The sequence below is a fragment of the Xiphophorus maculatus genome, chromosome 14 (assembly GCF_002775205.1).
Source record: "Xiphophorus maculatus strain JP 163 A chromosome 14, X_maculatus-5.0-male, whole genome shotgun sequence".
NCBI lineage: Eukaryota > Metazoa > Chordata > Actinopteri > Cyprinodontiformes > Poeciliidae > Xiphophorus > Xiphophorus maculatus.
In genome coordinates, this window is record NC_036456.1 from 24,680,867 (window position 1) to 24,751,663 (window position 70,797).

A 70,797-nucleotide genomic window follows, 5' to 3' on the forward strand; every position below is an offset into this window, starting at 1 on the left:
AACAGTTTTCAGAAGAGTTAAATTTGAAGTCCAGTCCAGAACCGTTGCTTCAGCTCTGCGAGGATCAAGCAGATGTAGAAAATAATTCATCCCATGCAGTGCGCCATTTTATTATGTCTTTAATAACTACTTGTCCTTCATTGCTGTCATCAAATGCGATGTTACAGATTGACCAGCAGATGTCGCCCTATTCAAATTTACCAAATGCATAGAAACGCTGGAATCAATTCAACATAAGTGATACATAGAGAACCAGAAACAGCGATGCAAACAAAGATTTTCAGTAAGCAAATCTGCTAAAAACATTTTGTTAGTAAGAATCCTGAACCCTGAATGAGAATGATAACTAGGATATTTTAATAAGCTATGAAACTGTGTTGCCTTTTGCATGTTTTCACATCCAACTGTGGACTTTAAAGTTTCTTTTAAACGGAATAATTTCTGAAAAACATCTGAGGTGAAACAAAATTTGGTTTTGCTGTTGAATGTGTTAGTATCACCTAAATAATTACTCAGTACAGGTGGCTCAGTGTGTACATAACAAACATTAGAAATTATAACACAGGATCCACGGAGTTGATTTTTTTTTTTGACATTATAGATGATGAATAATCGCAAAAAGGCGCTCAGATAAATTACAAACACACATAATAAAATCCTAAAACAAGTAAATGCAACGCGGGTGAAGCAGCAGCGGTTTAGTGCCTTATCTATCCGGAAGCAAAGGATCCACATCCGGAATCAGTCACGTGGTACGGCCCTCTCGCCCGGCTTCAAACGTCACATCCTGCTCCATGAACACAAGATTCATGGAAATCCTCCTGGTTTAGTCGACACGTGTCCCGAAGCCTCGGCACAAAAAGCAGGTCGCTAGTTTTAGGTAAATATCTGAGTATTTGAGTGTTTTCAGTGAAAATATCTTCAGTTCCGCCTCAGAGAGAGTTTATCAACGAGCAGGTAACTCCTGCTGGAGAAACATTCACAGAGTTTAAAGAAATCAACGTCAAGATGGAGGAAGAGATGGAGGATCAGCGCAGACTGATGGATTTTACCCGGATACCGAGGATCATCTTACACCGGATAGGTACGAAACACCTTCATGTTTTACTGATGACATGAGGCGCGAAACGGACAAAAGCTGGAGGAAATACAGGAGACAGATTAAAGGAAACAGTGTTTGAAACTGAATTAGGATGAATGTTTTACTAAATTAACTGATAAGTCAGAAACAGAGCGCTGGTTGGACTTATTCCATAAAGTGCATCAGCGTTTGCTATGGCAGGCCGTTCTGTCATTAAATGGCTTTACCAAACTTTCATTCTGTATATCTGACATTAGTTTCCGACTAGATATGTTTAAACAATATAATTATAATATAATAATAATAACAATATAATTATGGCTTTGATCAGACAAAATATGTCTTTGAGGTATATTTAATTACATCCTGACTAGAATAAATGACATCAGATTTACCATTAATATATATGGTGGTTTCAATTCAAGATATCTATAGTATATTACTATCTGAAGCACATACTTCATATAATCAAATTATGACTAGTCAAAGTAAAGTTGAGTTATCCCACGTTTTGTTCCAAATACATGTTTTGTGTAATTGTGGAATAAAATAATTATTCAGTGTGTTTACTTTTATCAAACAATTTATTAATCCTTTTCAACATTAATGCATTTCTATATTTTTTACTTATACAAGTTGAAGTGTTTTTCTGTAGAGGCTGCAACTCTCAGCAGGGAGCAGGAATCGGTTGAACAGGATGTGGTTAATAACCGCACTCTGCTGCAGAGACAGCCTGCGGTGTTTGTTCCACTTTGACAGTTCAGCAGCTCACTTCTTCATATCAGGCTCCTGGCAACTGACAAGGACAGATAGTTTTCACACCCTGCGGTTTAAACTATTGAACCCAGGGCGCAAGGAAATAAGAATATGATCAAAGCAGGTATTGGAAACTAAACCTTGTCCTTCATTACTGAGTTGTGGTTACTGAGTATGTAAAGATGTTCCGTCTGATCACCTTTGTGACAGAAACTAAGTGTTTTTCTTTTCTTTGAATATGTATATCTCTTAAGTTTCTTAGTATTGTTGACACCTCCCAGGTTGTGCATGAAGAGGTTATAAAGTTAGAGTGTGCCTCTGTTAGAGTTTAGAACTCTGCCAACAGCATTACTGTTGTTTGTTCTCCATCTATAGATCCAAATAAATCTGTTTTTGTTCTCTAATTTTGATGTTGGTCTCAGAGTTTTTTCAAACTCCACATAATCATAGCGTTTTTATAGATATCTTAAAATATATCTAATCATAAACTAATTTCAGATTTTGGGCCACAGGTAGACAAGGATAAAGGAGGCAGAGAAACTGTTCAATAAACAGGAGAAGGATTGATTCTGGGTTTTATATCTTTATTGAAAGACCAGCAGCGTTCGAAGACTCTGCAACTGAAACTAGTCAGAGGCAGAGAACAGAAATGAGATGCACACAATTATCTCTACACGTCACACTTAACTGCACATAAGTGTGAGAAAGATAAGCGAAGGAAAACGACTTTAGTCGAATGCAGAACTGATGGACCGGTTTGGAGTTGAGGTTGCAGTGCACAGCGGTCTCAACGTACAGCAGAGCGATGCTGAGGTGTGAAGGCCGATTGAGGTTCCAGTAACAAAAAACTGCTGCTAATGCAAAGGAGGATTGATATGGACTGAGTCGAGCTGCTGTGTGAATATTTGTCAGGGAGCCACTCAGTTAACATATTGGCATTTTGTTTGCTCACCTGGATGTCCAGGACATGTTTTGACTGACATCTAGTTCATTAGAAGAATCACTTTTGTTAAGTTATTTTTCCAAATTTAGAGTTAAAGTGAGATATCTACGGAGGGGACATGGGGATTTTTTTTTCTTTTGCGTTACCTCGCAATACTTTTGCGTTACCTCGCAAAACTTTTGCGTTACCTCGCAATACTTTTGCGTTACCTCGCAATACTTTTGCGTTACCTCGCAAAACTTTTGCGTTCCCTCGCAAAACTTTTGCGTTCCCTCGCAAATGTTTTGCGTTACCTCGCAAAGCCTTTTGCGTTCCCTCGCAAAGGTTTTGCGTTACCTCGCAATACTGTACTGGTCAGTTATGCAGCATGATTCAATACTGCAAGCCTTTCTTACGGTGGGCGCCGTACTTTCTGCTTTAATATAAGGTTATATGAGGTATTTCCATGAATTTTAATATCTTTTTGTGAAATATCTGAAGTTTTATATCTTTCTTTAGGATAGAAAGGCGCCACAAACCTACGATATAAACAGAAACCTTCCGTAAGTAAGAAAGAAATAAAAATACATCCTAATTTGGACTATTTCTGAGTTATTATCGCGGGTAATAAATCATCTGACAGTTTTGATTGTGTCTCTGTTGTGTTCGTAGTCTGAATGGTTTAAAGAGCTGCTTTCAGTGCCGCTCCATCTTAGCCTTAACAGACATAAACATGCAGGAAATCAATTGATTTTCAATCAGTGTTTTGCACCAAACGGTTAATAATAATAAACAAGTTTTCACTGAGGCTCTGTAAGAGCCATATCAATGAAATAAGTAATTATTGATATGACAGGAGCAGCGGCTTTGACACTTAGGTGTGTCGACGTGGGAGTGACGTCACCAGGTATGAATGGGAAGGATACTGGCTTTGTGTGTATGAGGAAGCGGTGAGCGGGGCGGTCAGTCCTTGCAAAGTTTGGAACCTGATCATCAAAATGGAATAAATCGATAATTGTGACAGAACAAAGAAGAGGTTTGGAGTTGATTGATAAACGGACAGATGAGATTCCCTGAGTTAACCCAGTGCGGCCCTTTAACATCATTAGTTTGTCGTGTTTTTAATAATAAAAACTTGTTAACAGTAAAAACTGTTTGGTGCAAAACACTGATTGAACATCGATTTATTTTTTACTGCATGTTTATGTCTGTTAAGGTTAAGATGGAGCGGCACTGAAAGCAGCTCTTTAAACCATTCAGACTACAAACACAACAGAGACACAATCAAAACTGTCAGATGATTTATTAACCGCGATAATAACTCAGAAATAGTCCAAATTATAATGTATTTTTATTTCTTTCCTACTTACGGAAGGTTTCTGTTTATATCGTAGGTTTGTGGTGCCTTTCTATCCTAAAGAAAGATATAAAACTTCAGATATTTCACAAAAAGATACCAGTATTCATGGAAATACCTCACATAACCTTATATTAAAGCATAAAGTACGGCGCCCACCGTAGGAAAGGCTTGCAGTATTCAATTATGCTGCATAACTGACCAGTACAGTATTGCGAGGTAACGCAAAACCTTTTGCGAGGGAACGCAAAAGGTTTTGCGAGGGAACGCAAAAGTTGAAATAGGACGTTTATCTAACAACCAAAACTTTCACTTTATTCTGTCAGTTTCATCTTTTCATTTAAAATGGTTTTTATCTTGAAGTAACAATGGATGTGAATGTTTTCAGATTTAGACTTGTAAAGCTGTTATTGTATGGCTATTCCTTATGCTTTGTTTTATTTCATTAATTTTGGTCAGAGGATGCATATTAGCTGTAACTATATGAACTGTTGGCGTAGGTATATTTTTGGGCCTAAACAATTCCTCGAGTGATTTGAGTACCTCGATTATTAAAGTCCCTCGAGAAAAATGTATCTGCCTCTAAGGTTCATTAAATTGTATTTTATTATGTAATGCACGGTTTTGCGGCTGGGTCGTTATTTGCATTGCGCAGCACTCTCACTTCCGCCTGAGTTGTGGACGAACGCGAACCATAGCAGCAAAAAGTCCAGTTTTCAAGTTCAACCTGGGAGGATTTTACTGATTCATGATAATGTCTGCGATTTTGTGCATCGGGGGACCAATGAGCATCCTTAAAATGTCGGGAGCGTTCCCTGGAGAACGGCAGCTGTTCTCCGGGAGCTGCTTGTTCAGAGCGACCAGCACGGCGGGATTATTTATACATGTGAGCAGATAGACTGAACACTGCGGGCGGCTGTGCTTTACACGAGTAGCTTTACGGACGAGCCAGAAAATAAATTTCCTATCATCCCAGTCGCCACTAACGGGTGGCGTTGCATACCTTTGTGGTGCCTTTCTATCCTAAAGAAAGATATAAAACTTCAGATATTTCACAAAAAGATACCAGTATTCATGGAAATACCTCATATAACCTTATATTAAAGCATAAAGTACGACGCCCACCGTAGGAAAGGCTTGCAGTATTCAATTATGCTGCATAACTGACCAGTACAGTATTGCGAGGGAACGCAAAAGGTTTTGCGAGGGAACGCAAAAGTTGAAATAGGACGTTTATCTAACAACCAAAACTTTCACTTTATTCTGTCAGTTTCATCTTTTCATTTAAAATGGTTTTTATCTTGAAGTAACAATGGATGTGAATGTTTTCAGATTTAGACTTGTAAAGCTGTTATTGTATGGCTATTCCTTATGCTTTGTTTTATTTCATTAATTTTGGTCAGAGGATGCATGTTAGCTGTAACTATATGAACTGTTGGCGTAGGTATATTTTTGGGCCTAAACAATTCCTCGAGTGATTTGAGTACCTCGATTATTAAAGTCCCTCGAGAAAAATGTATCTGCCTCTAAGGTTCATTAAATTGTATTTTATTATGTAATGCACCGTTTTCCGGCTGGGTCGTTATTTGCATTGCGCAGCGCTCTCACTTCCGCCTGAGTTGTGGACGAACGCGAACCTTAGCAGCAAAAAGTCCAGTTTTCAAGTTCAACCTGGGAGGATTTTACTGATTCATGATAATGTCTGCGATTTTGTGCATCGGGGGACCAATGAGCATCCTTAAAATGTCGGGAGCGTTCCCTGGAGAACGGCAGCTGTTCTCCGGGAGCTGCTTGTTCAGAGCGACCAGCACGGCGGGATTATTTATACATGTGAGCAGATAGACTGAACACTGCGGGCGGCTGTGCTTTACACGAGTAGCTTTACGGACGAGCCAGAAAATAAATTTCCTATCATCCCAGTCGCCACTAACGGGTGGCGTTGCATACCTTTGTGGTGCCTTTCTATCCTAAAGAAAGATATAAAACTTCAGATATTTCACAAAAAGATACCAGTATTCATGGAAATACCTCACATAACCTTATATTAAAGCATAAAGTACGGCGCCCACCGTAGGAAAGGCTTGCAGTATTCAATTATGCTGCATAACTGACCAGTACAGTATTGCGAGGTAACGCAAAACCTTTTGCGAGGGAACGCAAAAGGTTTTGCGAGGTAACGCAAAAGAAAAAAAAATCCCCATGTCCCCTAGAGGGCTCCGTAGATATCTACATATGCAGGTTTTTAAAAAAAACACACGCACATTTTTCCTCATGGTCAGAAGATAAATTGGACCTGCACTTAGAATTACCAAAATCTCTGATTTGTTACATGCCAGAAAACATAGAAAGAATGTCAATAATTTGTTTTGACCGATTTTCATACATAAAACTTTCTAATTTTAGAATAATCCAAGAAAAGGCTGCATAGATGCATAAAGGTATTAACGTGAAAGGTTCACTATTTGACTCAAAATTAAAAGGTTTTTTGTGTGTTTTGGTCCAGATCTCCGTCAGTGCTGGGCGTGTAAAGACGACGGGGTTCTCAATGAGCTCAGCAACCTGGAGGGCAACTCCACTTTAGAAGAGCAACCAGAACATCAAGAGTTCAAAGAGGAAGAGAAGCAACTCTGCGTCAGTCAGGATGAAGAGCAGCTTGTACTGAGACAGGAGACTGATGACAATTTGGTGATTCCTTCTACTGCGCAAAGAATCTGCAATGAAACAGAACCACAGAGGAACCAACTCATCTCTCATGGCTCTTCTGAAGATGAGAACCAGGATCAGGAAAAAAGCAATTGTGAAGACTCAGGAAAAAAGAGAGATAAAAAACAGAAACGTCAGAGATATCAGAAAACCAAACAGCAAAAAGGTAAAACTGAGAGTTCAAAACAGAAAACACAGAATAAAGCTCATCCAGACCAAAAACAATATTCTTGTAAAATCTGTGATGAAGCCTTTTCTCAAAGCAGTTCCTTGACAACACACATGAGAACTCACATGGACAAGAAGCCTTTCACATGTTCAACCTGTGGAAAAAGCTTCCAAAAGAAATATCATTTGCTTCGTCACATGATGATTCACACAGGAGAGAAGCCTTTTTCATGTGTGACTTGTGGAAAAAGTTTCATAACCAAACCTGAGGTAGTTAGTCACATGAGGATTCACACAGGTGAGAGGCCTTTTTCATGTGTGATCTGTGGAAAAAGCTTCCAAAACAAATCTAATTTGCTTCGTCACATGAAGATTCACACAGGAGAGAGGCCTTTCTCATGCGAGACCTGTGGAAAAGGATTCCGGTCCAAGCCTCAGTTACTTCATCACAGGAGGATTCACACAGATGAGAGGCCTTTCTCATGCGAGACCTGTGGAAAAGGATTCCGGTCCAAGCCTCAGTTACTTCGTCACAGGAGGATTCACACAGATGAGAGGCCTTTCTCATGCGAGACCTGTGGAAAAGGATTCCGGTCCAAGCCTCAGTTACTTCGTCACAGGAGGATTCACACAGATGAGAGGCCTTTCTCATGCGAGAACTGTGGAAAAGCATTCCGGTCCAAGCCTCAGTTACTTTTTCACATGAAGATTCATACAGGTGAGAGACCTTTCTCATGTGGGACTTGTGGAAAACGTTTCTATCGACAATGCAGTCTAACTTGTCACATGAGAATTCATACAGGTGAGAAGCCTTTCAAATGTACAAGCTGTGGAAAAAGTTTCAGAAACAGAAGTGGTTTATATCCTCACATGACAACGCATACTAATGAGAAGCCTTACTCTTGTGGGACTTGTGGAAAAAGGTTTCGTCACAAAGACACTTTAACTAGTCACATGAGGACTCATACAGGTGAAAGGCCTTTTTCATGTGGGACCTGTGGAAAAAGTTACAAAATCAGAAACAGTTTAATTGGACACATACAGACACATACTAGCGAGAGGCTTTTCTCTTGTGGGACCTGTGGAAAAAGGTTCAGTCAAAAAAAGCATTTAACTTCTCACATGTGGACTCATACAAGTGAGAAGCCATTCTCTTGTGGGACCTGTGGAAAAGGTTTCCATAAAAAAGGTTATTTAAATTATCATATGAGGACTCATACAGGTGAAAAGCCTTTCTCATGTGGGACTTGTGGAAAACGTTTCTATCGACAATGCAGTCTAACTTGTCACATGAGAATTCATACAGGTGAGAAGCCTTTCAAATGTACAAGCTGTGGAAAAAGTTTCAGAAACAGAAGTGGTTTATATCCTCACATGACAACGCATACTAATGAGAAGCCTTACTCTTGTGGGACTTGTGGAAAAAGGTTTCGTCACAAAGACACTTTAACTAGTCACATGAGGACTCATACAGGTGAAAGGCCTTTTTCATGTGGGACCTGTGGAAAAAGTTACAAAATCAGAAACAGTTTAATTGGACACATACAGACACATACTAGCGAGAGGCTTTTCTCTTGTGGGACCTGTGGAAAAAGGTTCAGTCAAAAAAAGCATTTAACTTCTCACATGTGGACTCATACAAGTGAGAAGCCATTCTCTTGTGGGACCTGTGGAAAAGGTTTCCATAAAAAAGGTTATTTAAATTATCATATGAGGACTCATACAGGTGAAAAGCCTTTCTCTTGTGGGACTTGTGGAAAATGTTTCCAACTAAAAAACATTTTAACTTCTCACATGAGGATTCATACAGATGAGAAGGCATTTTTTTGTGGGTTTTGTGGAAAAAGTTTCCGTTGGCAAAGCAGTTTAACTGTTCACATGAAGACTCACACAGATCAGAAGCCTTTTGTATGTGGGACTTGTGGAAAAAGTTTCCGTTGGCAAAGCAGTTTAACTGTTCACATGAAGACTCACACAGATCAGAAGCCTTTCTTATGTGAGACTTGTGGAAAAAGTTTTTGTTGCCAAAGCAGTTTAACTCGTCACATCATGCTTCACACAGGTCAGAAGCCTTTTGTATGTGGGACTTGTGGAAAAAGTTTCCGTTGGCAAAGCAGTTTAACTGGTCACATGAAGACTCATACAGGAGGATCAGAATAATCTGACCCTCGAGTACCAAAACACACTAACTCACAGCTTGGAAGCAGAGTAATTACAGCTGGGTAACATTTCTATAATGTAGCAGCTTGGAGAAGAAAACCAGTTGAAATAGGACGTTTAACAAACAAAACTTTCACTCTATTCTGTCGGTTTTGTTTTTTTTATTTAAAATTGTTTTTAAGTAAGATATTTAGAGCTTACAAAGTTATGCATGAATTTTTAATGGCTTTTTTTTTTGTCCAGTGAGATATTAGTAGTCTGTTTATCTCTTGAAGTAACAATGGATTTGAATGTTTTCAGATTTAGACTTGTAAAGCTGTTGTGTACATTGTACTTTGTTTTATTTCATTCATTTTGGTCAGAGGATGCATGTTAGCTGTTACTATATGAACTGTTGGTGTAGGTATATTTAGATTAAAATGTATTCTAAATTTGAATCTAAATATATATTAGTTTTTCCATTACTTTCTCTTAAGGTTTTTGATTCAGGGAGAAAATACTGTTGATCATATGATGGCAACAATGCAGACATTTCTACGTTTTGCTAACATAGTTAGCGTAACATAGGTTTCATCATAATAGAGTTATGGTGAAACCTGAGATGTTTTCCCTTTTTTGTTAAAACATCTACATTGACTTTATTCTTGCTAAGTTTACTGCAAACTGAAGTATTTTTTTCATTCATTTGACTTTTATTTTATCTGTAACACACTATTTGTTTGAGAAGGTTTTTATTATTTAGGATGTTAGAAAATGTATTGTTGATATAGATTCATTTTCAGATAGAAATGTGACTATCAAAAACTGTTTCTATATCATTCTTGTATAATAAATTTTTTTGGATTGGGACTGATGTAAAAGTTCCTGCTTCTTGAGTCTTTTCTCTCATAATTTCTCCCAAGTATCTCTTTTTTTAAACATTCTTTATTTAAGAACATCCATTATTATGAACCCATCATATATGCATCTATGTACATGTATGTACACAAATGATACAACAGCAAAGAAAAAAGTATTAGTGTCTCGACAAACATTTAATTTCAGTTGGCTCAGTGTGTACGTAAGTTCATTTCTTAACTTTTTGAAACATTAAAAATTACAACACAGGATCCACTGTGTTGGTTTTTTGACATTATAGATAATCGCAATAATCGCAAAAAGGCGCTCAAATAAATTACAAACACACGTAAAAAAAAAAAAGAGAAGTAAATGTAACGCGGGTGAAACAGCAGCGGTTTAGTGCCTCATCTATCTGAAAGCAGAGAAACCACATCCGGAATTAGTCACGTGGTACGGCCCGCTCGTGCAGTTTCAGACGTCATATTCTGTTTCAGGAACAAAAGCTTCATAAAAATCCTCCTGATTTACTCGACACGTGTCCGGAAGCCACTGCACAGAAAGCACGTCGCTAGTTTTAGGTAAATATCTGAGTATTTGAGTGTTTAAAGTAAAAATGTCTTCAGTTCCGCCTCAGAGAGAGTTTATCAACGAGCAGGTAACTCCTGCTGGAGAAACATTCACAGAGTGGAAAGAAATCAACGTTAAGATGGAGGAAGAGATGGAGGATCAGCGCAGACTGATGGATTTTACCCGGATACCGAGGATCATCTTACACCGGATAGGTACGAAACACCTTCATGTTTTACTGATGACATGAGGCGCGAAACGGACAAAAGCTGGAGGAAATACAGGAGACAAATTAAAGGAAACAATGTTTGAAACCGAATTAGTATGAATGTTTTACAGAAATAAATTAACTGATAAGACAGAAACAGAGCGCTGGTTGGACTTATTCCATAAAGTGCATCAGCGTTTTCTATGGCAGGCCGTTCTATCATTAAATGGGCTTTACCAAACTTTCATTCTGTGTATCTGAAATTAGTTTCCGACTAGAAATGTTTTATCTATAGTGTATGTGAAGCACATATTTTATATAAGTAAATTATGGCTAGTCAAAGTAAATTTGAGTTATCCCACTTTTTGTTCCGACTACTCACAATTCAAACCCAAACGATAAGCAACACCTTTGTTCTGTCTATGGGGTTTGCAGAGCTGAGAAACCAGCAGATAAACATTTTACAAGTAAATGAGACGAGTTCTTGTCTTGGTCAGAGTGTTTTGAGCTGCAGGCTGTGTAACTCACTGCATTCACTCCTGACTGGTAAGCAAGTAAAATATGTAAAGAGACAAATTTTGGGGATTTTTGTCTTTGTGATTCTTTTTGACTGAGTTCTTCTAACATATATTTTAATTGATTTTATGTATTTTAGCATGGTGTCCTTAAGCTTTAAGACATGTGCCTATAAATAAAATGTTTGATTATTAATTATCTGAAATATTTTTCAGGCAATAATTCACTTTAGATATCTTGAATTGAAACCTCCATGCAACATAATTGTAAATCTGACTACATTTATACTTTTCAGAATTCCACTGAAGATGTTTCAAATACATGTTTTGTCTAATTGTGGAATAAAATAGTTACTCCCAGTGTATTTACTTTTATCAAATAATTTATTAATCCATTTAAGCATTAATGCATTTATATTTTTTACTTATACAAGTTGAAGTGTTTTTCTGTAGAGGCTGCAACTCTCAGCAGGGAGCGGAAACCAAATAAAGGGGATAAAGGAGGCAGAGAAACTGTTCAATAAACAGGAGAAGGTTTGATTCTTGTTTTTATATCTTTAGCAGCAGCGTTCGAAGACTCTGCAACTGAAACTAGTCAGAGGCAGAGAACGGAAATGAGATGCACACAATTATCTCTACACGTCACACTTAACTGCACATAAGTGTGAGAAAGATAAGCGAAGGAAAACCGACTTTAGTCGAATGCAGAACTGATGGACCGGTTTGGAGTTGGAGTTGAGGTTGCAGTGCACAGCGGTCTCAACGTACAGCAGAGCGATGCTGAGGTGTGAAGGCCGATTGAGGTTCCAGTAACAAAGAACTGCTGCTAATGCAAAGGAGGATTGATATGGACTGAGTCGAGCTGCTGTGTGAATATTTGTCAGGGAGCCACTCAGTTAACATATTGGCATTTTGTTTGCTCACCTGGATGTCCATGACATGTTTTGACTGATATCTAGTTCATTAGAAGAATCACTTTTGTTAAGTTATTTTTCCAAACTTACAGCTAAAGTGAGATATCTACATATGCGGGCTGTAAAAAAAAAACACAAGCACATTGTTAACCCCGAAAAAGTGATTTAGGACCAGGATTCCAAAGGCAGAACAAAAACACAGCTTTATTAAAGAAAAAAGCCTGAGCAGGGGAGAGGATGTGTGTATCCAGACGCTATCAGACAGACTCTCTCATACATCACACATAATGTCAGTTTTTATACACATCTTTAGACGCCGAGGTGGCGCAAAACAATTCCTGGAAGTCGAACAAAACAAAACACCTCTTAGAAGAAACAAACTCATTAAAATCTCTCAGAATCAGTTGCTGGGCAGAAATATATTCAAAATGGAGCAAGCTTTGACATCTCAAGCTGATTTAGAAAAACTTGCAGGCTTTGTGGTTGGCGTTTCCTGTCAGCAAGTTCCTGTGACCGGAACATGCGGCTTTGAGCAGAAAGACACTTTAACTTGTATACGTAAAACACACATGATAAATGAATAAACTGGTTAATAAAAAGAAATAACAGTGTGAATAATTATTTCATTCCACAACATTTTTTCCTCATGATCAGAAGATAAATTGGACCTGAACTCGGAATTACCAAAATCATTTATTTGCTAAATGCCAGAAAACATTGGAAAAATGTCCATAATACGTTTTGACTGATTTTCACACATAAACATGTAATTTAAGAATAATCTAAAAAAAGCTGATTAGATGCATCAAGGGATTTAAGTGAAGGGTTCATTGTTTGACTCGAAATTAGAAGTTTTTGTTTTGTGTTTTGGTCCAGATCTCCGACATTGTTCTGTGTGTGAAGATGACGGGATTTTCAATGACCTCAGCAACCAGGAGGGGAACTTCACTTTAAAACAAGAGGAACCAGAACCTCTGCAGATAAAACAGGAGCAAGAAGAACCAGAACATCAACAGCTCAAAGAGGAAGAGAAGCAACTCTGCATCAATCAGGATGAAGAGCAGCTTGTGCTGAAACAGGAGACTGATGACATTTTGGTGATTCCTCTTAATGTGCAAAGAATCCACAATGAAACAGAACCACAGAGGAACCAACTCATCTCTCATGACTCTGCTGAGGATGAGAACCAGGATCAGGAAGGAAGCAATTCTGAGGACTCAGGGGAAAAGAGAAATGAAAAACAGAAACGTCAGAGATATCAGAAAATCAAACGGCAGAAAGGTAAAACTGAGTGTTCAAAACAGAAAACACACAAGAAGGCTCAGCGAGACCAAAAACAATATTCTTGTGAAATCTGTGATGAAGCCTTTTCTCAAAGCAGTTCCTTGATGACACACATGAGAACTCACATGGACAAGAAGCCTGTCACATGTTCAACCTGTGGAAAAAGCTTCCAAAACAAATCTCATTTGCTTCGTCACATGATAATTCACAGAGGAGAGAAGCCCTTTTCATGTGTGACTTGTGGAAAAAGTTTCATAAAGAAAGCTTATTTAGTTACTCATATGAGAAGTCACACAGGTGAGAGGCCTTTCTCATGTGAGATATGTGGAAAAGGTTTCTTAAGTAAACCTAATTTAGTTAGTCACATGAGAAGTCACACAGGGGAGAAACCTTTTTCATGTGTGACCTGTGGAAAATGCTTCCAAGTCAAATCAAGCTTACTTCGTCACATGATGATTCACACAGATAAGAACCCTTTCTCATGTGTGGCTTGTGGAAAAAACTACCGAAACAAATTTACTTTTCTTCGCCACATGAAGATTCACACAGGAGAGAAGCCTTTTTCATGTGTGACTTGTGGAAAAAGTTTCATAACCAAAGCTGAGTTAGTTAGTCACATGAGAAGTCACACAGGTGAGAAGCCTTTCTCGTGTGTGACCTGTAGAAAAAGCTTCATAAGTAAATCTAATTTAGTTAGTCACATGATGATTCACACAGGTGAGAAGCCTTTTTCATGTGTGACTTGTGGAAAAAGTTTCGTAACCAAAGCTCAGGTAGTTACTCACATGATGATTCACACAGGTGAGAAGCCTTTCTCATGTGTGACGTGTTTTAAAAGCTTTCCATTGAAATCTCATTTACTTCGTCACATGATGATTCACACAGGTGAGAAGCCTTTCTCATGTGTGACCTGTGGAAAAAGTTTCATAAGTAAATCTAATTTAGTTAGTCACATGAAGATTCACACGGGTGAGAAGCCTTTTTCATGTGTGACTTGTGGAAAAAGTTTTGTAACCAAAGCTCAGGTAGTTACTCACATGAGAAGTCACACAGGTGAGAAGCCTTTCTCATGTGTGACATGTTTTAAAAGCTTCCCATTGAAATCTCATTTACTTCGTCACATGATGGTTCACACAGGTGAGAAGCCTTTCTCATGTGTGACCTGTGGAAAAAGTTTCATAAGTAAATCTAATTTAGCTAGTCACATGATGATTCACACAGGTGAGAAGCCTTTTTCATGTGTGACTTGTGGAAAAAGTTTCATAACCAAAGCTCATGTAGTTACTCACATGAGAAGTCATACAGGTGAGAGGCCTTTCTCGTGTGTGACTTGTGGAAAAGGCTTCCCATGCAAATCCGAGTTACTTCGTCACATGATGATTCACACAGGTGAGAAGCCTTTCTCATGTGTGACCTGTGGAAAAAGTTTCATAAGTAAATCTAATTTAGTTAGTCACATGAAGATTCACACAGGTGAGAAGCCTTTTTCATGTGTGACTTGTGGAAAAAGTTTCATAACCAAAGCTCAGGTAGTTACTCACATGAGAAGTCATACAGGTGAGAGGCCTTTCTCGTGTGTGACTTGTGGAAAAGGCTTCCCATGCAAATCCGAGTTACTTCGTCACATGATGATTCACACAGGTGAGAAGCCTTTCTCATGTGTGACCTGTGGAAAAAGTTTCATAAGTAAATCTAATTTAGTTAGTCACATGATGATTCACACAGGTGAGAAACCTTTTTCATGTGTGACTTGTGGAAAAAGTTTCATAACCAAAGCTCAGGTAGTTACTCACATGAGAAGTCACACAGGTGAGAAGCCTTTCTCATGTCTGACCTGTGGAAAAAGTTTCATAAATAACAGTAATTTAGTTAGACACATGAGAAGTCACACAGGGGAGAAACCTTTCTCATGTGTTACCTGTGGAAAAAGCTTCCAAGACAAATCTAGTTTACTTCACCACATGAAGATTCACACTGGAGAGAACTAGGCCTGTCGCGATAAACAATAAATCAATTTATCGCACAATAAATTAAAACTACTGACCTAATTTTAATTATCGGCTTTATCATTTCTTCCGGCCTTTTTCTTTCTGTTGATGACACTGAATAAAAAAAGGCTGAACTTTGGTGCTCTCCACTGACTCCTCCCTTCCTCATTTCCTTAGTGTAAAGCCCAGTGCACACTACATGATCTTAGAGCTGTCGGCCCATTTTCAAAACCTGAGAGACCACACATTAGCCGACAGAAATCCTAGGTATAACGGTTCGATCGGGTTCGTTCCTGCCGTGTGGTGTCCAACAATGGGCACAAAATAATGGCTACAAGTCCAGTTGACAAATTTTAAAACCAGGCATTAATCAATGCTTTACTACAATCTACCTGCAATGCATGTGGCTAGTGTCAGCGTAAAGTCCTGACTGAATGATAATCATTATAACCTATTTATGTCACCTTAACGAAGAACAGCTGAAAAGTTACTGGTTTATCAACTGCGGTAGCAATTTCGCTCCAACTCCTCCTCTTGTCATTTCTATATTCTTTGCATGTTGAATAAACATTAATGTTGTTTCCACGTATCATCTCCAATGTCCGCTGGACTTCGGGTTGCACTGTGTCAGCTGTTTGGGATTCCCCTCCGTAATTTCCCCTCAGAAAGCGCGGAAGAGAATCCTCGCTTTCTGATTGGATACCTGTCACATTCAACAGGCTGCATTAACGCTCCCAGTCGGGGGAAACCCCTGATTTAGATCGAATCGGCCACAACGATCTACCGTAACACACCACACACTATGATCGGCTACGAAATCGCAAGCGACAATCTTAGAGAATGGCCAACGTTCTAAGATTGTAAGGGCAAAAAATCATGTAGTGTGAACTATTGCGTCGGATGTGCCCATCTTCTCTATTTAAATCTAATTATTACTGAAGGGCAATATAGTATATAGACTTCATAAATAAAAACTTCTTGAATTAAAACTAAACAACATGGGGCGTGCTGTGGTGGCGCAGGGGGTTAGCACGCCCCATGTTGTTTAGTTTTTATTCAAGTACATTTTTGTTAATGGAGACTGAGAATCCATTTTATTTTTATTTTTGGTTGTTTTGTTTATTTTGTTTATCAGTTCCAGTGTTAAATATTCTTTTGAAAATAAAGTGTATCTATCTTTGGCAGGAAATCGCATGCATTATTACGTCATTTCCATTAAATCAGTGTAAAAAGGTCTTCAAACAATATTATCGTTTATCACAATAATTTTTGAGACAATTAATCCATCCATTCATTTTCTTTACACCCTTGTCCCTAGTGGGGTCGGGAGGTGCTGGTGCCTATCTCCAGCTACTGTTCCGGGTGAGAGGCGGGGTCACCCTGGACAGGTTGCCACTCTGTCGCAGGGCAACACAGAGACAGACAGGACAAACAACCACAATTTAGAAAGACCAATTAACCTGACAGTAATGTTTTTGGACTGTGGGAGGAAGCCTGAGTACCCAGAGAGAACCCACGCATGCACAGGGAGAACATGCAAACTCTGTGCAGAAAGACCCTGGGCCGATAATCGAACCCAGGACCTTCTTGCTGCAAGGCAACAGTGCTACCAACTGCGCCACTGTGCAGCCCTGTAGAGACAATTAATCGCTCAGCAAAATGTGTTATCGTGACAGGCCTAGATAGAAGCCCTTTTCATGTATGACTTGTGGAAAAAGTTTCATAACCAAAGCTTAGGTAGTTGTCACATGAAGAATCACACAGGTGAGAAGCCTTTCTCATGTATGCGCTTGAGTAGTACAAAAGGTAAAAAAGGTTTACTAGTAAAGCAAATTTAAATAGTCACACGGCGATTGGGACCATTTTGATCTTGCACTAGAAAATAAGGCATTGGTTATCACTTCGTTGTTGTTTCATCTGGTTCTTCTCAGTTTCTACTTGATCTATCTGAATCCAAATTCAGCTGAAATTGACTCTTAGTTTACTTTCATATTATGTTCTGCAGGTTAAGTGTTGCATATGCTTGACAGAACTGTCTTACATAAATGATCATATGAGGACTCATACAAAAAGCTTCCACCAAAAAAACATTTTAACTTCTCACTTGAGGATTCATACAGATGAGAAGGCATTTTCTTGTGAGACTTGTGGAGAAAGTTTCCATTGGCAAAACAATGTAACTGTTCACATGAAGACTCATACAGGAGGATCAGCATAATCTGACCCTGAAGTACCAAAACACAATAACTCACAGTTTGGAAGCAGAGAAATTACAGCTGGGAAACATTTCTATAATGTAGCAGCTTGGAGAAGAAAAGCATTTAGCTAAAACACAAGACTTTCACTTTATTCTGTCAGTTTTATCTTTTCATTTAAAATGTTTTTTAATGAGATATTAAGAGCTTATGAATTTGTGTTTTTATGTTTTTTTGTCTAGTGAGATATTAATAATCTGTTTATATCTTGAAGTAACAATGGGTTTGAATGTTTTCAGGTTTAGTCTTTTAAAGCTGTTATTGTATGTCTTTCCTTGTACTTATACTTTGTTTTATTTCATTAATTTTGGTCAGAGGATGCATGTTAGCTGTTACTATATGAATTGTTGGTGTAGGTATATTTAGATAAAATGTTTTATTCTAAATTTGAATCTAAATATATTTTTTTTCCATTACTTTCTCTTGAGTTTTTGATTCAGGGAGAAAATACTGTTGATCATATGATGGCAACAATGCAGACGTTTCTACGTTTTGCTAAGTTATGATGAAACCTGAGATGTTTTCCTTTTTTGTTAAAACATTTGCATCGACTTTATTCTTGCTAAGTTCACTGTAAATTGAAGTTATATTTTATTCATGTGACTTTCTTAAAATCTATAAAACAGTATTTGTTTGAGAAATGTTTTATTGTTTAGGATGTCAGAAAATGTATTGGTGATATAGATTCAATTTCAAATAGAAATGTGACCAGCAAAAACTGTTTCCAAACCATTCTTGTATAATAAAGTTTTTTTTTAACCAAGTTTGTCTTTTTTCAGTTCAGTAGTGGATTGAGACTGATGTAAAAGTTCCTGCTTTTTGAGTATTTTCTCTCATAATTTCTCCCAAGTATCTCTTTTTTTTAACATACTTTATTTAAGAACATGCATTATTATGAACCCAGCATATATGCATCTATGTACATGTATGTATAGCACTTTTTTTTCTTTTTCTGTTCAAATTGTCAACCCGCCACAGTGCTAGAATTTACACGCCACTTCATACTTTTACCCACATTTGGCCAGTGGCGGTGCTAATTTCCACCCCTGTGTGAAACTAAATTTGGTTTTGCTGTTGAATGTGTTAGTATCACCTAGTCTGTAGAACTAAATAATTACTCACTACAGGTGGCTCAGTGTGTATATAAGTTAATTTGGACACAACACTTAACTTTTTGAAACATTAAAAATTACAACACAGGATCCACTGAGTTGATTTTTTTTTTTTTTTTACATTATAGATGATGAATAATCGCAAAAAGGCGCTCAGATAAATTACAAACACACGTAATAAAATCCTAAAACAAGTAAATGCAACGCGGGCGGAACAGCAGCGTTTTAGTGCCTTATCTATCCGGAAGCAAACAGAGGAACCACATCCGGAATCAGTCACGTGGTATGGCCCGCTCGCGCGGCTTCAAACGTCACATCCGGCTAAATTAACACAAGCTTCATAAGAATCCTGGTTTAGTCGACACGTGTCCCGAAGCCCAGAAATCACGTCGCTAGTTTTAGGTAAATATCTGAGTATTTGCTGTGAAAATGTCTTCAGTTCCGCTTCAGAGAGATTTTATTAACCAGCTGTTAACTCCTGCTGGAGAAACATTCACAGAGTTGAAAGAAATCAACGTCAAGATGGAGGAAGAGATGGAGGATCAGCGCAGACTGATGGATTTTACCCGGATACCGAGGATCATCTTACACCGGATAGGTACGAAACACCTTCATGTTTTACTGACGACATGAAGGTGGACAAAATACTCGAGACAGATTTAAAGTATGATCCCAGACACAATGTCTGGGATCATAAAACCGTTGAAGTACAACTCAAAACCACGTCTTTCTCGCTCTGCATTGCCCCACCACACACACACACACACACACACACACACACACACACACACACACACACACACACACATAGATTCATTGCCATAGCAACCGACAATAACGCCCCTAAAAAAACCATAAAAATATTGAGTACATTCAGTCTGTTGCAGTGGTATGGTTTTAGGCTTAATGTTTATTTTGCTATTATTAATAAGTGATTGCTTTGGTAAGAGGAGAAAACTCTAAATATATGCATTTTCTTATTTTGCAATATAATTTGTATATATATATTTGAAGAATGTAATTACAAATAAGTGTCACATTGACAGAATTTTTGAGTAACTGGCTTTCAAAAACCCCATCTTTTTCTACTCAAAGGTGGATTTGTTGCAAGGTACCTAGCCCCAAAATCTCAAAAACCGTTAGACATAATGAGCTGAAATTTTCTCTGCTCTTTTCTGGTAACACACATTTAGAGTATTAAAAAACAGAAGAAAAAACTTGACTGCCGGTACGTACCATTACAGCTGGAAATCAGAGATGAGGCCTGGAATCTGGGCGTAGTGATGGACTCTGACCTGAACCTTCAGAGCCACATAAAGACAGTTACAAAGTTGGCCTTCTACCACCTGGAGAACATTTCCAGGATTAAAGGACTAATGTCTGTCTCAAAAAGATCTAGAAAAACTCATCCATGCGTTTCTCTTTAGTCGCATTAATTACTGCGACAGTTATTTTCACAGCTCTGCCTAAAAAAACCTGTGCTTTCAAATCTAGACTGAAAACCCAGCTGTGTGGAGTTGCTCTCGAAACATAATCAATGAAAAATGTAACGATGGAACTTGACTAAATGTAATATTCCAATTGGTGATTCTGTGTTACCTGATTTTGTGTTTTTGTGTTTTTACAATGTAAAACACTTTGAAATGTCTGTCGCTGAAATGTACTATACAAATAAAATTTGACTAAATAAAATTTCTAATTTTAGAACAATCCAAGAAAAGGCTACTTAGATGCATCAAGGGATTAAAGTTAAAGGTTGATTATTTGACTCAAAATTAAAAGTTTTTTTTGTGTGTTTTGGTCCAGATCTCCGTCAGTGCTGGGCGTGTAAAGAGGACGGGGTTCTCAATGAGCTCAGCAACCTGGAGGGCAACTCCGCTTTAGAAGAGCAACCAGCACATCAACAGTTCAAAGAGAAGCAACTCTGCATCAGTCAGGATGAAGAGCAGCTTGTGCTGAAACAGGAGACTGATGACATTTTGTTGATTCCTTCTAAAATGCACAGAATCCGCAATGAAACAGAACCACAGAGGAACCAACTCATCTCTCATGGCTCTTCTGAAGATGAGAACCAGGATGAGGAAGGAAGCGATTCTGAGGACTCAGGAGAAAAGAGAAATGAAAAACAGAAACGTCAGAGATATCAGAAAACGAAACAGCAGAAAGGTAAAACTGAGAGTTCAAAACAAAAAACACACAAGGAAGGTCGTCCAGACCAAAAACAATATTCTTGTGAAATCTGTGATGAAGCCTTTTCTCAAAGCAGTTCCTTGATTATACACATGAGAACTCACATGGACAAGAAGCCTTTCACATGTTCAGCTTGTGAAAAAAGTTTCAGATACAAGTCTGAGTTACTTCGTCACATGAGAATTCACACAGGTGAGAAGCCTTTCTCATGTGAGACCTGTGGAAAAAGCTTCCAAAGCAAATCTAATTTGCACAGTCACATGATAGTTCACACAGGTGAGAAACCTTTCTCGTGTGAGACCTGTGGAAAAAGTTTCCAAAGAAAATCTTATTTGCTCCATCACATGAGAATTCACACAGGTGAGAAGCCTTTCTCATGTGTGAACTGTGGAAAAAGCTTCAAATTCAAATCAAATTTGCTTCATCACATGAGAAGTTACACAGGTGAGAAGCCTTTCTCATGTGTGAACTGTGGAACATGCTTCAAATTCAAATCAAATTTGCTTAGTCACATGAGAATTCACACAGGAGAGAAGCCTTTCTCATGTGAGACATGTGGAAAAAGCTTCCAAAGAAAATCTTCTTTGCACAGTCACATGATGGTTCACACAGGTGAGAAACCTTTCTCGTGTGAGACCTGTGGAACAAGCTTCCAAAGAAAATCTTCTTTGCACAGTCACATGATGGTTCACACAAGTGAGAAACCTTTCTCGTGTGAGACCTGTGGAACAAGCTTCCAAAGAAAATCTTATTTGCTCCATCACATGAGAATTCACACAGGTGAGAAGCCTTTCTCATGTGTGAACTGTGGAAAAAGCTTCAAATTCAAATCAAATTTGCTTCGTCACATGAGAAGTCACACAGGTGAGAAGCCTTTCTCATGTGTGAACTGTGGAACATGCTTCAAATTCAAATCAGTTTTGCGTAGTCACATGAGAATTCACACAGGAGAGAAGCCTTTCTCATGTGTGACATGTGGAAAATGTTTCATAGCCAAAGCTCAGTTAGTTTGTCACATGAGAATTCACACCGGTGAGAGGCCTTTCTCATGTCGGGATTGTGAAAAAAGGTTTAGCATTAAATCATGTTTAACTTCTCACATGAGGACTCATACAGATGTGAGGCCTTTATTATGTGGGACTTGTGGAAAAAGTTTCCGTTGGCAAACCAATTTAACTGATCACATGAGGACTCATACAGGAGGAATGGCATAATCTGACCCTCAAATATCAAGACACTGAATAGCTCCGTCCGTCCGTCCGTCCGTCCGTCCGTCCGTCCGTCCATCCATCCATCCATCCATCCATCCATCGTCTGTTCAATCACAGCTGGGTAAAATTTCTATAATATAGCAGCTTGGAGAAGAAAAGCATGTATCTAATGTTTATCTAAAACACAAGACTTTCACTTTATTCTGTCAGTTTTATCTTTTCATTTAAAATGGTTTTTAAGTGAAATATTAAGTCTTACGACGTTATGCATGCATTTTTAATGTTTTTATTTTTGGTTTGTCTAGTGAGATATTAAGTCTGTCTCTTGAAGTAATGGATTTGAATTCTTTCAGATTTAGATTTGTAAATCTGTTGGAGTCATTGTACGTCTATTCTTTGTACTTTGTTTTTGCAAGAGCTTGGTCTCTTTATGAAGAAGACAAGCTAAATGTTCTATTTTTGCTGTCAGAATTACTTGAACTGTAAGTAGTTTGTAGCTATTACGTTTGTAACAAAAAAATTTTGAAAAATTTTGCTTCACTCAGGTTTTTAATTTTTATTTCTTGTAAATGCAAATTGAGTGTTGAATGTGTGGACTGGGAAATACAATAAATCTGTAGAATACAGTATTCTGTTTGCGGATTTCAATAAGAAATGTCATTTTCTACATGTTTATTTTTGAGGATGTACAGGTGTTTTCCAGGTGTGCCATTCGGCGTCTCCAAATGGCACACCTGGACAACACCTGATGTACAAACTTCAAATGACTGTAACTCCTCAGAGCTTCAACATGCAGCCATCAATGAGGCTCTAATGAAAGATAATGACCAGAGGAATCCTCTGATAAGATAGGCACATTATTACTGATAGTGGAAATTACTTATTATATAAATAAAAGCATATCTGGGAGGGTAGAGGGGGTTAGCGTACAGTCAGCCCTAATCCCCTTTCTTGCAATACGCTGTTCGTCTGTCTGCCCCCATCCGTCCACCACCCCGCCGCCCCCCACCATCTCCGAGTTGACCAGTCAGAAATATTGCAGAAAGAATACAGGCATGTCAAAACGAGCTCAAGTCGCTCTCTGGATGTTATTCGCTCGGAAAAAGCCATTTTATGACATTATTTGTCCATTGCGGCGTCAATCAGAACGGGGACTCTAGGCCCGATGAAAGCGTCATAATGGAGTTTAAACCCGTAAATCTCACCTCCGAAAAGAAAAAAGGAAATCCGGTGTGGGTTAAGCGCTTTTAAAAAAAGCTTTAAGTCCCTCTGTCATTTTGACAGGTTATAACTCACACTGACTGACATTGACTGGTGCACATGGGTAGACATTATAGACTTTACGCACAGAATACATCGCAGAGGTAACTAACAATGCGGCTGCATAGCCTTTGTCAATATGATTTACTGTTTTACCTGATTTACTTTAAAAAAAAGGTATTTTAAGTTGAATTTAAATATACTTTACTTTTTCATTACTTTCCTTTGAGTTTCTGACTCAGAGAGAAAATATTGTTCACTGATGGCAACAATTCAGATGTTGCTGAATTTTTCCAAGTCATGAGGAAACGTGAGATGTTTTCCCTTTTTTGTTAAAACATCTGCATCGACTTTATTGTTGTTAATTTTACTCTAAACCGAAGTTATTTTTAACTGTGTGATTTTAAAAAAAAAATCTAACAATATTTGTTTGAGAAGGTTTTTATTTTTTAGGATATTAGAAAATGTATTGGTAATATTGATTCAATTTCAGATAGAAATGTGACTAGCAAAAACTGTTTCTATATAATTCTTAGATAAAGTTTGTTTTTTCTATACTAATGATGGTTTTTGTCTTTTTTCTGTTTAGTAGTGGATTGGGACCCATGTAAAAGTTTAAGTTTATTTCTCATCATTTCTCCCAAGCATCTGTATTTTTTAAGTCAGTATTTAGGCCCAAGCAGCAAAGCGCTGCGAAGGCCTATTGTATCTGTACTGTTTCTTATTATTATTAGGCCCGAGCAGCAAAGCGCTGCGAAGGCCTATTGTTTCTGTACTGTTTCTTATTAGGCCCGAGCAGCAAAGCGCTGCGAAGGCCTATTGTATCTGTGCTGTTTATTATTATTAGGCCCGAGCAGCAAAGCGCTGCGAAGGCCTATTGTTTCTGTACTGTTTCTTATTATTATTATTACGATTCTGCCCCCCCAAAGAGGCGCCTTTTTGGGGGCTTTATCATATTCAAAAACTCACCAAACTTGGCGGTGGCGACTAGAAAATTTAAAAATTTTGAATTTTAAGGTTGTCGCAAAAATCGCAAAAAAAATTGCTGAACGGCGGCAACTAGCAATTTTCTGTTGACACAATGGTATGAACGTACTTCATCGTAGAGACATGAAATTTGGTACACTTGTAGAGCTCACCAAAAGACTCAGAACTTACATTTAATGTTATAAGCCAACTATCACAGAAAGTCGGCCATTTTGTATTGAACGTCCATTTTTTACCTCGATTTTGACGTTTACAGCCTTCGTATTTGATCGAACTCCTCCTAGGGATTTCGATTGATCGACTTCAAACTCGGTCAGTCTGATCATAAGGCATGTTTGATTTAAAGTTATCAAATTGGTGAGTTTTGGAGCATGTTGAAGGGGGGTTAGCAGGGGTCAAAGTTCACCTACTCGCCATGAAACACGAAACTCTTATATTTCCTATATAAAAACACATAGAGGGACCAAACTTTCAGTGATTGATCGGCATCAGGTGCCCTACAATACCCTATGGTGAAATGATGACATCACTTAGGCCACGCCCCCTGAGAACAGGAAGTGTCATGTTTTACTGTGAACGGTCGCTATCTTAGCCCTTTGACCTAATCAACATGAAACTGTGTCCAGAGACAGAAGACATGTTGGTGTGTTGTGGATTCCAACCCCGACCGGCTTTGACATAGCAGGTGGGCGTGGCGGTGTGGCGAAGTGACCTGTAACGCCGTTGCCATACGTTTGGCTCTGAATTCCACAATTTCGGGCCCAGCTGCTCCAAACTCACTAGGATGGATCATTATCCACCCACCGACAGGAATTCATAACAAAATGTGGTGGGCGTGGCCTAATTTCTCTATAGCGACCCCTAGAGTATTTTAAATGAACAGCCCTAAGCCATGCTTTAACCTAGAATTACGAAACTTGGTACACATGTGTATCTTGTCAGGACGTACAAAAAAGTCTATTACAGCCATGGTCGAAACCCAACAGGAAGTCGGCCATTTTAGATTGAAGTTCATTTGACCTCGATTTTGACGTTTACAGCCTTTGCATTTGATCGAACTCCTCCTAGGGATTTCGATTGATCGGCTTCAAACTCGGTCAGTCTGATCATAAGGCGTGTCTGATTTAAAGTTATCAAATTGGTGACTGTCTGAGATTGCTGAAGGGGGGTTACCAGGGGTCAAAGTTCACCTACTCGCCATGAAACACGAAACTCTTATATTTCCTATATAAAAACACATAGAGGGACCAAACTTTCAGTGATTGATCATCATCAGGTGGCCTACAATACCATATGGTCAAATGATGACATCACTTAGGCCACGCCCCCTGAGAACAGGAAGTGTCATGTTTTACTGTGAACGGTCGCTCTCTTAGCCCTTTGACCTAATCAACATGAAACTGTGTCCAGACACAGAAGACATGTTGGTGTGTTGAGGATTCCAACCCCGACCGGCTTTGAGATAGCAGCTGGGCGTGGCGGCGTGGCGAAGTGACCTGTAACGCCGATGCCATACGTTTGCTTCTAGATTCCACATGTTTCGACCGAGCTGCACCAAACTTGGCTTGAGTGATCCTGGAGGCTTGCCCGTCAATCCTACGTCATCACATTATGACGTCATCTAAGCCCCGCCCCCTCGGAACCGGAAGTGCCGTTTTTTTCCTTGGAAAGCTCTGTTTATGGCTCTCTTGACCTAATCAAGTTGATTCTGTGTTGGATGACAGATAGGAAGTTGATCTCGCTTGCTTTAAAGTGCCAAGAGTTTTCAATGGCGGCAACGCCGTTCGTATACGTTTGCCTCTACATTCCACATATTTTGACCGAGCTGCATCAAACTTGGCCTGAGTGATCCTGGAGGCTTGCCCATCAATCCTACGTCATCACATTATGACGTCATCTAAGCCCCGCCCCCTCGGAACCGGAAGTGCCGTTTTTTTCCTTGGAAAGCTCTGTTTATGGCTCTCTTGACCTAATCAAGTTGATTCTGTGTTGGATGACAGATAGGAAGTTGATCTCGCTTGCTTTAAAGTGCCAAGAGTTTTCAATGGCGGCAACGCCGTTCGTATACGTTTGCCTCTACATTCCACATATTTTGACCGAGCTGCATCAAACTTGGCCTGAGTGATCCTGGAGGCTTGCCCATCAATCCTACGTCATCACATTATGACGTCATCTAAGCCCCGCCCCCTCGGAACCGGAAGTGCCGTTTTTTTCCTTGGAAAGCTCTGTTTATGGCTCTCTTGACCTAATCAAGTTGATTCTGTGTTGGATGACAGATAGGAAGTTGATCTCGCTTGCTTTAAAGTGCCAAGAGTTTTCAATGGCGGCAACGCCGTTCGTATACGTTTGCCTCTACATTCCACATATTTTGACCGAGCCGCATCAAACTTGACCTGAGTGATTCTGGTGGGATGCCCGTCGATCCTACGTCATCATATTATGACGTCATCTAAGCCCCGCCCCCTCGGAACCGGAAGTGCCGTTTTTTTCCTTGGAAAGCTCCGTTTATGGCTCTCTTGACCTAATCAAGATGATTCGGATGATAAGCTCTGTCAATGCTCGCTGCTGGCTGAACCGTGTGGGCGTGGCCACATGGCCAATATCAGTCCCTCGCCATATGCATACGTTTGGCTCTTACTCACGCATAGATCATCCGATTGACGCCAAACTGGATATGTATGACCTTTGTTCACCTCTAAAGAGCCCAACGAGGTTGAGATGTAATTTGGCTCCACTGCGCCCCCTAAGTTAATACATCGGCCGTATGTCCTCGACGCATCGACCGATCTGCACCAGATTTTTCGACAGTCGTCGGGGTGCGCCGCCGAACGCATTCACGCGTGTCGACCGGTGGACGGGCGGGGAAAATGCACGACAGCTCCTGCGGCGGCTAGCGGGCGGCGGTGCTGGAAACTGCGGCGGAGCTTCCGCGGTGGGGAGCGGGCTGCGGCTCTGGAAACCGCGCGAGAGCTTCTGCGGTGGCCGGAACCCCCGCGGTGGCCAATAGGCCGGAGCGGCGCTTGCTGCGAGGGCCGCCCGAGGCTGCTTGCAGCTTTAATTATTCTTATTATTCTTCCACCCAAATGAATTGCCTTTTTGGGGGCTTTATCATATTCAAAAACTCACCAAACTTGGCGGTCGCATAAAACGAGTTTTAAATTTAAGTACTGTAAGGTCGTCGCAAAAATCGCAAAAAAAATTGCTCAACGGCAGCAACTAGCAATTTTCAAAAGACCCATTGCTATTCACTTACTTCATCGTAGAGACTTGAAATTCGGTACAGTTGTAGAGCTCACTAAGACGCTCAGAATTTACAAGTAATGTCATAGTGCAACTATCACAGGAAGTCGGCCATGTTGGATTGAAGGTCCATTTCGGACCCTGATTTGGCCGTTTACAGCCTTCGTATTTGATCGAACTCCTCCTAGGGATTTCGATTGATCGGCTTCAAACTCGGTCAGTCTGATCATAAGGCATGTCTGATTTAAAGTTATCAAATTGGTGAGTTTTGGAGCATGTTGAAGGGGGGTTACCAGGGGTCAAAGTTCACCTACACGCCATGAAACAAAAACCTCTTATATTTCCTATACAAAAACACATAGAGGGACCAAACTTTCAGTGATTGATCGGCATCGGGTGTCCTATAATACCCTGCAGTGAAATTTTTTTTTTACGTAGGCCACGCCCCCTGAGAGCAGGAAGTGTAATGTTTTACTGTGAACGGTCGCTATCTTAGCCCTTTGACCTAATCAACATGAAACTGTGTCCAGAGACAGAAGACATGTTGGTGTGTTGTGGATTCCAACCCCGACCGGCTGCGATGAAGCAGGTGGGCGTGGCGGCGTTGCGAACGCCATCGAATTTCGTTTGGCTCTGAATTCCACAGTTTCGGGGTGAGCTGCTCCAAACTCACTAGGATGGATCCTTATCCATCCCCGAACAGGAATCCATAGCGATATTTGGTGGGCGTGGCCTAATTTTTCTATAGCGACCCCTAGAGTATTTTAAATGAACAGCCCCAAGCCATGCTTAAACCTAGAATTACGAAACTTGGTACACATGTGTATCTTGTCGGGACGTACAAAAAAGTCTCTTAGAGCCATGCTCTAAACCCAACAGGAAGTCGGCCATTTTAGATTGAAGTTCATTTGACCTCCATTTTGACGTTTACAGCCTTTGCATTTGATCGAACTCCTCCTAGGGTTTTCGATTGATCGGCTTCAAACTCGGTCAGTCTGATCATAAGGCATGTCTGATTTAAAGTTATCAAATTGGTGACTGTATGAGCTTGCTGAAGGGGGGTTACCAGGGGTCAAAGTTCAGCTACTCGCCATGAAACACGAAACTCTTATATTTCCTATAAAAAAACACATAGAGGGACCAAACTTTCAGTGATTGATCGGCATCGGATGTCCTAAAATACCCTGTGGTGAAATGATGAGATCACTTAAGCCACGCCCCCTGAGAACAGGAAGTGTCATGTTTTACTGTGAACGGTCGCTATCTTAGCCCTTTGACCTAATCAACATGAAACTGTGTCCAGAGACAGAAGACATGTTGGTGTGTTGTGGATCCAAGCCCTGACCGGCTGCGATGAAGCAGCTGGGTGTGGCGGCGTGGCGAAGTGACCTGTAACGCCGATGCCATACGTTTGCTTCTAGATTCCACATGTTTCGACCGAGCTGCACCAAACTTGGCCTGACACATCCTGGTCTGATGCCTGACAATGCTATGTCATCATATTATGACGTCATCTAAGCCCCGCCCCCTCAGAATGAATTAGAGAGATCTTCTGTGTAATTACATAATAAACAGTCCATGTTCGTTGTTTGTAGGGCAATGCTGCCCTCTGCTGCCCACTGAAATAGTTTCATTATTTCAGTAATTCGACACCAGAGGGCAGCATTGCCCTACGGAATGACAGTTCAATGTTGTAATGGAGGAAAAAATTAAATAATTAGTAATTCTAACACAAAAACTCACAGAGGCACCAAACGTTCAGTGATTGATCATAATCGAGTGTCCAATAATATCCAATGGTCAAATGATGACATCACTTAGGCCCCGCCCCCTCGGAACAGGAAGTGCTATTTTTTTACTTGGAAAGCTCTGTTTATGGCTCTCTTGACCTAATCAAGATGATTCGGATGATAAACTCTGTCAATGCTCGCTGCTGGCTGAACCGTGTGGGCGTGGCCAAATGGCGAATATCAGTCCCTCGCCATATACATACGTTTGGCTCTTATTCAGGCATAGATCATCCGATTGGCGCCAAACTGGATATGTATGACCTTTGTTCACCTCTAAAGAGCCCGACGGGTTTGAAATGTAATTTGGCTCCACTGCGCCCCCTAAGTTAATACATGGGCTGTATCTCCTCGACGCATCGACCGATCTGCACCAGATTTTTTGACAGTCGTCGGGGAGCGCTGCCGAACGCATTCACGCGTGTCGCCTGGTGGATGGGTGTGGAAAATGCGCGACAGCTTCTGCGGTGGCTAGCGGGCGGCGGTGCTGGAAACTGCGGCGGAGCTTCTGCGGTGGGGAGTTGGCTGCGGCTCTGGAAATCGTGCGAGAGCTTCTGCGGTGGCTGGAACCCCCGCGGTGGCCAATAGGCCGGAGCGGCGCTTGCTGCGAGGGCCGCCCGAGGCTGCTTGCAGCTTTAATTATTATTACGATTCTGCCCCCCTAAAGAGGAGCCTTTTTGGGGGCTTTATCATATTCAAAAACTCACCAAACTTGGCGGTGGCGACTAGAAAATTTAAAAATTTTGAATTTTAAGGTTGTCGCAAAAATCGCAAAAAAAATTGCTGAACGGCAGCAACTAGCAATTTTCTGTTGACACAATGGTATGAACGTACTTCATCGTAGAGACATGAAATTTGGTACACATGTAGAGCTCACCAAAAGACTCAGAACTTACATTTAATGTTATAAGCCAACTATCACAGGAAGTCGGCCATTTTGTATTGAACGTCCATTTTTTACCTCGATTTTGACGTTTACAGCCTTCGTATTTGATCGAACTCCTCCTAGGGATTTCGATTGATCGACTTCAAACTTGGTCAGTCTGATCATAAGGCATGTTTGATTTAAAGTTATCAAATTGGTGAGTTTTGGAGCATGTTGAAGGGGGGTTAGCAGGGGTCAAAGTTCACCTACTCGCCATGAAACACGAAACTCTTATATTTCCTATATAAAAACACATAGAGGGACCAAACTTTCAGTGATTGATCGGCATCGGGTGCCCTACAATACCCTATGGTGAAATGATGACATCACTTAGGCCACGCCCCCTGAGAACAGGAAGTGTCATGTTTTACTGTGAACGGTCGCTATCTTAGCCCTTTGACCTAATCAACATGAAACTGTGTCCAGAGACAGAAGACATGTTGGTGTGTTGTGGATTCCAACCCCGACCGGCTTTGACATAGGAGGTGGGCGTGGCGGCGTGGCGAAGTGACCTGTAACGCCGTTGCCATACGTTTGGCTCTGAATTCCACAATTTCGGGCCCAGCTGCTCCAAACTCACTAGGATGGATCCTTATCCACCCACCGACAGGAATTCATAACAAAATTTGGTGGGCGTGGCCTAATTTCTCTATAGCGACCCCTAGAGTATTTTAAATGAACAGCCCCAAGCCATACTTAAAGCTAGAATTACGAAACTTGGTACACATGTGTATCTTGTCGGGACGTACAAAAAAGTCTCTTAGAGCCATGCTCTAAACCCAACAGGAAGTCGGCCATTTTAGATTGAATTTCATTTGACCTCGATTTTGACGTTTACAGCATTCGTATTTGATCGAACTCCTCCTAGGGATTTCGATTGATCGGCTTCAAACTCGGTCAGTCTGATCATAAGGCATGTCTGATTTAAAGTTATCAAATTGGTGACTGTCTGAGCTTGCTGAAGGGGGGTTACCAGGGGTCAAAGTTCACCTACTCGCCATGAAACACGAAACTCTTATATATCCTGCACAGAAACTCACAGAGACACCAAATTTTCAGTTATTGATCAACAATAGGTGTCCTAAAATACCCTATGGTCAAATGATGACATCACTTAGGCCACGCCCCCTGAGAACAGGAAGTGTCATGTTTTACTGTGAACGGTCGCTATCTTAGCCCTTTGACCTAATCAACATGAAACTGTGTCCAGAGACAGAAGACATGTTGGTGTGTTGAGGTTTCCAACCCTGACCGGCTTTGAGATAGCAGGTGGGCGTGGCGGCGTGGCGAAGTGACCTGTAACGCCGATGCCATACTTTTGCTTCTAGATTCCACATGTTTCGACCGAGCTGCACCAAACTTGGCTTGAGTGATGCTGGTGTGATGTCTGAAAATTCTATGTCATCAGATTATGACGTCATCTAAGCCCCGCCCCCTCAGAACAGGAAGTGCTATTTTTTTCCTTGGAAACTTTCATCTATGGCTCTCTTGACCTAATCAAGGTGATTCTGTGTTGGATGACAGACAGGAAGTTGGTCTCGCTTGCTTTAAAGTGCCAATAGTTTTCAATGGCGGCAACGCCGTTCGTATACGATTGCCTCTACATTCCACATATTTTGACCGAGCTGCACCAAAATTTGCCTGAGTGTTCCTGGTGGGATGCCGGACGATCCTACGTCATCATATTATCACGTCATCTAAGCCCCGCCCCCTCGGAACCGGAAGTGCCGTTTTTTTCCTCTGAAAGCTCTGTTTATGGCTCTCTTGACATAATCAAGATGATTCGGATGATAAACTCTGTCAATGCTCGCTGCTGGCTGAACCGTGCGGGCGTGGCCAAACGGCGAATATCAGTCCCTCGCCATATGCATACGTTTGGCTCTAAATCACACATGGATCATCCGATTGGCGACAAACTGGATATGTATGACCTTTGTTCACCTCTAAAGAGCCCAACGGGTTTGAAATGTAATTTGGCTCCACTGCGCCCCCTAAGTTAATACATCGGCTGTGTCTCCTCGATGCATCGACCGATCTGCACCAGATTTTTTGACAGTCGTCAGGGAGCGCCGCCGAACGCATTCCCGTGTGTTGCCTGGTGGACGGGCGTGGAAAATGCGCGACAGCTTCTGCGGTGGCTAGCGGGCGGCGGTGCTGGAAACTGCGGCGGAGCTTCTGCGGTGGGGAGCTGGCTGCGGCTCTGGAAATCGTGCGAGAGCTTCTGCGGTGGCCGGAACCCCCGCGGTGGCCAATAGGCCGGAGCGGCGCTTGCTGCGAGGGCCGCCCGAGGCTGCTTGCAGCTTTAATTCTTCTTACGATTCTGCCCCCCTCTTCGTGCGCCTTTTTGGAGGCTTTATCATATTCAAAAACTCACCAAACTTGGCGGAAGCGACTAGGCGGTTTAAAAATTTTGAATTTTAAGGTTGCCGCAAAAATCGCAAAAAAAATTGCTCAACGGCGGCAACTAGCAATTTTCAACAGACCCATTGCTATTCACTTACTTCATCGTAGAGACTTGAAATTCGGTACAGTTGTAGAGCGCACTAAGACGCTCAGAATTTACAAGTAATGTCATAGTGCAAGTATCACAGGAAGTCGGCCATTTTGTATTGAAGGTCCATTTTTTACCTCGAGTTTGACGTTTACAGCCTTCGCATTTGATCGAACTCCTCCTAGGGATTTCGATTGATCGGCTTCAAACTCGGTCAGTCTGATCATAAGGCATGTCTGATTTAAAGTTATCAAATTGGTGAGTTTTGGAGCATGCTGAAGGGGGGTTAGCAGGGGTCAAAGTTCACCTACACGCCATGAAACAAAAACCTCTTATATTTCCTATACAAAAACACATAGAGGGACCAAACTTTCAGTGATTGGTCGTCATCGGGTGTCCTAAAATACCCTGTGGTGAAATTATTTTTTTACGTAGGCCACGCCCCCTGAGAACAGGAAGTGTAATGTTTTACTGTGAACGGTCGCTATCTTAGCCCTTTGACCTAATCAACATGAAACTGTGTCCAGAGACAGAAGACATGTTGGTGTGTTGTGGATTCCAACCCCGACCGGCTGCGATGAAGCAGGTGGGCGTGGCGGCGTTGCAAACGCCATCGAATTTCGTTTGGCTCTGAATTCCACAGTTTCGGGGTGAGCTGCTCCAAACTCACTAGGATGGATCCTTATCCATCCCCGAACAGGAATCCATAGCGATATTTGGTGGGCGTGGCCTAATTTCTCTACATCTCCCCCTAGAATATTTTAAAAAATCAGCCCCAAGCCATGCTTTATCCTAGAATTACGAAACTTGGTACACATGTGTATCTTGTCAGGACGTAAAAAAAAGTCTCTTGGAGCCATGCTCTAAACCCAACAGGAAGTCGGCCATTTTGGATTGAAGGTCCATTTTGGACCTCGAGTTTGACGTTTACAGCCTTTGCATTTGATCGAACTCCTCCTAGGGATTTCGATTGATCGGCTTCAAACTCGGTCAGTCTGATCATAAGGCATGTCTGATTTAAAGTTATCAAATTGGTGACATTTGAACAGGTGGAAGGGGGGTTAGCAAGGCTCAAAGTTCCCCTGTGATCGACTGTGTAATACAAAGGGCTTTGTCATGTGTAGGGCAATGCTGCCCTCTGGTGTCGAATTACTGAAATAATGAAACTATTTCAGTAATTTCAGTAATTCGACACCAGAGGGCAGCATTGCCCTACGGAATGACAGTTCAATGTTGAATTAAATAGGAAAAAATTAAATAATTTCTAATTCTATAACAAAAACTCACAGAGACACCAAAGTTTGAGATATTGATCATCCTGGGGTGTAGAATAATATCCAATGGTCAAATGATGACATCACGTAGGCCACGCCCTCTGACAACAGGAAGTCTTGTATTTTACTGTGAACGGTCGATAGCTTCTGCACCAAACTTTGCACGAGTGACCCTGGGATCCTTGACGACCCTATGTCATCATATTATGACGTCATCTAAGCCCCGCCCCCTCAGAACAGGAAGTGCCGTTTTATTACTTGGAAAGCTCCGTTTATGGCTCTCTTGACCTAATCAAGATGATTCGGATGATAAACTCTGTCAATGCTCGCTGCTGGCTGAACCGTGTGGGCGTGGCCAAACGGCGAATATCAGTCCCTCGCCATATGCATACGTTTGGCTCTTATTTAGGCATAGATCATCCGATTGGCGCCAAACTGGATATGTATGACCTTTGTTCACCTCTAAAGAGCCCAACGGGTTTGAAATGTAATTTGGCTCCACTGCGCCCCCTAAGTTAATACATGGGTTGTATCTCCTCGACGCATCGACCGATCTGCGCCAGATTTTTCGACAGTCGTCGGGCAGCGCCGCCGAACGCATTCACGCGTGGCGCCCGGTGGACGGGCGGGGAAAATGCGCGACAGCTTCTGCGGCGGCTGGCGGGCGGCGGTGCTGGAAACTGCGGCGGAGCTTCCGCGGTGGGGAGCGGGCTGCGGCTCTGGAAATCACGCGAGAGCTTCTGCGGTGGCCGGAACCCCCGCGGTGGCCAATAGGCCGGAGCGGCGCTTGCTGCGAGGGCCGCCCGAGGCTGCTTGCAGCTTTAATTTCCTTTACTTTTCACTCACAGTTGCTCATTTCAAGAGAATCAAACCCCAATGAAGGTCTAATCTCTTTTTTTTTTTTTAGTTTTGGTAAAGAAACATATTTATTTTAAGGAGTAAATGGAAAATAATCTAAAAGTGTTAGAAAAATTATGCTTTGTTATCATTCTTACATAAGTAGTTACCAGTTTGCTCTTCATTTATAGGTTAATTATATGTGTGAGACAGAGCTAACTTTACTTTAACCCTTAAAACATGTTCTTTGAAGATGGTCCTCTGAGTTTCCTTAGTCGTAAAACTGTGTTTGTTTATACTGAGTCCCCCTACATAGAGATTCCTCAGTCGTAAATCTACCTTTTGTTTGTTTTAGTTCCTTTGGACTCCTAATCTTATCAGCATCAGCCTCCTTTCTCTTGTTTTGTGTTAATAAAAGGCAGAGTGTCAGGACACATGGTGAGCTGTTCAGAGGAGCAGTTCGCTGTGTTTTCTCCTTTTGCAAAAGCTTAGTTGAAAACTCAAACGTTGTCTGTGGTTCTTTCTTTGTATTTTAGGTATACAAAAAATACCTATCAAAAAGCATCAACCAAAATGCATTATGAGGAAAAGCAACTTTTCTCTTAACAGAGATGATTTTAAGAGTCTGGGCCAATAACATGCGATCATGAGCGAATTTATGCCGATAATTACAGACCGTCTCGTTACGCTCCTCCAAAATCTAAAAGAAAATTCTTAAGATCTTGTTCAAGGTCCCTGAAAGGCCATCATATAAAGGTCTTAGTGGTGTTTTGTGTGGATCTTGTCTGACAAAAACCAACGTAGAGGCCTCTAAGCTCTTTGGGACAAATGAGCGGGGAAACGACGCTGTGCAGAGCCAGGAATGTGAAGAGACCCGGTCGGGTTAAAAATGTTACACAGGTGGAGTAAACTTTAGCCATGGAACGTAACCGAAGACCAATAGGAAATGTTCCACTCAGTTTCCACTGGTCAAAGCAGAATGGAGCACAACTTTCAATGACCAGTGAAACACAACCTATTAGCCTGTGGATTGTACGCAGAAGTGCAGTAGATCTTCGGCCATGTTTGACCAGAGCTCTTAAATTATTAGGGACAGAGACCTGCAACGTCTGAAAGGGTTCCAAACGCACAACCCAAGGTGACAAAATCACCTGGGCTACTTCTGCAGACGACGTTGATGCCCAGGGAATCACTTTGGCCAACCAGGAGGCCCGATTGATCATGGATCATTAGATGTGTGGACCTTTGTGATGGAGGCAGAGGACCCACCAGACCTACATGATCAAACTGACAAGAACATTTACAGAGTAAAACATTCTTTCCTCGTGATCTGCATAGTTCAACCGTTCCTGTTCTTGTGGAGCGCACCAGTTTAACCAGTTTAACCAGTTGATCTGAAATGTTGCCACAGATTCCTAACATTTCAACTGATCTGATTTTCTTCAATGATCTTAGAGCGCCACCATCTGGTGAAAAGTGAAAATGAATAGATTTTTTTTTTTTATCAGCTTTGAGTCCAGTTGCATCATTTTCAGCATAACTTTTAAACTCCTTTGTGTTTGGTGATGATGTCTTTCAAGCTCAATTAAATGCAATAAAAGTATTTTTATAATCTGCATCAATGGGTAACCAGTAGCAACCACCAATCAGCATTTATAAATATGGGAACTGTGATTTGAACAAAACTTTAAATGAACATTGTCACAACAGCCAGGGGAGAGTTTTGGTACCTTTGGTGGTGCAAATATTTGATTTTAGGATACAGTCCAATATAAATCCTGTCAGACATAAAGGATCTGCTGTCTGAAACCTTCATCAGTGGCTGCCATAGAAATATGCATGAAAGATTATGTGAGTGGTTAGAGGAAGGAGTTTATAAAACCTGACTGTCCTCATTTTCAGTCACAGAAGCTCTGCACCTGGAGGAGCTGTGAGTTCATCTGGACTCCAGGAGACAGAAACACACCTGAGCAGGTCTGCTTTCTTTTATTTCATGCAACTGAAATTCTGCTTTTAGATTTCTATGTTAAATTGTTGACTTTTGGCAATTTTTACTTCATTTTGGAATGCTGATTTTATGAAGAATGTTTGCTTTCATAATCATTTTGACCAACATTATAGCTGGTTTTACACGGTGTGACTAGGTGTTTTTTGTAAAAGATGCAAAGGTAGTTACATTTAATCAGTTTAATGAAAATTAAATCCAAATAAATGTTCCTGTAATCAAATCAGTAAAACATTTGCATAAATAAACTTCTCAAATGACCTTTATTTGATATTTTTAATTTACTTTTATCAGTAAAAACACACTCTTTCATGTATTTATTAACAAAGTAATGTAAAAGTTGATGCACAACACAGAGACTTTCATGCAAAGTTGATGTTGTGATTGAAGTTCTGGTTCAGACATCTTCAGGAATGCAGACGGATTGGTCTTTCAGGAAGAGAACAAAAAAAAAACAACAACCTGATATGTTTTAGTTTGCTTCTTCTTCAAGGTTAAATGTCTTGCAGCGTTTGAATACTTTCTTTCTCCAACCCAAATAAATCAGAAAAACCTGACAAGACTAAATGCTGGTGAGGGAATTAATTCATTTGATTCAGCTGTTTAATGGAGCATTAAAACTTGGGTTCCTTTTGATTATTGTTTCTTTATGTTCATGTTAGTTTCAGGATTTCCCTCCTTTGTCTTTTAGATCTATTTCCTTTTCCCTTCAGCCTGTCCCTTTGCACGGCTTTTGTCCATTTCAGCTCTGCTCTGCCTGTGATTTCTCTCCAGTTCCTCATAGTTTGACTACATACTTTTTGTCCTTCCTTTTCATTTTGTTCATCCTCTTTTTCCTGTTCTTCCTTCTTTTTTTATGGCTGTTGGCAAACAACGTTTAGATGCGCATAACCTCCATGTACTGGTACGGAGTGTGGATCGGGATGCTAAATATATATTACACACATTTTAAAACTAAAAAATAAACAAAAGACAAACAAAGCAAGACAGAAAACTACTGTATGTCCTCTATATTAATTTTATTTTCATCTTAAGATATCTTTAAAACAAAAAGCTTGATTACGCCCGTCTGCTCCATATTACCTTTGTTGGCTCTCTCTGATGTTTCGCCTGCACTAGTTTGGAACTGCAGAATAATAAACTTACACATCCTGATGTTTCTATCTCTAGGAGTTTCCAGTTGCAACCAACAGGTGGTGCTGTCCTCCTAATTATTCACAAGAAAATATTTCTGACTACCTGCTGCTGCCTGATATGAAATGAAACACCTGTTCATTTATATAGGATATAAAATCCAGTTGATGTTATTAGAGTTGGAGGAATAAACAGCAGGGAGGAGATAATTCTAAATAGAATCAGAACCGGTCACAGTTCTTTGACTTAAGCTGGAGAAACATCTTACTGGTTTATGTAATTGGTGTAATACTGCAGAAACACTGGAACAATGGATTTATTAGTTGTGGGAAATATGTGAATCAAAGAAGTTCAGGTTAAACTGAACTCTGTATTATGAATGAAACGGATCAACATTCAGATTGATCAGATTTTTTCATATGAATGTGTTTGAATGTTTTTTACAGCATCATGTAAAATCAACGTTTTGACCTTTTTTGCTTTGATTTTTTCATGTACGAGTTCAGAAACTCCGGCCTAATTAGTATTGGGCATAACTAATATTAGGCCAAATATTAATGTGTTAAATTAGGAAGTAAAATTTCTTTTAAATAGTTTTTGATATATGCAGCATTTTTAAAACAACTAAAGTATAAAATAGCACTTTGTGCCTGGAAAACACATAATGCTGCCTAGTTAAAGTTAAAGTTTCTCCAGATCCAGAATCACTTTGACAAAATGTTTTCTGTCTTTGATCCAACATGTTTCATGTCCTCAGTTATAGACAAGCTGTCGGTTTTCACCAGAGTTTTAATGAAGTGGAACATGTAGGATAATAATCAGCATCAGATGCTGTGGATGTTTATTAATGTCCTGCTGCCTCTCCTCCTCTTCCTCTCTCAGGATGAAGATGATCTCCAGGATCCTGCTGCTCCTCATCCTCAGCTCATGTCTCTGTGGTCAGTCTCCATCTTGTCTTTGTGACAGAAAGCTCTCTAGATGGAGCTGAAAGACTCCCATGTTCCAGTTCTCAGTGTGTCTGCTCCTCTCTTTCCCTCTCTGTCTCCTCAGCAGCAACATTTGTAGTGAATGTGACACAGAGCAGCTATCAGGCAGAGGAGAACCACAGCATCACTCTGGAGTGGACCTTCACCTCCGAACCCGACACCTGCTTAAAGTTCAATTTCATCATTTTTACTCTGATCACCGATGACAAATTGTCAGTCTTGTTTCATGAACACGATGGAGTCGAGGTGCCGATGTCTCAGGATGAAACGTTTGCAGGACGGGTCCAAAGTGAAAAAGACGTCCTGCCAGAGGGACGGACCAGACTCCATGTGTCCAGACTGAGGACTGAAGACTCTGGTCTGTATGTGTGTGAAATTAAAACGGATCACAACTTCGGCTCTGCAGCAGCTGAACTGGTCGTATTTGGTAAGCAGATTTCAGTTCCTCTAATCCAGATCATTTAACATCTGCTAAAAATAAAAAACCTGCTGAGATTAAAGTTGAGAATCAGCCGTTTTATTTTTACAACTGATGATATAAAGAGTAATGCTTCAACCTAAGATCACAAGCAAAATCAGCAGAGGGCAAATATGATGCTTGTAATAATGAGTGAAATGTTTTTGCTGTGTGGTATTTTAATTTATACTAAAAAAGCTAAAATGTGTCTTTTTAGCCAATATTTTATTTCGTTTTGAATGTTTTGTAATTGATCTCTTTGAAATGTTAGATTTCATCACAATTTTGATCCTTTTCCTGCTTTTATTCTACAGTTTAATTTTTTACGTTGATATATTATTTACACCACTTTCCCCAAATACACAATTCTCATCATCTTCTGTAATTATTTGATGTATTTAACTAGTTTCTTTTGTTGTTGTTGTTCTTAAATCACTCTTGCGTGTAAAAATCGTTCTGTTGAAATAAAATATGATTTAATGAAATCTTAACTTCTTGTGTTTTGCAGCGGCTCCTGAGCCTCTGCAGGTTCAGAGACTGGGACTGAATCCCCAAACAGAAAATCGAAGTAGGTTGAGTCTTTACGTCATCCTGGCACTGATAGCAGCAGCAACAGCAGCAGCAGCAGCAGTTTTACTCATCCAGAGAAGGAAACGCACTGGTCAAAAATCAAGTTTTAATAACCCAGTCAGTATAACCTGAGGGAAAACTCCAGGGAGGTTCAAGTGAATGTCGGCGTGCCTTTGGGCCAAGGCATCAACCTCCAACCTGACTGCAGCCTGGTGTAGAAATGTGTTTGCAGTTATGACTGCTGTAATGTAGCTCCAGTATCAAAGCTCTATAAAGGCTCATTACATTTTTCTATATGTCACATGGAGACGTGATTAAGTCCTGTATGTTGTAAAATGCATAATGTAGCAAAATATAACATATAAGTTTAACCAGCTGTAATGTAGGTTTAGTGCCTGTAAAAATATTCATATAAATTTTTATTTTATTTATGTTTTAGGTCAACAGAGGGACATGTCATTGTAAATAAAATAAAAAAGAATCTGAAAGTGTAGCCATGTTTTGTGTTTAGCTGCCCTGAGTCGATACTTTGTGGAGATATTTGTTGTTGCTGAGGTTTTACGGTATGTTTCCATCGGCCTCCACACCCAGACACTGACCTTTCTGCCCATTGTTCTGCACTCAAACTGACTCACTGCTCATGAGATGGGTTGATATGTGTTTGTTTACCTTTCAGATGTACATTTACTCTTTTTGGTAATGTTATTATTTACATTTGCCATGTTTTGATGGCAGTTTGGGCTAAATATGTTCATATGGCACCTTTTGAATTTTGTTGTTCTTGTGACAATGACAATAAAGATTTATCTTATCTTATCTTATCTTATCTTATCTTATCTTATCTTATCTTATCTTATCTTATATCTGGTGTGGTTTGGTTGATGTAGTGCCCGGATGCAACCAGCAGGGGGAGTTTAGCGCTAGAGCACCGGAACTTCCTCCTCAGAAAACAACAACACGCGGGAGCAGAAGGAAAATGTCTGACTCTTTTATTGAAATATTCCTCTTCTTCGGGGCTTTTACACACAGAGCACTTGTCACATGTTTCACTTAAACTCAAATAAGGAAGATAAATGATTTTTCAAACCTTTATGCCATAAAACTAGTTCATTATGGGTCTGACTGTGTTATAAAGCTTTATAAGCCACTTTGTTTTGGTTTGACACATAAAATCCCAGTGAAACACAAAACAGTTACATATTTTCTGTCTTTGATCATCTTCTATTATTTATGATTCATCACAGAACCAGGTTTACTTCCTGGTAGTTTTACCTGTGACATGAGAACCTAAAAACAAACTGGTGATGAACAGCAGGAGTGTGACTCATTCATCATTTATGGGAAAACGTGCAACATGAAATCTGTTTAAAATAAGAAAATCCCTGCTTTAGTGCCACGATAAACCAATGATTCTGTAATGCAGCTTTAGTTAAAGCTGTTTTCAAAAATAACCTCAGAATAGAAACGTTACCTTGTGGAAAGAATAAAGAGTCAGACTGGTTTTAATTACCTGCTGCTGTTTGTTGTGAGCTCAACTTGTCTGACAAGTTTCTTTTCTTACTCGGTTCTCTCATGACTAGAATATTTCTCTGACGGTTTGCTCAGAAAGTCCCGACCTGCAGCTGTTTTATTTACCGTTCATCCATTTGATCATCCTGTAATCCTAATCCCTGATTAATCTATTTATTGATTGATTGGTAATACATTTGTATAATTCATGATTTCTATGAACATAAAACTTGTTTTTTGATAACAGTGAAGTTGTAGAAAAATGTAACATGAAATAAAACATTTTTCCTGTGAATTTGTCTTTTCAGATTGTATAATCTGTGTTAGCTCAATCCCAGCCGATATTCCCACAGACACGACAACAAGCAGTGATCTGGCTGGATTAAATCTCTTTAGATTAAACAACAAATTGATCAACATCAGTTGGATGAAGGCTTCTGATAAACATGTCTGACAGCAGAACATTTCTCTGAACTGCAGACGTAAAATCTGAGGCCGACTTTTGTTTTTACCTTCAGTGAGAATAAAAATCTGATCAGATTCAAACATGTGAGTTCTGGTTCAAAAACAACAAAAACAAAATGGGTGTAGAGCTTAAATTGTTTAACAAAGAATGTTGTTGCGTCAGAAACGTAGATAGAAACTGAACAGCAGTCAGTCAGTCAGTCAGTCGTCTGTCTGCGCGAAACGATCAGACAACCTGCGAAAAGACGATGCGAGTAAATATTTTACCATATTTTTACTCTTCTGACTTTAAATCTTGACTTTCTGTTTCATATCAAGTTTTATTTTTTTGTCTATCAAGTTATCAGCATTAATATTTTGTAATCACAATGGGAATTCAACGAGACAAATGATAAAAACCCTTTTGTTTCTCTGTGAATTTATTTAATTCCTTACCTTTCAGTCCAGCGTTGTTCCTCCTGACTTTGTGGACAAAACCTGAAGGTGAAATATAATCTGGTTTGTTGAAGATTTCATAACATTTTGTTTTTCTTACACTTCTTGAGGGAAGCGGATGGAGCCGAACAAACCGCCTGAAGGCTTCAGGTTTGTTGTTTTTAATGTTTTCTTTGAGGAACTTGAAGGAACAAAACAAACCTTTGTTGTTCTGCGTCACTAAGTTTTGTCCGGACATGTTTTCTTTTCAGCAGCAGGAAAAACGACATAATTATTCACAACCCTGAGAGATTTAGTGTTAAAGTTTTAACATTTTCTCCCTCTCTTTATGGCATTTATACACTTATACAGATAGTTTCTTCCAATTGGTAACAATATGTTGTTTACAATAATAACATTAACTCAGTCAATTTTAATTTCAGAGAATTTGAGGACAGAGTTAAAGATTAGGGTGATGGTATGCAGGCTTTCCAAACCCATAAAAAATGAGCAGGGAAACGTTCAGAAAGCTGCTCTGTATAAAGAGTTTGACTGCAGAAATTTTAATAAAGATTTTTACAACTAATTATTAGAGATAGCAGACCAGAGTTGGATTAATTATTACAATAAAAACAAAAACAGATTTTCCCCCAAAATAAATAAACTCTGTTTTGTTTAAATTTACTCAACAAACAGTTAATCCTGGTTCTCCATCTGTTCAAGTTATTTAATAATAAAAATAAATCTTTTATTACTTTGAGAATTTTCACATGAGGTTTAGATAAAATAATATTGTAAATATTTTTGTTTTTTTCACTAGTTTGGCCTTTCAGACAACATTTATAATGAAGATTTTTTCTGTTTTGATTATTTACAAAGCAGCTGCACATTTCTTGGCTATGCTAGTTTTTGTAATTAGCTTTATTTTCTCATGTTGTACATTTTCCACCACAATCTCTTATTCTTATATTCAGGGTAATAAGTTTCCATACATAGAAAAAATAAACGTTTTATATTGGACAACCGTTTTTAATGGCTGCACGTCTCGGATCACTTCATGGTTGATCTGCAACATTTCCAGTTTTCTGAAACTTGCAAATAATTTTTGCCGCAGCGTCGTGTGTGTGATGCTCGTTCCATGTTTTCTGTTAAAGTTTGTGCGACAGCTTCCTGATCCGGGCATCAGTGTAATTTCAGTTCTTTGCTCTTTTGTCAAACGCATCTTCTTGGGTATCTGAAATATAAAAGAAATATACATTTTACATTCTCCTATGTATGGAGACTTACGTCCCACCCCGTGTGTGTGTGTGTATATATAGATAGATAGATAGATAGATAGCATTTATTGTCATTGAACAGAATTCAACGAAATTTCCATTGCAGCTCCCGTGCAAAAGGTCAAATATATACAGTATAAATAAGCAAACACACAATAATAATAATAACAATATATACAACTAAATTAACTAAAGGCACTCAACCACACCAAAGAAGTAGCAGCAGGTCCAATTATGGCAAAGTACAGATAATGTGACAGTGCAAAGTGCAGAACAATATGGCTGTGTGGGGCTGGGGGATATGTATGTGTGACTGTATATATGTATATATACTGCATATGTAGTTATTGAAGATGATGAATCATCTAGATATTACTAACTCAGATTAAACATGGTTTATATCTGGGCTTAATGTTAAGGTTGTAATGAGATTTGTCGGTTTGCTGATTAAAAGGTCATGACGTGAATAAAAATTGGGATTTGTTACTTTAAAAAAAAATCTCTGAGCCACAGATTAATCTGAAGAATGGAGGATTTATGTCAAATTTACAAACTGATGCACAAGATCTGGGAGGAACTTAGGAGTCGAGTTGCAGGAATAATCTTTAACGAACATGAACAGAGTTTCCCACCCATCTAATCTTTATCGGGTTTTTAATCCTGAGAGCGCCGACACATTCTCATGATGCGTCTGAGATAAGAACAGACGTTTCACAGAGGATCTCAGAGCAACATTTTGATCTACTGTTTCAGTAAATAAATACGTTTTAGACACATTCCAACAGATTATCTTCCGACAGGAATAAACTCATGATGAACGACTGAAGAGACGGAAACAGGCTGAGAAATCTGGTCCAAGCACAAATTCACACATTCAGATCTAACATGTCATCTGACGCGTTTTCATTTTTACTTTGCAATTCTTCCCGTCTTTTCCCCCAAGCAGGTTGTTCCTTAAACGCACAAAATATAAAAAATAAACATTTGGGGGAAATCCAGGGGATGAAAATGAAATGGGCAGGTTTATGAGTTTATGAAAGCAAATCTAAAATATTCTAATTGTGTTGTTGTTGTTTTATGCTTTTAATAGTCTAAGTATCTTAATTATTCCTCTTATTGTTTGGGAGAAAAATGAGCTTCATTATCAGGAAAAGGCTGAACTGGAACTGATGCATAAATTAAACATTAAGGGAGACGAAATAAAACCTTCATATAATTATTTGATATTCTTTTTACTGTTATCCATGAATTTTGTCTGTTCCAGATCTACAAATCTGGTTTTTGCTAAAAGGATTCAGACTGAAAACTTATAAAGTGAAAAACAAAAAACAAGGCAACAGAAAAGTTGTCCAGAAAACGGCCTGGATGGAGATACTGCTTATTGAGACGATCCTGGATTATACTAGATATTAACCTAAAGTCCCTCCAAAAATATATAAAATTACAGTAAATACAACATTTATGACAGGTTTTAAATAATTAACATTTCTGCAGCGGCAGATTAATATCTAACCTAAGAGATTGAGATAAAAGAAGAAAGTTTCATATTTCTGTTGTAAATTCTAGGAAATATTTTCTCACATTAATGAAAATCATCAGATATTATATTGGTAAAATTAAGTGATTTAAATAAACAGAAACATTGTTCCTGATGTTCTGCTGCCTCTCCTCCTCTTCCTCTCTCAGGATGAAGATGATCTCCAGGATCCTGCTGCTCCTCATCCTCACCTCATGTCTCTGTGGTCAGTCTCCATCTTGTCTCTGTTCCGTCTAAATCCGTCAATAATCAGTGAAAAGTCATTTTCTGTGTTTCCATAGAGGATAGAATTTCTCAAGTTGAAGTTGTGAAGATAAATGTCCTGAATGGCAGCAGGATGTTAGGATGAAGGTTTTCTGGCCGTGTAAAATAGGTACATTTTGGTAGAAACTCTGTTTTCGCATCATTAGTCACATGATCAGCAGTCGGACGTTACGACTGGCCAAAACAATGAAGAAACAACAGGAAGTGGAAGGAGGATGATGGTGTGTTGTCGTTTTTCCGGACAATGTGCAGCTGCCTCCTCCAGATCTCACAGCATCCCTCAGTTTATAATCATTCGAATGTGTTGAACCCAAAGCTCTTTTGTAAAATGGCCGACTATCCGCTCAGGTTTTGGGCTCGTTGCTCCAACACCTGAACAAAACGCCGATGTCTCTGACAGCTGCTGCATGATGAGCCCTGTGGCTTAAATATGAGTATATCTCATGTGTAGCTGTTTACATTGGTCATTGTCATGATTTTTAACAACTTATTGTGTTAAAAATCTTATTCACCTGCGATTTTAATTAATTTTTTTTTAAAATTGAGACACAGCAGTTGGGAAATTGTGTTTTTTCAAGCCTAGCAAACAATGACAACGATTTGCACACATTTGTAACGGAAACGCAGCCAGTGAAGGAAACACTCCAGCAGAGCACAGAGACGATCATGAGACAGAAAGATGGAGCTGAAAGACTCCCATGTTCCAGTTCTCAGTGTGTCTGCTCCTCTCTTTCCCTCTCTGTCTCCTCAGCAGCAACATTTGTAGTGAATGTGACACAGAGCAGCTATCAGGCAGAGGAGAACCACAGCGTCGCTCTGGAGTGGACCTTCACCACCGAACCCGACTCCTGCTTGAGCTTCGAGTTCATGATGTTCACATTAATAACCGAAAACAGAAAAGTGTCCATCTTGTTCCATGAGCATGGTGGAGCGGAGGTGTCGCAGTCTCAGGATAAACAGTTTGCAGGACGAGTCCAGAGTGATAAAGAACTCCTTAAAGACGGACGGATTAAACTGCATGTGTCCAGGCTGAGGATCAATGACTCTGGTCTGTATCTGTGTGAGATCCAGGCAGATTGTGGCTTCGGCTCTGCTGCCTGTCGGCTAATAGTCACAGGTGAGTTTATAAAGTTCATTTGAACTGTTTTATCTCTAAGAAGCAGTAGAAAAAATGATATTAGCGTGTGTTTGTGTATAATAAAGCAGTGCTGTAATTTTGTTCAAAATATGGTGAAAATGTCGACTATGTATGTGAAAGTAATTATTTAATAGTAATTATGTTTTTTTTATAAATGCACCAGAAAAATCAGTTTTTCTGCCAGATAAAAGATGGATTGTAAATGACTGGTCATAATTTTTGAATGATTGTCTCTTTTTTTCTTAAATGCTTTTTTCCATTAGCTGGTGACAAACAACCTGTGAGTCCAACTGCGAATCCTCCAACAGAAAATAAAGGATTGATCGCTCTCTACGTTTTCCTGGTGTTGGCAGCAGCAGGAGCAGCAGGAGCAGCTCTGTACTGTAAAAAACAAAAAAATAAGATGTTAACCATCTGTTACAAAGAGTCAGATGAACAATGTCCAGGACGAGACGACGACGATACAGGTGTAAACAAAGATACACACAAATGTCAAAATTCACACAGAAAGATTGAACCCTAAATAACACTTTAGCAGTTTATCAGCAAAAAAGGTTTGATTTAGTTTTAAGTTTTTATATTCAGTCTGAAAACCTGGAAGATTCAAAATAGTTGCTCATTTTAAATCCTGACTGAAAGCACAATTATTTCCTGCAGCTTTGCATTTATCAACCAATCAAGTTTATTTGTGTGGCACATTTCAGCGACACAAAAATACAACGTAGAAAGAAACATAAAGTCAACAATTGAGAAAACCAGAAGCAAACGTCACATTTTGATGAGTGAAAATCAACAAACCCATTGATGCACATCAGATATCTGGGTCAGTGTTTCATTTATGATGATTCAAAATCAGCCCTAATCAGATGGGCTATTAGTCCAGATTTAAAGGAACTCAGTGTTTCGGCTGTTTTGCAGTTTCTGGATGTTTATTCCAGATTTGTGGTGCATAGAAGCTGAATGCTGCTTCTCCAGGTTTGGTTTTATTTAAATCTGATTTTAAATTTCTAGGTACCTTTGAGAACCTCAGTGACTTCAGGGTGAAGGATGACGACCAGCTGCTGCTTCCTGGACTTCGTATCGTCTCCTCTGGGCGACTTCCTGCTGTGATGTCAGAGTATTTGGACCTGAACTGAACTGGGACCTGAACTGAAGTGAACTGAGTCAGTGAATCGTTCAGTCTGATGTCGTGCTCTTGATCAGCGCCTTTCTTCACACCATCATTTATCCTTCTGGATTTTCTGGAGATTTTTGAAATTCACGGCAGAAATCTGATCCATCATGAAGATCAGATGTTTTCTGAAGTCGTCAGCTTCCTCTTTCTATGACTGACTCCCAATCATTTCTCAGTATTTAGTATTGTATCTATTGTTACTTTCTGTGATTTAAATATTTAATTTTTAACTGGCTTCCTTAAGTGCATTAGTTAAACAGAAATGTATTATTTTGTCTCGTTTTGGAGCAAGTTAGTGTCCGTTTTATTTTCTTTAAATCTGAAGAAGTTTGTGTTAATGGTTGATTTTTTTTACTTGAGTGATTTTTAAAGCTCATCTGCTTGATTCAGTCAGTCAGTGGAAGACAACCGTCTTATTTTTACTTTTTAATGTGTTATTTCATGACATCCTGTGTATTTGTACATGTTTCCAGCTCTAATAACTTGATGCGTCTTAAGCGAGTTTTTGTGATGAATCAATTAATCTGGCAGTGAAACCCAACGTGATGCTGCCAGACTTTTAAAAAATAAGAATCATTCCCCAGATTTGCTGCAGTAACATAACTTGTATTGTTGTTGCTGCTCATGATTTATGAGAATCAGTGTTAGTGTGAATAAAATAACACACAGAAATCTTTGAATGGGTTGATTTTACTTTATGGTAAAAGTTAAAGCTAATTTCTTAATTTGGTAAGATTTCCATTGAAGAAAATAAACAAACACTAAACAAGAAAATGTGACATTTTAAGAATTAATTTGATTTAAAGCTGCATTCCCAGAGTTCTGAGTATTAATGCATAAATAATTAAATATTTATTACAATTATAATCAAACCTTCACAAGCTTTAAGTTATTAAAGTTCTTTGTTTCTCAAATTTCATTTGTTTTTTTAAATAATTAATCTTTAAAACTAAAAATCTTAGTAAAGCTTGTATAGATTTAATTCCTTCCTTGTAGGACATACTGAAGGTTAGCGCCCTCTGGTGATCTATTATGAAACATGAATATTTTATTATTTTCGGGATATGAAAATACAAAACAAAAATAAAAATATATGAAGCAGCTTCGCTTCATATTATCTTTACCATCCTCATGACAAAACTGATTCTAAAGATAATTTTCACTTAGACTTAAATACGTCTTCATCTTGATTGCAACCAAAAATAACACAATCACAATTCTTTAAACCCACATCATTTTATTCAGATTGTTTTTTGTCTTTTATATGCTTGTATAACAGTTGAAAAAAAAAAAGTACATTATCCCTGAAAACAAGAAACAATAAAAGGAAAAAATCAAAAGCAGGAGATATTACAGCTTTACAGTGGAAACTGGCCATAAAAATAATCTCATCTTCTTTTACAAAGTTAATTATATTGTTGACTGTTGTCACTAAGTTTCTCTTTTATTAGCTGGAAAATATCATTGAAATCTCAAATGAAGAAAATTAAACATACAGGCTACAAATCACATACATTAACATTTGTTAAGGAAATTATTTAGATTGTAAACTTCAGGATATCTGATTAAATTTACCTTTATAGGCCTTCTGATATAGAACAAGTTTTTATTAAAGTAGATGTAACCCACATAATTTTCCCCCAAACTCAGTAAAATCAAAACATGCTGAACAGTTTGATCCTGTTTTTCTTCTTCTGCACGTCTGTAACTAAAACATTTCTCCTTCAAACAAATGCAAAAGCTTTCAGCTGTGAATTAGCTCCTCCATTTTCAGGACTGGATTCAGATGATGACGTTCTGCAGCCTGTAATCCATCCGAGTCGTTATGGAAACCAGCTGGAGAAACATTAAGATGAAGTTGTGATGTTTTCGTTCATTTAAACGCTTTCACCAGGGAATCATTTCTAATAGTTAGTCATTTCTTGGAGTAAATTTTAGATCTAATTCCTGGTTTTCAGGCTTTTGATCGTTCAAAACATTATTTCACTCAAAATACTTAAAACCAGGTGAAAGCTGAAAACAAACCAATCACATGTATGGCTGCTGTAATTCTCTGAAATCATCGTTTCATTCAAAAACTTTAAAAATTGGACAAAGTCAACTTTCAGATTATCGCTAACCATCTATTAGATGAATCTTTAAAAGTTATGCAGGAAGCTTTTCTCTTAAAGAGACGTGACCATTATCTTTTAAATGGACAGCTGATGATTATTAAACTGTTAAAACGTAGAAATAAACAATCTGACCTACTGAGTCCAGGCCAGGCTGATGACGGCTGGACGTCCAGACCTGGTGGATCTGCGTCGTCTTTTAGCACCGCTGCTGCAGTCCTGGGAGTTTAATTAAAGACACAGAGGATTATTTATTTTATAAAACTTCCAAGAATGCAACCACAGCAACAAAAATATAAATAATTGTTCGGATCTTCAGAGATCGTTGAGAATACACATGGATGTCTGCGTTTGCAGTTTTCCACTGATTTCAGGCAGGCGTACCGGAGCGCAGCTGTTCCCCTGTTTGACACACAGCTGCAGCTTGCAGTGCAGATAAACGTCCCCAGCGCTCCCAGTAAACTGGAACATGTTGAAGGAGAAGCGGTTGGAGGTTCCTTGTCCGTTTCCCTCCACCTGCACCGTCTGGTCGCCGGGGTCGGCACAGCTACAGAACCAGAGGAAAGATTTTTAGAATCAAAAATACGTTTATGGTTTATCTTTATTAAGTAGCTAGGAACATCAACTCTTTATAGAAGCGCCTCACCCGTTCTTGATCAGGTCATATCTTGGCTGGCTGCTGGGAGAATCGCGACTGGTTGCCCAGCATGAATCCGTTTCCACGGCGATCACGTTTGCATCCAGCCCAGTGGTCGTCAGCTCCACCCAGATCTTCTGGTTGAGAACCACGCCAGTCGTTGGGTCCAGAGCGTGTGTGAGGCCGGGGTCGGTGTAGGCCTTCATGGCCACGGTGTAATTCCATTCTCCAGACTTCACTATGACGACCACAGAGCTTCGGACACAGAAACACCAGCAGCACGTTTAGTGCAGCCCATAATACGGCAGCAAAACCTTTCACTTCTGTGACGTTCCGACAAAAATGAATTTTTTGCACTAAATTTGTCGACGTTTATCCCAGATAAAATACTTTGGTGTCTAATCACACATAATTGGATCCACAAAAAAAAAAAAATCACATTTACTGATAATTATTTAGATTTTCCAAGATGGCCGCCATGATTGTAACAGAGAATAGTTGTTACTAAAATCGGCAGTAGTTATTGCCATTGATGGTCACAGCTAACCACAATATGAGGTTCACTAAGCACCAATTTACCAAACTTAGCAATGCCAAACCACTAAATGTATAAATAATTAGCAGAAGCTAATGCTATAACCATTAAGCATGTGCAAAATTTAGCAGAAGCTAACACTAACCTGCTAAATATATAAAAAATGAGCAAAAGCTAACAATAAAAAACACTAAACAGAAACAAATATTAACAGAAACAAACATTAAATGGCTAAACATATGAAAAATGAACAGAAACTAATGATAAAACCACTAACCAAGTACAAAGAATAACAGAAGCTAACACTAAAACGCTTAGATTAAAGAGAATTAGCGGAAGCTAATGCTAACCACTGAGAATCTGAATCTCACATCTTCATCTCCTCCCAGTTGATGACTGGAAACAGTAAACTCCTCAGTTTCTGATTTTGATACATATTATTACTTTAAAGTTGTATAAACAGGATGACCAAAGTCAAAAACACAAGTTCTGCTCTGGTCACGAAAACAGGAAACACATTGTTTAAAAGGCTCAAAAACAGCGGCCATCTTGAAAAATAGACGTCATCCTGAAACTTAAGTGGCTAACGGGGAATTTTTTCCTGCATGTATCAAAACCTGAAAGATTTTTACAGTAATATTATTTAGAATCAAGGTTTCTCAGCTGAAGGAACCTGAATGCCACACCTGTCCTTGATGTTGAAGGCAACAATCTTTGTTTCGGGTTGGGTGTGCAGGCAGGAGAAGTCCATGTAGAACTGATCCTGGCGAGTGATGATGTCAGAGCTGTTCTGGTACTTGATGGCGTTCTTGTAGATTATCTGGCTTCCATTGTTCTGTATGAGCGTAAAGTACAATAATAAGACGTCGTCTTCATGAACCTGGTCAGTGAAGTGGGAACTCGTGGGTCTGTTCTGATTCAAGGTTACGCCGCAAAAACACAAAACCTCACCAAATATTTTCGGTCAAGTCTCTTGTGCAAATATTTTATTACACTTAAAATAAGACAAAAATAATTTTTCAGCTTGTTTTAAGTCAACAATTCATTATTATTGCTGAACAAGTTCTAGTGGCAGATTAATTAACTTTTAACAAAACATTTTTCCCAAGTTATAAGTGAAATAATCTGGCAGTGGAACTAGAACGTTTTTGTCAATATTAGGGAATTATTTACTTAATTCAATATCTTGCTGATAAGTTAGTCGTCTTAATTCAAGTGTAATAAGACGTTTGTGCTAGAAAGTAATCCAAAAATACGTGTTAATATTTTGTGTTTTTGCGGTGGAGTTGGAGTGATGAACCCACCATGATCTCCGTCCCGCAGCTGTTGCTGCTGTCGAAGCTGAAGGTCACCATGTGGTTCTCCTGGTCCATCTCGCCCCTGCAGCTCCGGTCGTTCAGGTGTAGGACTGAGTAGTCGACGCCTTTTTCCTCCAGCAGACATCCAATCAGAGTGACTGAACCAGAGTTCTTCCTGCAGACTGTTGGCTCACCTGAAAGTTGAATTGCAAGAAGAAAGTGAGTTTTATGGTTTGACTCGGTCTTACTGTGATTGTGAACGACAGCTGTCTCACTCAGAGTGTTTGACTGTTTGTAGTCGTAGGCAAACACGGCTCTGCAGAGGCAGCCGGTTCCCCCACTGATTTTCTCTCCACAAAACTCATGATCACTGCAAACTTTGTCCTGGCAAAAAGCTGCAGGTGAGGCTGCAGAGAAACATGGTGGAAAATCAGCATAAATACATTAAAGTTATATAAAAATTCAGCTGAAGTGGACCAGTTCCTACAGCAGTCAGCAGGCCTCCAGTCTCCCAGTGAGGCTCTGCTGGTCAGGGTGCAGGCTCTGGCGTACGCCCACAGGAAGTGACACCACAGACCGTCCACTGAGGGATATTTGCACAAAGTGTCGCTGCAGGCTTTGATGTAGGGAGTCGGGTCGATGTCATCGTTACAGGAGAAGAAGGGAGATTCCTTCAGGATGTTGCAGCTTCTCATCAGATGGAAGAAAAATAAAAATGCAACATATCAGATGTGATGCAGCATGTTTAATGTTAATATTTTCATATTTGTCTCTTTTATCTCTTTATGTTTTGTCTTTACATGAATATTTTAGAGGTGCAGTTTATTGTTTGTTTTAATAAAAGAAACACATATAAATATTTCCTTTAGTGTGACTAAATCTACTCACTGGTCCGTTATCAGGCTGCAGTTGATTGAAGTGTCAGGAAAGTCGTTGTACTGAGTCTGACAGCTAGATGGAGACAAACCACAAGATTATAAGACAAGCTTTTCTTTTTTTGACTTGTCCTTAAACAAACTTGTTACATTTGGGCAGAGGTGAGTAACTACCCCAAAATTTTACTCAAGAGTAGAACTACCTCCCCGATGGTGTATTAGGGCAATTATACATGGGAGAAAAAAAGGGGTAAATTTCCACCAAAAAGCTCAGAAATTAATATTAATTTCAGAAATTTACTAAAAAATAAACATGAAAATTTCTGGTTTAAAAAATCTTTTACTTTTGAAACTCAGACATTTTTCTACAATATGTCTGAAGTTATTGTGAAAATGTCTGAGATTTTTCTCAACAACAAAAAAAAAAGTGTGTTTGTTGAGCGTCTACCTGGAGGAGCTGTTGAGATTTAGCCTCTGGGTTGAGATACTGCTGGCATTTACACACAGACCATCAACAGACGGCCAAACTGGTTCTGAAAACATCCAGGACAGAATGTGGGTCATACAGTTTTGCTCTCTCCTGCTGAAATGTAAGACTTTTCATTCTGATCTTACTTTCTATGTGGATCTGTGCTGTGGAGCCGTCAAAGAACAAATAAATTGTGTGATTGGAGATTGTAACGTTTGCCATGACTCCAGTTGTGTCTTTGGAAATCCAAACGCCGTGAAGCTTCTGGCCTGAGCTGCTGAGGTTCAGCTGGGTGTCGTTCATCTGTGGCAGGGAACAGAAAAGTTGGTGGTAGCGATAAATCAATCCTAAATATCACAAGCTGGGTTTCCACTGACCACATAATGGAGCAATTTGACATTTCAAAAATAAATGTGCTTAATGGAAACACCAGTTTCAAAAAACTGATAAAGTTTTGGTGGATTTGTTTTGGCCATATTGAAATTGGTTTATTTTGCATCACCTGATCAACAACTGGATGTTGCTACTGGTGCAAACCATGAAGAAGACGACAGGAAGTGACATTAACATCATATTTATCACTTATCACATGAACAAATGTATTCACGTGTGATTTTAACTGCGTTTCTTAACTAATGGAAGCAAAATGTTGGTGACGTTTTGCAGACATCTGTAATGGAAACAGCTGGTGTCAGATTGGCTCACCTGGACTCTCCCTCCTTGCTGAAGGTGAAACTGAACAGCTGGATCCTGCAGCTTCAGGGTGACGCCGTCCAAAAAGCTCACGTCTCTGCGACGGCGCTCCCTGAAGGTGGCAAACACTTCAAAGCCCATTGATGAGTCTGAGAGCATGGAGTACACACACCGATCCGTCACAGGAGAGAATCGGCCTGTGAAGTCGATGACGGCGGGGCCGGTCACAGTGCAGATGTCGGCTCCAGCAGCACCTGCAGGCATGGAGACACAAAAAGTAGTCAGGAAAGCATAGAAAAGTTCAAGTTTACTTCATGAAAGGCCATCTGTACATCTAGTTATTTCTATTTCTGTAGAGAAATGGAGAAGAGAAGCTAAAGAAACTACTTTAAATTAGTTTTTCAATGCAAAACTAGTGCAGAAAAATGTGCAACTAAACACACCACCAGTGTTGTATAAAGTACTGAAATCTCAGAGTCAAGTAAAAGTACAAGTACCTCTCCAAAATATGACTTTGGTAAAAGTCCAAGTCACTGACTGAAATGTTACTTGAGTTAAAGTCTTAAAGTATCTGAAACTTCTTGTACTTAAGTATGGAAATTACTGTAAAAATGGATGTACTCAAGTAATGTAATGAAAAGTACAAGTAAAAAGTAAAACAAAGCAAATGCAGTTTGAATGACATTTTTTATATTTTGGTAAACTTGTCAAATACACTTAAAATAATGTACCCAACCAAGTGCAGGCAAAATTAAACCTGCTAATAGATAAACCTGCAGGCATCGTTTAGTTAAGAAAATTAGGTGCTTTACCTATAGCACAAGGTTAACTTAACCTGCTTTACAACTGAACCAGCTTCTTAGTAAACCCTCCAGGACAGAAAATACAAAGTTTTTGTAAGCCTTAAGTTTTCCCTTCAAGTAAGGTCAGTGCTGAAAATGAGAAAAATAAATAGTACAGAAAATGCGGCCAACATGAAGAAAAAGAGCTGTTACGATTACTCTACTTCACAAATCAGTGAATCAGTCAATGCTACAGTCAGTAGGTGGTGCACACAACTGGTCACTATGCAAAAGAAAAAAAAAACAGAAAACTTTGGAGCGGGGGGGGGGGGGTGCGCTGCCCGCACTGACGCGGCTCAGGGATTACATGACACGCAGCGCAGTGCCCTACAATGCACTGTAAGCTATGTAATGTGTTTTGAGGCAGTTGACCAAAATCCCGGACAATTTTTAAATTCCCCCCGGACATCTTTTTAGGTCTGAAAAGTAGGACATGTCCGGGAAAAAGAGGACGTCTGGTCACCCTATTACCAGCTGGTGGTTCCACTAGATCCGTGTCCGACGTAATTGCAGTCGTTATGGTCTCCGTCTCCTCCTCCACGTGGATGCTGCTGATTGCGAGACTTGCTTTGTGTTTAATGGGAGAAGCGAAACAGATGTATCCTATTAGTGGTGATGAACAAACCCAGGCAAGCAGGCTACCGACTTTGTTCAGTAGCCTGCTTGCTACTTGCTAATCAGTAGGTGGGATCAAAACACTTGCGTTTCTCTCTCGCTTTTTTGTAACGAGTAACTAAACCACACATTGAAAATGTATCGGAGTAAAAGTATGCAATTAAGTTCGGAAATATAGCGAATATAAAGTGAAAGTCATCAAAAATTTTCATACTCGAGGAAAGTATGAAGTACTCCAAAATATACTTAAGTAAAGTAGTGAAGTATTTTTACTTCGTTACTATACAACACTGCACACCACCATGCAGTTCCTTCATAAAAAAAAGTCATTATCATTTCAATTCTGTAAAAAGTTCAATCTAAATTTTCAATGTAAATTTAAATTTATTTCACATAACTCTACAGATCTTCTTTTCAAAATAATTGCTTGACTTTAGGGATCTAAAATGTTTGAATATTTTTCAATGATTAAATGTTTTAATGGTTATTTTCCACACAGAACTTGTAAGCTGCAATATTTCAGTGTGTAAACATTTACCTGTCAGTGCCATGACAGTACACAGGTAAAGCAGGGGGTGGAGCATCTTGGAAGCTGGGAAAAAGCTGACAGAGCAAAAAGAAACAAAGTTAGAAGAAGATTCAGCTGCTTTGTTTTACCCTCAGGAAATAAAATAAATCAGCGTCTGGAACACATGGATCTGTCTATAGATGTCATATAACTTTCTCCGTCGTTTTAGCTCATATTCTTCTTTTGCTAAATCTGTGCAACAAATAAATCTTTTTATTTTTTAAAAACCAGAACGATTCTGTAAATCAGGGATGCTGAAGTCCAGTCCTATAGAGCTACCTTCCTGCAACTTTCAGATGCTTCCTGATTATCAAACGAACGGCTCGTTAGCAGGTCTGTTCAGAGCTGATCCTGGTCTGTTGGAGTAAAGATGCACCTAAAGGTTGCAGGATGGTGGCGCTAGAGGACTGGACCTGATCCCTCCTGCTGCAAATAAACTCAACTTTAACTCTTTACATTCCAAATAACTTTACAAAACTGAATTTAAAAAAAAATCTAGTTACATGCTTCCTCAGTTGCAAAAAAAGGTTTGGTTCAAAGTGAGGCAGCAGTTACCACGGCGACAGACCTGGGTAGGAACTGAACAAACTTTGTGATGCTGGAAATACCAAACAATTTAGCTTGATATTGACGGACAAAACGTCTAAGCATCTCGTTTTAAATGTTATTATTATTAACATCTAAAAGCTAATTTACCTGTTTTACTGCAAAATGACTGGATTTTTTAATGTAATAATACTTATGAGGAAGTTAAGCATTTAAATGAACCAGTGCCTGTTATTGTGTTATGTTTCTAAAAAATCATGACTTTATATAGTTGCAAAAACACCATTAGGTGGAAGTGTTTAAAAAAAAAAAAATTCATTGCAGCTAAGAATTAAGTAAATATATGTTTAGCAGTTTCTCTCCACTGTCAGCTTGTTGTAAATATTAACACATTGTTAATATTTTCTAATGTTTTAAATGTAGTAAAATGTGGTAAAAGTCACCTCCTTTGTTCCAGAGGCAATGAAATTATTTATTTTTCTGTGTAAAACGAACCTGTGCTGTTGGTCAAAAAGTTTCTCCTCGTCCTCCTGGAAACAACAAACAAAGTTTTTCAGAACAATTCACTTCTGCTCTGCTAAAATCTTTTTTTAAAATTGTAAATAATGATAACAAAAAAGACATTTAAAGATTTAAATGACCCTTTTCAGCTGCAGTGAAGGATGGAGGCTCTTCAGACCTGTCGTCTCTGCTCTGTCCCTCGGTTTGTTTCTGTCTCTTTATGTCCGTCCTCAGACCCGTCCACACCCAGAAATTAAGGGAGCGGTGCAGGAAAAATGACACTTCCTGATAACAACCTCTCCCTCCTGTGATAAAAGCCTCCTTAGCATCTTATTACAATAACAGAACCCCGGAAACACGTCTGCATCAATAATATCGTGTGACATTAAAAGAAACAAAGAAATGTTAAGTTATTACCGTGTTTAATCAGTTTCTTTAAATCATTTGGTCAAACATCACATTCACACACGCTTTTAGAGGAAAAGGTTCTGAATTTTGGACAGAATGTTTCTATTTGTCCATTTAAGGAAAACAGGAGGAACATGCAAAGAGTTTGAATTAAAAAAGGAAGAATTTATTAAAAAACGTCAGACAGGTGGAATCTTTTATTATCTGATCTGTGACAGGTATAATGTAGAACGCATCCAACTGATCTGCCATTCTTTATCTGTACATAAAAATACATAAATTTAAAGCTAACATTAGATAAGACTGAACATAACCATTCAGATATTGACTCTATCAAAGTCTTTGCATCATTTTCTTTTAGGAGTTTGCAGAAAAAAATATGTAAACTAATGCTTTTTTTGTAAGTTTTAATCAGTTTTAATGTATTTTTGTATATGAGCTCACTGTTGTCCCACTTGCTATTTTTAGTATTATTATTATTACTCTTTTTCTGATTGTGAATGATGTTTTGCGGAAGATGTTGGTTAAAGTAGGTCAAACTAACCTGTGAATGTACATCTGTACGTTTTCCCATCAGAAAATCCGTCATAACCGGATATTCACTGATCCTCATGACTCGTACCAGTTTGTAAAAACAATAGTATCAATGTTTCAGAGAGCAGAATATCTGAGTGGTAACTTAGCATGTCCGGTGAAAACCTTTTAACTTGAGTCTTTGGCATGTAGTCTCATCTTCCAAGGAGATATGAGTCAGACGTTTCTGCAGAAATGACTGACACTGTTGACAGTTAAAAGAAGTTATGAAAATTGTGGCGCATATGTTACTGTAAAAGATTTCAAAGGTGGAAACAAGCATAAAAATGTCCATGCTCGACCCTCTGGGCATGTGTGTTTTTTTCCATATTTCCCATTAGACACTTGAATTTCAAGATGGTTGCTGTTTTTGAGTCTTTTACCAAAGTATATTACACATTTTTGCAACTTGGATAGACTTTATGCCACATCACTTGAGTTTTACTCTGGTAATCCTATTCATTCAAATTTAAAGAATAATATGCAGCAATTTAACATCAAAAATCAATAATTTACCTCAAAGAATAGGGAACAACATTCTAACTGCTTAAATCCGTTTTAATAATAAGCCAGTTCATCCTAAAGTGACGGATTATGAAACCAAACGCCTAAAACTGCAACTGCAGAGTTCTGTGCATTTGAATCCACAAACGTCTCAGAAATAAAGTTGCCATGTAAATTACCAATCAGAAAAATTGAAGTTATTGAATTTAGTCCATTTTATTGGACTTAGATTATTTTTGCTCTGAACATTGTGAGAATCTTCTTCAAACCGATCTGCTTCTGACAGATCAGAATGGTATTCTGACATTTAATATGTACATTCAAACCACATAACTAGTTAATTATGGGGCTAATTATTACCGAGTCCGTTTCCTGTCTGACAACTTTACGTTTTGCTTTTGTGACTCACCAGCTAAGAACGAGATAATATGACATTATCAAGAAGTTGTCTAATTAAATGAAGCCATGAAGCTTTTATAAAGTATGTTTCAGATAAATGTCAACTGAAGCAAAAAGAAAGATAAAACTTATTTTTCCCAAAATATCTACTTAAATATAGAAAATGTTAAATGTATTAGGCAGAGAAAGTAAATAATTTATCTTCAATATTTCACACCAGTGGTTACTGCAAAACTACTCACCACAAATAAATCGTCTTCAGCTTTTCTATGGAGGACCGATGATGGCAATATCCACAAAAGATGTTAAAGTTGAATTAGAATTGGAAATAAACATAATTTTTCAGAGTTATACTTTTTTTATTTCTCTCCATCCTCACAGCTGAATGACATTCATTTGGAGTCAAGTAGGTTTAAAAAATACAGCAGTCAAACCACAAAAAAAAAATTAAACTTTACTGATGTTCTTGTTGGATAACAGTTACTGACTGGACACTGGTGTATCTGATTTATCAGATACGTCACATCACCACTGCAGTGATGTTATATTGTCCCCCTGCCAAGTCCTATAACAAGAGTCACCAACCGTTTTCAGTCTAAGGGCCACAGTGACACTGAAGACTCATTTGTTTGACTTTTTCTGTCATATCAAAGGAATCTTCACGTCGAATCTCCACATTCAAACTCAAAGGATTCATTTTTATTTTAACAGATTGTAAAATAAAAAAAAAAATTTAAAGAAATCAAAATGGTCATCTAATTCCCAGAATGGATGGATGGAGTTCATCTGGGTCTGAAAGCAGCTTCTCGTCAGGACGGTCTAGTTAAATCCTTGTTTTTTTTCTCTCAGATCTGCCAAGCTGGAGAAGCTAACTGCGTCTCCGCTCTACCAGCCGCCTTCGGCTCAGTGTGACGTGGCGACTCAAACTCAACAGGTGAGGCCGTTTTATTAGACCGTTTGATCTCAAATCTCCCCCAGCAATGGCGCCTCAGATGAGCAAGTCGTAGCGACACCAACGACCCGTTCAGCTCATTACTGACGGTACCGGAGTCTGATTCCATCAAGCTGCTGTGGAACACAGGTACAAAACTCTCCCATTGCTCATACACAAACGAAAGAAGAAACAAGAACTCAGAGATAAATTATTTTCATCAACATTTATTATGTTGTTGTGAGAAAATAAAAATCCAACAGAGAAGAAAGAAGCTGCTGAGTGGAAGATTGAAGGGAAGAAGTTCTCTTCTTTTTCTGGTCCTAACAGGAGGAAGACATTTCAATTTGTTTTAGACATTTAAAATTTTTCTGGTTCTAGTATTAAATGTTCATTAAAATTTTAAGTTTATTGATCTTTGAGAATGTGTTTTTGCATCATTATGGTACAGCCACTATATTAGTCAACAATGGTTTTAAAGCAATATTATCGTTTATGACAATAACTTCTGGGACAATTTATTGTCCAGCAATGGTAATGAGACCATTTCCAACTAAAACTACAGCCATAGCATAATAATCCAAGAACACAATCTCAAAGATCAAACTTTAAAACCCAACTGAGAAGAAAGAAGCAGCTGAGTGGAGGACCGAAGGGAAGAAGTCTTCTTCATTCTCAAACTTTAAATTCTAATGAACATTTAACACTGGAACTGTAAGACATTTCAAATATCCTAAATAAATAAACAAACTACAAAATAAAATGAATTATGAAGTCTCTGGTCTCAACTATACCTTTTTATTAAAAGAAGAATTTTGTTTACAAAGCACCAGACTGAAGACTTTATTCACTCAGTTTTTGGTAGAAATAGAGAAACAAATCATGCAAATAGTAATTGAGGACAGGAAGGCGACAACAATACAGGTACAGGTTCAAGGTCAAACAATATAATGACTCGAGTGAAATCCCTTTTCAAAAACTCACTAATAAATATCACTAAAATATCAGCAAAATACCTGCAGCATTCCTTAAGGAATGTTGCTAAGAAGGTTTCAAGTCAAAATTGAGAGCAATCAGGAAGCGTCACCGGGGAACACTTCCAGGGTTTCCTCCAGAAAACCTGCTGAGCCCAGTGGAAGAGCAGCTGGAGTCGTCCATCAGTGGTCTGCTGCGTGTTGGGTTAAAAAATGTCAAGTTACAGAAAGTCGAAGGTTCAGGTTCAGGCATCAAAACTCAGAAATAACAGTTTGTGAAGCCAACGAGCAACTGATGGGACGGCACAACTGGTTCACAACTCTTCAGCCAGTTCAATGCATCAACTATAAACCTTTAGCTTAATCTGCCTTTACCGTCACTGGTGGAGAAAAATCCCCATTTAAAATAACAGGAGGGGGGGGGAATAAAGCCTGGTGGCCCACCAGGCTGATGTTGGGAGAAAGTCTGACTTCTATCTATAGCTCTGGTTGTAAGAGGGAACCCTGTCTATATCACCATCTTTAAAAAGTAACACTGTCTTTGGGCTGCACTTTGTCCTATCCCTCACCTAGGACCCGTTTGCCCCGGCAGAACCGACCCAAACAGAGGCATGAAGCCTCTGACGGCTCCTAGGATCACTGGGACACTCAAACCCCTCCACCACGATAAGGTGGCAGCCCATGGAGAGGAAAAAACAAAGCCAGAAACAGTTCCATTCTCTGCCCTGAACTGATCTGGAGAGAGGCCAGAAGGTGGCGCTCTGGTGTTTCTAACTAAACAAGAAGTTTATTTTTTGTTTAGTTAGAAACTAAAGTTTTTGTTCTCGATTATTTTTCTCTCCATAGAAGCTGCACCTAGTTCTGATTAGCTGTGGTTGCTTCCCAGAAAAGGGCATTGGCTGACATGATGCTGCCATCACCAAACCATTCTCCCTCTCCTTTTCACTTCCACGAACATGGAAAGTTCTCCTGGATCAGTTAACCTGTTGATGTGTCTCTGCTCTGTCTTCTCTCAGCTCCAGTCAGTCATGGCAGATGGCTGCTGGTACTGAGCCCAGTTCTGGTTCTGTTGGAGGTTTCTTCCTGATAGAGGGGAGTTCTTCTTCTCCACTGTCGCTACATGCATACTCTGTATGAGGGACTGATGTAAAGTCAACGACTCAACACAAGTGATTTGCTGTCGCCCCCTGCTGGTCAGGAGGAGTGAATGCCATAATTAATGACTCCATACAATCTGTTGGGTTTTATTTGGTACAAACTTTTTAAACTACTTATAATTAAGTGGACCTAATGAATTGATAACTTTGATCAATAGTAATCTGACTAAATTGAAATTACTTTTCGTAAAATGCCTCGACAACATTGTTGTGAATTAATGTTATAATTATAAGCTTTGAACGTTTTGATATCTACTTTTGGGGTTCTGAACCTGTTGGTATCTATTTTTGGGTTTTGAACATTTTGATATCTACTTTTGGGGTTCTGAACCTTTTGGTATCTATTTTTGGGGTTTTGAACGTTTTTGTATTAGTTGTTGGGTTTTTTTTTTTTATATCATTTATTGGTGGGGTTCATTTGTTAGTTTGAAAGTTAAATTTTATATATTGTCAATTCACAACAAATGTCGTCTCAATGCACTTTAATAATTTTAGTTAAATCACATGTACTCCAATTGTTAGTACAATAAGCTCAGTTGATTAGTAAAGTAGTTTAAAAGGTTTGTACCAAACGACACCCTGCAGATTATATGGAATCATCACTTACAGCATTCACTCCATCTGACCAACAGGGGGCGACAGCAAATCACTTGTGTCGAGTCGTTGACTTTACAGCAGTCCTTCATACAGAGTATGCATGTAGCGACAGTGGAGAAGAAGAACTCCCCTCTATCAGGAAGAAACCTCCAGCAGAACCAGAACTGGGCTCAGTACCAGCAGCCATCTGCCATGACCGACTGGAGCTGAGAGAAGACAGAGCAGAGACACATCAACAAGTCAACTGATCCAGGAGAACTTTCCATGTTCGTGGAAGTGAAAAGGAGAGGGAGAACGGTTAGGTGATGGCAGCATCATGTCAGCCAATGTCCTCAACCAGGAAGCAGCCACAGCTAATCAACACCAGACCAGGTGTAGCTTCTGTGGAGAGAAAAATAACTGAGAAAACAAAAACATTTGAAATAAATAATGTGGTAGAAACAGAAAATGACAAACAGCGGCATAAATACAGACAGATCACAATAAACCAGTCTAAGCCTTTCCATAATCAATGCCAAAACCGTGGTAACGCTAAAATGTTTCAAGAACACATTCTCAAAAATCAATAAACATTCAATTCTAACATTTAACACTGAAATTGGAAGACATTTTAAATATTTAAAATAAATAAGCAAAACAAAATTAATTATAAAAGCTAAACAAAATTGTTCATAAAAAAACCCCCAAAAAAACAATGGCAAGATGTGGCCAAAGTACCAGACTGAAGACTTTGCCAGTTTTTGGTAGAAAGAAGAAAAAAGATAAACTGAAGTGGATTTGATAAATGTTTCAAGTTCAGCCATTTTCCTCTGTCGGACAATGGGGGGCGGTGGAAGGCGAAATCCAAGACAAAAACAAGATGATCCAAGAGGATTCCTGAAGGACAACAGGATGGGTGCAGGTTTAAGGTCAAACCCTCAACTCAGAATAAAATTGTCAAAAACACGCAACTATCACTTAAATAACAGCAGCAAAATACCTGCAGCATTTCTTGAGGAAGACTGCTGAACCCGATGGTAGAGTCACTAAGGTCATCCATCACCAGCGTGGCGAGGTTCTTTTCCGTTGTCATTGGGGCAATGATCCAGGAGGGTTCCTGAAGGACAACAACAACACGAGAGCAGGTTTAACCCTTTAACAACTCAATGAATAGTCACTTTTCAAAAACTCACACTTGTAAATATCAAACAGCAAAATACCTGAAGCATTTTTTGAGACAGATGGTAAGGTAATTAAGATCATCAGGGATGTGTGGGGGCGATGAGGGCCTCCTCCATCGTCGTTGGGGCGATGAAGGCCTTTTCCGTCAGTCGATGGGGGTCCGATGAACGACGAAATCCAAGACAAAAAACCAGATGATCCAGGAGGATTCCTGAAGGACAACAGGACATAAAGACAACAAGATGAGGGCAGGTTTAAAGGTCAAACCCTTCAGTCATTAATTTTCAAAAACTCAGAAGACCTTTAAAATAACAGAAAATACCTGCAGCATTTCTTGAAGACTTCTGAGCCCGATGGCAAGGTCACTGAGGTCATCCATCAGCGGTGGGGGTGATGAAGTCCTTTTCCGTCAGTCATGGTGGGTCACTTGAGGAGTTTCCCCCCCATGAGCCGTTGGCCTTGTCGGTTTTTGTCGTCACTGCAATGTTATTTTTGTTGTTACCTTCTTTGTAATCTAACCCCTTACCCGTTGGTAGGGTTCGTTTTCACACAAACCCGACCGACGGGCAACTAACCCCTTACCCGTCGGTAGGGTTCGTTTTCACACAAACCCGACCGAAGGGCAATTAACACCTTACCCGTCGGGTGGATTCATTTTCACACAAACCCGACCGAAGGGCAACTAACCCCTTACCCGTCGGTAGGGTTCGTTTTCACACAAACCCGACCGAAGGGCAACTAACCCCTTACCCGTCGGTAGGGTTCGTTTTCACACAAACCCGACCGAAGGGCAATTAAATACCTTATCCGTCGGGTGGGTTCATTTTCACACAAACCCGACCGAAGGGCAATTAAATACCTTATCCGTCGGGTGGGTTCATTTTCACACAACCCCCGACCGAAGGGCAGCTAAACACCTTATCTGTCTGGATGGTTCGTTTTCACACAAACCCGACCGAAGGGTAACCTAAGCCCTTTACGCTTTGGTTGGGCTCGCTTTCACATCTTTACCCTTTTGTAACCAAGATCAGATCTACCTTTCAAATAACCTACCTCGTTTTTCTTGTGTGGAGCATTGTGCATGGAATGAATCGATCCTGTTGTTGTACTCGTTCGTTACCAAATTCCTTGAACTCATCCAATGACTTCATTGCCTTGAGGAGTGGCTACCAGAAGTACCATACCACATTTCCTGCCGTTGGATTCACACTCTTACCTTTCACAGTCTGAGGTCATCTGCTGTCTTCAGAGTCGTCATTCCATCTCAACAAAAACTGTTGATCGGCTTCTACATCTTCCCAGTCCACATACCATATCTTCCCAGTCCACAAACCATATCGTCCCAGTCCACAAACCATATCGTCCCAGTCCACAAACCATGTGGTGATGACAAGGCCTTAAAGTCTCAACCATGAGCTCAAAACTATCATCCACCACCATAGACACTGAGGATGATTGTGGTGACAGGGGAGAGAAAAAAATCCCTCAACAGGAAGATGTACCAAAACAAACAAAAAAAAAACTGCAGTAATCAAACATTGATTAAAAGTTATGTAAACTGAAGAAAAGACTCATACTGAAGATGTATGTTGAGACAGTAAATAGGAAAAACTTCCCTTTAACAAGAAGACTTTCCAAAATAAGGTCAACACTGCAACAATTATTTAAATTGGTGAAAAGTTAAAACAGTCTGGTGACAGTGGAGAGGAAAAACTTCCCTTTAACAGAAAGACTTTCCAAAAGAAGTTAACACTGAACCAATTAAAATTTGTTAAGTTATACAAGTAAGCTTAGGCAATGCCTCATAATGAACATGCATGTAGTGACAGTAGAAAGGAAATGCTTCCTTTTAACAGGAAGACTTTCCAAAAGTAATTAAATAAAAACCGGTTATCAAACATTGCTTAAAAGTTATGAAAGCTTAAGCAATGCCTCATGTTGATGATACATGTGGTGACAGTGGAGAGGAAAAGCTTCCCTTTAACAGGAATACTATCCAAAAAAAATCCCTTTAAACAGAAAGACTTCCAAAAATAAGGTTAACACTAGACCAACTTAAATTTGTTCAAAGTTAAGCTAAAGCAATGACTCATACTGAAGATCCCATCTGGTGACAGTAGAGAGGAAAAACTTCCCTTTAACAGGAAGACTTCCAAAAGCATTAATACTGCACCAATAACGTAAATTCATTATAAATAAGCTTAAGCAATGCCTCCTACTGAGGATCCACATGGTAACAAAAAATGTAAAACTTCCCTTTAACAAGAAGACTTTCCAAAATAAGGTTAACACTAGACCAATTATTTAAATTGGTTAAAAGTTAAACTAAAGCAATAACTTCTATTGAATATCCATCTGGTGACAGTAGAGAGGAAAGACTTCCCTATAACAGGAAGACTTTCCACAAAACCCCCCCCCAAAAAACACTGCATCAATTATTAAAATTCAATAAAAGTAAAGTAATCTTAAGCCTCCTGAGCATGCAAGTGATGACTGTGGAGATGAAAAGCTTCCTTTTAACAGGAAGACTTTCCAAAATAAAATAAAATAAATTAATAACACTGCATCCATTATTTAAATTCATTAAAAGTAAAATAATCTTAAGCAAGGCCACCTGAGCATGCAAGTGGTGACTGTGGCGAGGAAAATCTTCCCTTTAACAGAAAGTCTTTCCAAAATGAGGCCAACACCACACTGATTATTTAAACTGGTTAACAGCTAAATCAATGCCTCATATTTAGGATGCATGTAGCGACAGCGGAGAGGATAAACTTCCCTTTAACAGGAAGAACCCTCCAGCAGAACCAGATATTGGCTCTGTATAAAAGGCCATCTGTCGCTACCCCCGGGGGATTTGAAAGGACAGAGTAAAGAGAGAGACAGAAGAAAGAAAGAGCTGCTGCAGGAGTGTTTCTATAGGGGAAAAGAGAGTTAGCTGTAGTGGAGGCTTCTTTGGTGGCTTTATCTAAGAGGGAAAAAAAAGTTATTTACAACAAAAAGGTCCACCAGTTGCTTAGTCTAGGAGAGAAAATGGGTTTAAAACAAACTTAAACACAGAAGGACAGGTCCCAGTCGATCCTCTCCAGAAGGAAAATATGGAGTTCAGGTGAAAACCTGCAAATAAGAGATGGGTGATTATAGTGTGAACATTACCTCTGACCTCTGACCTCTGGCCTGCAGCTCCAGCAGATCTCTCCGTTGTCGTCCAGAAGAAATGAAGTCGCATGACGAAATTGGATGAGGCCAGGTGTTGTTTCGGCGCAAAAATTAATCAGTTTTCACGTTTAAGTTGAACGTAAATTGAATTGGTTTGAGTTATTGAATTATTAAAGTATGAACCCTAATATTAAGTAGGTACAACAAAAAAACAAACATAAATGTATGTTTGAGTATAAAGACCTCATCTTCACCCAAAAACATTTGATATTCATTGGAAAGATAATTATCCTAATGCAGCTATACTAATGTCAACATAACCACATTATATTAGCACTAAGTAGGAATGTTATCAAGGTTTATTATAGTGATATTTACAAAGCCTAAGCTGAATTATTTCCTACAGCTTCTAAACTGTATTTGCCAAGTGCTTGGCAGCCATCTTTCTTTCAACTATCAACTGACTTTAAGCCAGGAACTTCAGATTCTAGTTACACCTAAACCTCTACAGGTCACAAGACCACAGCATGTGCTTCAAACACTAAAAACCCAAAGACAGAAGGATTTACAACAGCAGAATCCTTCTCAGCTCATTGACTCTCAGCAGAGAATCAAACCAAACCAGCATAACAAGAGGCCTATAGCGTTGGCCTTCAACGGCGTTAGCATCAGCGTAGCAAAACCCGCAACAGCTCCTACCCTGAGATGTCTTCTGGACCCGCCATCGGAACAGTTCTTTGACTTAACAAACCTTTGATGGGTTGGGCGGATCCGCCAGGCACCTTGTAGCGATTCCTCAGCTTGAAGGAAGCGATCCTCAGCTTGCTTGAAGGGAATCCTCAGCTTGATTGAAGGGAATCCTCAGCTTGATTGAAGTAAATCCATAATCGATCAACTGCTCGCTCCAGACGCCGTCATATTTCCTCAGTTTGTTTCAGGGACGCCAGCAAACAAACAAACCGCCGCTGAGAGGCCTTGGTCGGGTCTCTCCATGAGTGCTGCTCTGTTTAGACACACAAGAAATGGCTTCACTACCGTCACCGGTGGAAAAAGACAAATAAATTAAGGTTTCCGAACAATAACTTACCGAATAACCAATGCAGCGATTTCAAACACGGCGTTCCGCGGCCTACTAGTAGGTCAAGCACAAGACGCTAAACTAGGCCTCGACAAACACTGACAGGATTTCAATCGGATCCAGAAAGTCTCAGTCATCAGGCTGGGCGTCCGCTCGGATTCCGAGATCAGAAAATATCATTTTTAGTCCAGGTCCCAAAGTTCATGAGTATCAGTCCGACAGCTTCGTGCTAGCCAGGTGCTAGCCGCATCTTCTTCCTCTTCTTTTTTTTTTTTTTCCTGAAAACGCTCACGTAGAAGCTGCGTCATATTTCTATCCAGCACGGCGCATGCGCGTCACGCTCATTAATAACAAAAATGGCGCCATTCGCCACTGTTGCCAGAGTTGACATTCTCCAGTCCAAACACGGGGTAAAACTAAACCTGTAAAACCTGCCAAACTGCAAAGAAACAGTACGAATCTAAACCTCCGGCATCCTGCATGTTTTAGTTCTTTCCCTGGTTTAACGCACCTGGATCCAATGATGGCTCATTAGAGGCCTAAGAAGAACATTGACTTGCTGAAAAGGTAAAACATGCAGGATGCCGGCCGTCGGTGTTCATAATCTATCCCTACTATATTTTTAGAATAATTTAGAGAAACACCAAAAATTTATATTCACTTTTTATAATGTAGGACTGAAGAATATATCTGCATCTCTCTATATTTTTATATTCATAATGGATCCTTAAGCCTCTATTGAGCCTCAATGGATCAAGTTTATTAAAATGAAGCACATATTATATTTAGGTGGTGTGGTATATATAATATGTGCTTATGACAGTGTAAAAAAATTCACATGTAAAATGTGAAATCAGGCTGCAGCTACTGTTTTGATTGCCATTATAATTACATATCTGAATTTGGACTCCTATTGGTCACAGATGTGCATTGCATCATTTATTAAGTGTGTATTTATAAAGAAATTTAATTTTTGAAAACATAGCTGAGTATTTGTAGATGTGCCTGGTAATCCACAAACAGATTTCAAGAAAATGTAAAACATGTACAACGTTTCAGACATTAGGGTGAATGAGTAACATTTTTTCATAAAGGTTCTTTTTGTTTCACTGAAGAACCTTATTGTATAAATTACTGAAAGTGTGCAGTTAAATATGCACCTGTTGTCTCTCTTATTCTATCATTTAAATCCAGAAAAATCAACAACATCAGACTGGTTAAGTAAAAAGAAAAGATGAAAACAACATTTTTATACCACATTTTATTATTTTTTTTTGTATTTTTATTGCTAGAAAAGTGAAAGAAAAAAGATTAATGTCAGTATTTTTTTTAAAGAAGTCAATTCAATTTAAAAATATAAAGTTATAATCAAATGCAGTCCTCATGCTTCCCTTCATCTAATTAATTCACATCTATGAAAAAACAATTTCAGGATTAAGCTATGATTGACTTTTTCCCAGTCCCCACATTAATTGTACTAAAAACCAATTCCCTCTCAAGATATTAGATGATAAAGCATCAAAAAGTGAGAAATAATCCCAGATTTCCAAACATCCCATCTGTGGATCCGGATTGATGTCAGGAATCATCGTAAAGGTCGGCAGTCGGTCCATCGGTCCAGTTTCACATGGAAACCACCTGAGGAAACAATTAAATATCAGAGTCACACGTTCTTCCTCTGCAAAGACTTTTTCTCTATTGTTTAGTGTCGATTTAGTTCTTTAGCTTCTGCTTCGTTTATCACAACTGGTAAATGTGAGTTTTTGATTAGCCATGAATCTCAGAGCAAAGATTGAAAATAAAAAACACATAACAGGTAAAAATCTGAACAAATATAAAACATGATTTCAGCCAATTAGGACATTCAAACAAATTTTTGGAATTATTATTTTTTTTTACATTACAGCTACAATACTTTTATTGTGCTTGATTGTAAAGAATAAGAAAAAAGATAAAAATATTTTAATATATATCTGGTATCCTCTTATCTAAATGAAATCTAATGGAACTAATTTCCTTTCAGAAAGGTTAAAAAACCTTTTCCTGTTCTGCAATATGATGAACCATTTCTGTGGAGATTAAAAATGCAAACATAAATAAATAAATAAATAAATATCTTGATTATTGAATTACTTGCCCAACAAATATTTAACAAATAAATAAAAACTTTATTTTAAAGTTTATTTAATTTGGCACGATCAGCTACT

At 39.2% G+C, this 70,797-nt stretch overlaps 6 protein-coding genes across 8 annotated transcripts in view; 4 read left to right on the forward strand and 2 right to left on the reverse strand.

Moving 5' to 3' along the window:
* The first annotated feature begins 816 nt into the window (after window positions 1-816).
* LOC102217873 (oocyte zinc finger protein XlCOF6-like) lies at window positions 817-9,991 on the forward strand. The gene is made up of 2 exons (XM_023346915.1): window positions 817-1,084; window positions 6,620-9,991. Exons 1-2 carry the CDS (start codon window positions 1,009-1,011, stop codon window positions 9,145-9,147), a joined length of 2,604 nt encoding a protein of 867 aa, XP_023202683.1. The 5' UTR covers window positions 817-1,008; the 3' UTR covers window positions 9,148-9,991.
* A 466-nt stretch (window positions 9,992-10,457) lies between these two features.
* Window positions 10,458-15,532, forward strand: LOC111611169 (oocyte zinc finger protein XlCOF6-like). The gene is made up of 2 exons (XM_023346917.1): window positions 10,458-10,769; window positions 13,068-15,532. The coding sequence occupies exons 1-2, from the start codon at window positions 10,601-10,603 to the stop codon at window positions 15,461-15,463; spliced, it is 2,565 nt and encodes an 854-aa protein (XP_023202685.1). The 5' UTR covers window positions 10,458-10,600; the 3' UTR covers window positions 15,464-15,532.
* A 3,639-nt stretch (window positions 15,533-19,171) lies between these two features.
* LOC106699943 (gastrula zinc finger protein XlCGF57.1-like) lies at window positions 19,172-41,000 on the forward strand. 3 transcript variants are annotated; one of them, XM_023346948.1, is made up of 6 exons: window positions 19,172-19,428; window positions 20,637-20,996; window positions 36,935-37,006; window positions 39,054-39,109; window positions 39,222-39,584; window positions 40,123-41,000. In XM_023346948.1, the coding sequence occupies exons 1-3, from the start codon at window positions 19,260-19,262 to the stop codon at window positions 36,964-36,966; spliced, it is 561 nt and encodes a 186-aa protein (XP_023202716.1). In that variant the 5' UTR covers window positions 19,172-19,259; the 3' UTR covers window positions 36,967-37,006; window positions 39,054-39,109; window positions 39,222-39,584; window positions 40,123-41,000. The 3 variants fall into 3 exon arrangements, with proteins under 3 accessions (XP_023202716.1, XP_023202715.1, XP_023202714.1); XM_023346947.1 differs by lacking the exons at window positions 36,935-37,006; window positions 39,054-39,109; window positions 39,222-39,584; window positions 40,123-41,000 and having other exon boundaries at window positions 19,172-19,232; window positions 19,318-19,428; window positions 20,637-22,769; XM_023346946.1 differs by lacking the exons at window positions 36,935-37,006; window positions 39,054-39,109; window positions 39,222-39,584; window positions 40,123-41,000 and having other exon boundaries at window positions 20,637-22,769.
* Window positions 41,001-42,352: 1,352 nt separating this feature from the next.
* LOC111611199 lies at window positions 42,353-48,634 on the forward strand. Its single transcript, XM_023347033.1, has 6 exons — window positions 42,353-42,412; window positions 42,704-42,743; window positions 45,536-45,591; window positions 46,402-46,767; window positions 47,052-47,255; window positions 47,800-48,634. The coding sequence occupies exons 2-6, from the start codon at window positions 42,712-42,714 to the stop codon at window positions 47,922-47,924; spliced, it is 783 nt and encodes a 260-aa protein (XP_023202801.1). The 5' UTR covers window positions 42,353-42,412; window positions 42,704-42,711; the 3' UTR covers window positions 47,925-48,634.
* A 599-nt stretch (window positions 48,635-49,233) lies between these two features.
* LOC102218122 (pancreatic secretory granule membrane major glycoprotein GP2-like) lies at window positions 49,234-57,869 on the reverse strand. The gene is made up of 16 exons (XM_023345928.1): window positions 57,793-57,869; window positions 57,647-57,681; window positions 56,576-56,640; window positions 55,894-55,989; window positions 54,593-54,834; window positions 54,034-54,190; window positions 53,867-53,951; window positions 53,432-53,494; window positions 53,031-53,230; window positions 52,819-52,950; window positions 52,550-52,737; window positions 51,932-52,080; window positions 50,720-50,965; window positions 50,458-50,620; window positions 50,213-50,292; window positions 49,234-49,798 (listed from the first exon to the last, which is right to left on the reverse strand). The coding sequence occupies exons 3-16, from the start codon at window positions 56,619-56,621 to the stop codon at window positions 49,786-49,788; spliced, it is 1,860 nt and encodes a 619-aa protein (XP_023201696.1). The 5' UTR covers window positions 56,622-56,640; window positions 57,647-57,681; window positions 57,793-57,869; the 3' UTR covers window positions 49,234-49,785.
* A 12,012-nt stretch (window positions 57,870-69,881) lies between these two features.
* The window catches only part of LOC102218387, an 11,410-nt gene continuing 10,494 nt past the window's right edge, over window positions 69,882-70,797 (reverse strand). The window contains exon 22 of the mRNA XM_023345778.1: window positions 69,882-70,228. The gene's annotated coding sequence lies outside the window, so the exon portion shown is untranslated. The remainder of the gene's footprint in view (window positions 70,229-70,797) is intronic.

Bases quoted from the DNA above. Each gene is read 5' to 3' on its own strand.
- LOC111611169 (XM_023346917.1), top strand. From the start codon at position 10,601: ATGTCTTCAGTTCCGCCTCAGAGAGAGTTTATCAACGAGCAGGTAACT. The intron at 10,770-13,067 runs GTACGAAACACC...GTTTTGGTCCAG, and splicing joins GATCATCTTACACCGGATAG to ATCTCCGACATTGTTCTGTG.
- LOC111611199 (XM_023347033.1), top strand. From the start codon at position 42,712: ATGGAGCCGAACAAACCGCCTGAAGGCTTCAG. The intron at 45,592-46,401 runs GTCAGTCTCCAT...CTGTCTCCTCAG, and splicing joins CCTCACCTCATGTCTCTGTG to CAGCAACATTTGTAGTGAAT. The intron at 47,256-47,799 runs GTGTAAACAAAG...TTAAATTTCTAG, and splicing joins ACGAGACGACGACGATACAG to GTACCTTTGAGAACCTCAGT.
- LOC102217873 (XM_023346915.1), top strand. From the start codon at position 1,009: ATGGAGGAAGAGATGGAGGATCAGCGCAGACTGATGGATTTTACCCGG. The intron at 1,085-6,619 runs GTACGAAACACC...GTTTTGGTCCAG, and splicing joins GATCATCTTACACCGGATAG to ATCTCCGTCAGTGCTGGGCG.
- LOC102218122 (XM_023345928.1), bottom strand. From the start codon at position 56,621: ATGCTCCACCCCCTGCTTTACCTGTGTACTGTCATGGCACTGACAG. The intron at 54,835-55,893 runs GTAATAGGGTGA...CCATGCCTGCAG, and splicing joins TCTAGTGGAACCACCAGCTG to GTGCTGCTGGAGCCGACATC. The intron at 52,951-53,030 runs GTAGGAACTGGT...GTTTCTCTGCAG, and splicing joins CTGGAGGCCTGCTGACTGCT to CCTCACCTGCAGCTTTTTGC.
- LOC106699943 (XM_023346946.1), top strand. From the start codon at position 19,260: ATGTCTTCAGTTCCGCTTCAGAGAGATTTTATTAACCAGCTGTTAACT. The intron at 19,429-20,636 runs GTACGAAACACC...GTTTTGGTCCAG, and splicing joins GATCATCTTACACCGGATAG to ATCTCCGTCAGTGCTGGGCG.